This window comes from Phocoena sinus, chromosome 17 (assembly GCF_008692025.1).
Source record: "Phocoena sinus isolate mPhoSin1 chromosome 17, mPhoSin1.pri, whole genome shotgun sequence".
NCBI lineage: Eukaryota > Metazoa > Chordata > Mammalia > Artiodactyla > Phocoenidae > Phocoena > Phocoena sinus.
Genome location: NC_045779.1, coordinates 73,946,544 through 74,018,632, shown reverse-complemented (window position 1 = coordinate 74,018,632; position 72,089 = coordinate 73,946,544). Strand labels below are relative to the sequence as shown.

General features: G+C 38.7%; 1 pseudogene; it reads left to right on the top strand.

Moving 5' to 3' along the window:
• Window positions 1-35,836: 35,836 nt before the first annotated feature.
• On the top strand, window positions 35,837-36,896 carry LOC116742255 (annotated as a pseudogene).
• The last annotated feature ends 35,193 nt before the right edge of the window (window positions 36,897-72,089 follow it).

The following is a 72,089-nucleotide window of genomic DNA, read 5'->3' as shown; positions in this document are numbered from 1 at the left end:
TCTTTTTCAATCCGTTTGGCTTGTCTAAAGTCACTCAGCTAACATAGCAAAAATGGAATTCCGACTCCGTAGCCTTTCCTCAGGATCACAATAAAGAGAAAATTCGAATCAAATGAGAGTGTGTAAATGATGGATTTGTACGAAGATAGATGAGGCCAAGGGGTGGGGTCTCTAGCTACTGTATAGATCAAGGACACCGTTCCATCCTGTGATTAATTCACAGATCTTTGGCCACTTAGCACATCTTTTTAACACAACTGGCATAACTGTAGTCATATTATCAATAGTATCTCATTTACATAAAGGTTATTCATCTTTTTTTTTTTTTTTTTTTTTTTGCTGTGCGCGGGCCTCTCACTGCTGTGGCCTCTCCTGTTGTGGAGCACAGGCTCCGGACGCACAAGCCCAGCGGCCATGGCTCACGGGCCCAGCCGCTCCGCGGCATGTGGGATCCTCCCGGACCGGGGCACGAACCTGTGTCCCCTGCATCGGCAGGCGGACTCTCAACCCCTGCGCCACCAGGGAAGCCCGGTTATTCATCTTAATATGCACAAAGCTGTACAATCTCTTAACATCAAATCATTTTCATTGCACTGGTATCACTCATCTGTGGACCCTAAAAGAAGAAAAAATCAAAATTATAGAAACAGAGTAGAAAAGAGGTTGCCAGATGATAGGGGGTGGGGAAGTAGGGAGAGGTCGGTAAAAGGGTACAAACTTTCAACTATAAGATGAATAAAGTCTGAATCTGAGAATCTAAAAATAAATAAATAAATAAATAAAAACAAAGTCAAATAATTTTCACACAATCTATACATGATGGGAGATTTTTCAAAATAATCCAAATAGCATACATTTCTTTGCTAGCCTATTAACCAAATTTTGTCAAGCTGAAAACAGTCATACTAACCTAAAAGCCCATAGAAATCATTGATTTAATTCATTCATTGACTCATTTAAGTTTTTAAATTTTTCTACTTTCTTTCCATTCATTCTCTGCAGACATTTATCTGGTGTGTATTATTCGACAGATACTATATTAAACAATGGTCACAGATAGACAAAGGAAAGGGAAAGATAAAAATATTAGCCAAACAAATTTTTTTCAAAAGTAATTCCTCTTGTAAGTAGGTACTTTCATGTTAACAAAAAATGGAACATATACCATTTTAGCAATAAGAAGTTCAGTCTGCATTTCAGAAGGGAAAGCATTAGGAGCTCTCATTTTTCCACTGCAGAGACTCTCTCTAGAGAATTCTTCAATTTTCAGAACAGTTTGGTAACTCTCTGTGCAATGAGATTTTGTTCTGGTCTGTAAGTTTATCTACTCCCAGAGGTCTTGAAATGAAGATAGACTTATGTTAGTCTTATCTTTTCCTCCTAGATAAAATCTCTCTATACCACGTCATTTTATAACATACAGAATTCCTTACTTGAGATTTTCCAAATGCAACTAAAAGTGCATGTCTTGGACTAAGGGGCTTCTCAGAATGTGAGACTTCCTGTCTTAAAACTAGGATAGTCCTGGGCAAATCTGATCAAGGCTGATATCACCAGTGATAAGTCATGTTGATATCATATGCCCATTCCTACCCTCAGGTATAAAGTGATGAGAAAAGCACCCCATCTCTCCAGTATTCTTCCCCCAAGCCCATAACCCCAGGAAAATCATGCAAAAACAACAGAAAGGGGCTTCCCTGGTGGCGCAGTGGTTGAGAATCTGCCTGCCAATGCAGGGGACACGGGTTTGAGCCCTGGTCTCGGAAGATCCCACATGCCGCGGAGCAACTGGGCCCGTGAGCCACAACCACTGAGCCTGCGCTCCGCAACAAGAAAGGCCGCGATAGTGAGAGGCCCACGCACCACGATGAAGAGTGGCCCCCGCTCGCCACAACTAGAGAAAGCCCTAGCACAGAAACGAAGACCTAACACAGCCAAAAATAAATAATAAATAAATTTATTTTAAAAAAATGAGGTGTTAACTCAGTGATCAAACTGCAAGAAGAGAAGAGCCAGTGGGTCCTCATTTAAAGAAAAAACAAAACAAAACAGAAAGCAAAATTAGGGACATCCTACATAATAGTTGACCAAATACTCTTCACAATTGTCAAAATCGTGAAGGATAAGGAAAGACTGAGGAACTGTCACAGACTGGAAGAGACTAAGAGGTCATGACAACTAAATGCACTGTGGGGTCCTGGATCAGGAAAAGGACATTATTGGTTCTGCGTAAGTTCTGTACTTTAGGTAATAGCATTGTGTTATGGTTATTTTCTTAATTTTGATAAATATTCTATGGTTGGATATATGGTAAGGAGTATGTGGGAATTAGCTATACTATTTTTACAACTCCTTTGTAAGCCTAAAATTATCTCAAAATAAAAAGTTAAAAAGAAATCCAAGAGAGGGAAACTCTTTTCCTAGGTAAACTGGTTTTCTTCAGCCATTTTATCCCTGGGGCCATTTGTCTATATTGAGCTCTGAGAATCTGGCTTGGCCCATGCTGGGTGAGTCCACTGGGGGAAAAGGGCTGTTGGCAGCTGTGCAGCATTACTGAAACAGATTGGGCACTACAGGAGTCTGTAATGCAAATCTATGTTTTCCCATAGGACATTCACAGTCCTTTAGTGATGCAGGAAGCTGAGGAACTGAGCCAGAAAGGCAGAGTGCTTAGAAGAGGGAGGGGGCTTGCAATAAACAAAACTAATCGCCCTCTCAAGATAGTTGCAAGATTTTGAAACTGTGGGCAGCAAGCTAAAGACCTAGGATTACAATCTCCACGAGGCAAGACTTTCAGGGCTCAGGATGCAGAAATCAGCCAGACCCTTAGTAAAAATTACAGGAGGGTATCGGTATCACCTAAAGAATATAACTGAACAAGAAACAAAAATCTGATTAAAAATGCAAAACCACTCCAGCCCATCTTATTGAATAATGGTAATGCAGGGATCAGCCAGTGGCCCTATCCACCTAAGAGAAAAGAGAGAAACCCTAGATGGGGAACATATCATCTGTCCTCTGTAGTTCTTGTATGTGCTTGTCTAGCACATTATAAAAATATAACAATAACTTATTAGACATATGAGGAGGCAAGGCTAGCTGGATGATAATGAAGAGAAATAAAAAACAATAGAAGTGAACCCAAAGGTAACGCAGATATTGGAATGAATAGACAAGGACTTTTAAAAATAGCTGTGGACGATGTGAAAGAAAGTAGAGGGAAAGAAGGCAAAATGGATGAAAAGACGAAAATTTCAATGGAACTAAAATAATTTAAAAAATCAAATAGATATTCCATATCTGAAAATTACACAATATCTGAAATTAAGAATTTATTGAATGGGTTTGTCAGCAAACCAGCCACAACAGAAGTCAGGTTTACTGAACCTGAAGACAGATCAGGAGAAAATATTAAATTGAAAACACAAAGAGCGGGAAAAAAAAAAAAAAAACTGAAGTAACTGAGCTCAGTGATGGAATCATGTGGGTCACACATGTGACCTAATATATTGACCCTTCAGTAGGAGAGGAGCACCCTTCAGAAGGAGAGGATGGGGGCAATATTTGAAGAGATATTGGCTGCAATTTTCCAAAACTGGTGAAGGCTATCAGCTTACAGATTAAAGAGGTTTAGTGCAAAATTCATAGACCCTAAGCTAGGTGTCTTGTTTTCTTGTCCCTGGTCTTCTATGACATTACAGTATAGAATGTCTATGGGGACACTTACATTTACTAATGTACAACCTGAAAGTAGTTAATCTCATGAGACCACCCTTGAACACTGGGGTATCCAGTATTAAATAAATAGTAGGATATGTATCTAATCTCAATTAGCTTAAATGGAACAGAAAGATAAATTGTGAATACAAGTGTATAATTAAGGGTTGAAAAGAATAAATCCCAGTAGGTAGGTATAGGAGATGGGCTGCTTTTACCAAGAGTACCTCCAGTTACATGAAAGGGGAATACATGGATATACATAGCTTTTCACAGACTTTTGAAAAATGGCTACAATTTGTTAAAGGAGGAGTTGAGGATCTGATGTTGGAATGAATTTGTTTACTTCAAGCCAAATAACTAAGTGAACTCTATTAGCCTTGTCTTCGTAATTGTAATCAACTCCCCTCTGCCTTCGTTGTAATTGTGAGAGGTGTAAAGATAATGATGAATATGTCACGGTTTCAGTTATCAATTAATTTGCAGATTAGTGGAGAATATGAGAATTATCTGTTAGTTCCCAGAAATAAATACAAACATAGCAAAGCCTTTAGTTCACATAGCGACTCTATTTTCTAAATGAGTCCGAGTCTACTAAGGCTTGGTGATAACCCCTCTGGCCCAATATCATGCAGACAACACTTGGAAAAGCTGAAATCGTTCAAGTTCAAGTCAGCCTTCTTCACTGGTTATGTATTCTTTATTAAACACACATAACCATAAGGTAAGGTAGAAAGGAAAGGTGTCAAGGGAAAGGTACAGATGGGATTTCGGAAGAAGGAAAGACTTACACTAGGATGACGTATCCAGGTAACTGGGAATCCTTTATAAAGGGGCACATTGTCCAGTGCCGTCTGCCTTATTCATATATAAGATATGCTGGCATTCATTTTCAAAGAGTCATTTTCAGAGACAGGGATACTTTCCACCTCCTCCAGTCTTTTGGACACAGACTTGCACTTCACAAATTAAACAGGAAACATTGTACTGATCCCCTTGAGTATTTGCAGATTTTTGCCCATGTGTTAAAAGGCCATGAATCTTCCCTAAGGAAGGAGACTACAAACTGTTTTGAAATGGAGAGAAAGATCCAAACAACTAGGGGGAAAACTAACCGCATCAACAGCTAGGGCTTGACAGCTGTGAATAAGACTGAGTTATTATTAAGTTACAATTATGATATAAAATATTATGCAAAACTGTAAGCAACAAATGTGAGATGTGCTTATTGAATTAGACAGTGTAAATGGCAACTACTACTAATAAAAGCACAGTCATTTCATATTCTAGTGTAATGTGTTCATCACCCTGTTATTTATTAGCCAAAATATTGTATGCAACTCCCCCAATTTAAAGGATAAGATATTAAAAAAAAAGTTTATGAATAATTACATGTTTCTGTCACAGAGCGGTATCAGCATCTCATAGGAAGGCAAAGAGGCTTCTGGAATCACCCAAACCTGAATTCAAATCTCACTACATTAAATAGCCCATTTTCTCAGCTATAAAATGAAGGACACAATTCCTGCCTAACTTGGTTTTTATGTGGGTTAGTGATCATGCATGGGGAGTAACTGAAATGTTTTATCAAGATCTTTATGCCATGGGGGGGATGGATAAGGCATAGCTCTGCCTTTGATCTGTGTCCTTGAGAAACTCAGTCTCAAGATTTCTTTCTCACCATCCTCGGATCCACAACCAGGAGTTAAAAAACTTCAGCCTAATTACTCACAGGTTTGTTGTGAGAGTAAAGGGAATTATTTTAGGAGAATGTTCATCACAATGTCAGTAACTCAGAAATGTTAGCCGTGGTTGAAGCAATTATTTAGTTTTGTTGTTACTGTCATCTCCACATTACCCAGCCCACCTGGTCATTGTGGGAGAACAGACAGGGATTAGGAACTTCTGTCTGACCCAAGAACAAGGTTAATGCAATCACTTAGACACAGCAATCTACTGGATCCTTATAGAAGCTGGATGCGAAATAAGTACAAATAAGTTTCCAGTAGTAACCAAAAAGCAATGAACACTGGTTTTAGTTACCAAAGCTCTTTGGACCCCTCAATTAGTATATATGTGAACCTGAATTGCAGTCAACTGTGCTGACATCAGCCAATTACCAGGGCTTTTCTTTTCAGCTCTGTTACTATTTCTGTGACCTCTGATTTAGTTTTTTCATTCACTCAATTACTCTCTCATTCGTTTGCTCTTTCATGAAAACTAGATTATTATGGATCAGGTACCAACTTAGGCAGTAAGGAAGTGAAGGTAAGTAAGAAAACAGCTCTTCTAACAGAGATAGAAGAGACAGATTTGGGGTACATTTTTTATTGTAATGTAGCCTACAAATTCTCACAACTAAGAATAGAGTGATGGGACAAAGGACATAATTCTCAGTTCTAATTGCTGAGTTCAAAGTGAGATTTCGTGGACAAGTGAGACACACATATGGAAGGAAAGAAGAAAAAGACCATTTTTTTCAAATCTTAATGTAAAGAGTTTTATTGAAAGCATAGGGATGAAAAAAAGACCTTTTTTAAAAAGGAAATAAAGTGGTAAGTATACTGTTGACCTGAAACAAATAGACTGCCACATATTTCTCCAACAAAGATGGGCTTATGTGGGATCAGCAAAGAATCGCGATTCAGGATCTGCAACCATAGTGAGCCACGTGCAAGTTCCCACACAGCAAGGCAAGAAGAACACTTTCATAAAGAGGAAAAAGAAGTTGGGAGGGCATAGTACACAGATAGTACACAGAGTCCATGGGGTTTCGGTGGCGGAGACCTCGCCAGGAAAGAAGACAAATCTCTTCCTGCTTCAGGGCATGAGAGCTCCCCCTTCTGGTCTCCCAACTCTGTTTTGAGATTTCCGTTTATTAATTATTGAGCATCTTCTCTTGCCAGATACATTTCTAGACACTAGAGATATAGCAGTAAACATGTATTTATATTATTCCCTGCTGTTGGTGAGTTTACATTCTGTGCAAAAGCACAGTGAAGTAAAGCATTAACATGAAGAGACTGACCATCAATTTTGACTGGATTTGGGGTCCAAAGATAATCTATATGGAAAGGAACTAAGGAGCAGGTGTAAAACCCAGATAGTGATATGTGACTAGCTAGACTAAAACTGAAATAAGTCATCAGCCAGGTGTCAATTCCCTGACTGCAGTTCTACTGGAATTTGGTAGCTCCTTCCTGGGGCTCCTTCAGCCTTTCCTCATGTGAAGCACCTTTCCATCTGAACTGTGAGCTTGCTCAAGGAAAGGGGATACAATTTGCACATTTCACTTTCCCCAGCCCTAGAAAACAGCATAGAACATATATATATTTGAGAGAGAGAGAGAGTCATAGTTATAGATTCAAAGACTCAATACTGTAAAGATATCAATTTTCCCAAGTTGATCTGTATAATCCAAATTGTGATTTCTACAATAAATCACAATCAATGTCTCAATCTGTGTGTGTCTATGTATGCATGTAAAAACTGACAAGCTCATTTTAGAGTTTATATGAAAATGCAAAGAACAAAGAATAATCAAGATGATATTGAAGACAAAAAATGCTGGAGGACTCATACTACCCGATGCCATCCCGTGTCATGAAGCAACAGCAATTAAGAAGGTGCAGCATCGGTGTAAGAACAGAAATACGTCTATGAAATACAGGAGAGGTCGTATGTACGTGGCCGACGGCTTCTGGACAAAGGTGAAACTACTATAGAGTGCAGCACGGCGGTATTTTTATTAAATGGAGCTGAGTCAATGTGAGATGAACTGGACTTTTATATAAAAGGGAAATGAAGAACACTTAGGAGAATATCTTCATGGCCATGGAGTAGGCAAACTTTTTTTTTACTGGTCGCAATAAGTACTAACTAAAAAAAATAATAATAAATGAAACTTTATTAAAATTAGAAGCTAAAAACAGCCTGAAATTGGGGAGGAAGGGGAGACGGAGATGCACGTAAAACATGCTCCCCAGCAGCAAAGCAAGCATAAGCCAGAGCTCAGAATGGATGGAAGCTAATAAATATCTGTTGGACTGATCAGTGTTTGCATATTTAACATACATATTCATGAAATATAAATTCACAGGTAGAATACAGAAGAGCGTATCTTAGGCATAAAAGTGATGGGGGATTGGTAAGAGTGTCATTATCTTGGATTCTGGAGCCATAGTGACTGAGTTTAAATATTTTCTCAAAAACTTCTTAGCTGTAGACCTTGGAAAAGTCACTTAATTTTCCTAGTTTTTAGCATTCTCCAAGAAGAGAGATGTAATGGTAGCATATACCTCACAAGGAAGTAATACATGTAATGTGTTGTCAGCCCAGTGCTGGACTCTGGGAAACCATTGGCTAACTGTGAGCTCTTACTTACATGATATGCTTCACCATACTACACAGCATATCAACATACGCATTTATTTAATGTATTCATGTATATATTATCATATATGCATGTATATATACACACATATGTATTATATCATATGTATATTTATCTTGGTCTCTACATAAATAACTAGGGCCTTATGTGATAAACTTTATTAAAGACTAGATAAGCAAACTATTCAACTCATGATTCTCTGAGATTCCTAGAAGGAAAAGGAAGAAATCTGAGGTTTATTAAGCACCTGCTCTGTCTCATGCATTTTACATGTATTTTCTCATTTAATCTTTCCAACAACCTATTGAACGATACATTATTCTCCCCATTCAACCAAGAAGAAAACTGAGATGAAAACTATTTAATAATTTGCTCAACAATGCAGAGCCAGTAAGTGAGAGAACAGCATTCCCACCTGGATTTATGTGCATTTTTCAGTGCACCATATTGTCTCCTGGGCCTGGGTTTTGTGCTGGTTTCATCCTATCAATAACCAATGGCTTAACATTGTGGTTCTTATTATGATTGCAAGATGCCATTCAGCAATAACCATAAGGAAACTGAGGTTTATTGCTTACAGGATCTAGAAATTACACAGCACACCTGGGGCCACATAGTGACATTGCAGGTAAAGAGAGAGAGAGGGCGTGGGGTGTTGCTTTTATTGGGGTTGAGGGTAGGGACTGAGGGTTTTGAGGACTCCTTCTTTATTGGTGAATTTTTAAAAAAAGAATGGGAGAGTAGCATTGACATATATACACTACCAAATGTAAAATAGATAGCTAATGGGAGGCAGCTGCATAGCACAGGGAGATCAGTTCGGTGCTGTGTGACCACCTAGAGGGGTGGGATAGGGAGGGTGGGAGGGAGGCACAAGAGGGAGGAGATATGGGGACATATGTATATGTAGAGCTGATTCACTTTGTTATACAGCAGAAACTAACACAACACTGTAAAGCAATTATACTCCAAAAAAGATGTTAAAGAATTAAAACATTAAAAATAAAATTAAAAAAACAAAAAACAAAAAAAGAATGGGAACTTAAAGAGTGAGAAGAGAAAAAACAAGTGGCGCAATGGTCAACCAAGATTGAAATCAACCAAGATCTTTAAAATGAAGGAGCCTCAGTGGGCAATGTGTTTACTGGAGATAGCCACCTCTGAAATAGATGCCTCCTTGATACAGATGTCTCTGAAATCAAAGCTTAAGTCATGCACTTGCATTACAAAAAAGAAAAGAAAACAAAATGAAATGATGATCAGGGCTTACACTATACTCTGCTTGAATTGTGTATGTTATAGATGCCATAAGACCTGCATACTAATGGATTTAGTAGCACGTAAAAGGGTCATAAATGCCATAAAGAGATATGCTTAAAAGGCTCTAGCAGATTAGATAAAGATGGAAATGTTATGAGTGTTAGTAAAAGGTTATTTTTGAATAAGACACAGTTGGTAAATTATTTGTGTCCTGTTCATCTAGCCTTTAATTCTAATCTCTTTGTGGAACCAAAGTGGCCTTATATTCTATATATTTGTCTGGGATTATGTAGAGAGCAATTACCCTACTGCTTAATTAATGCTTTTTAAATGAAACAAATATACTAAAATTGTTTTTAAAAGTTTTAAAAATAGGCCACAGTCCAAGCAGAATCTTCTATTTAGCCACTATTCCTCAATTTCTAAATTATGTACCTTTTAGCCCATCTATCTGCTTACTTTTGAAATCAGGCGGTTCTGAAAATACACCTGGGACTTGCTTTGAGCAAGTATAGTAAGACACACAGAGATGGAAATGATCGCCATCAAGGAAGAAGTTTTTGTTGAACTCAGATTCCACTGGTGGCAGGGCCACACAGGAGGCACCAGCTCAACTTGAGAAGCGCAGAGAGAGAGAAGGGAAATGAGGGCCGGAGCATTTATAGCAGTTCTTCAGGGAAAGGAGTGCATGAAGCCAGGTAAGCAAGCAGTACAAACTTTTGATTGGATAGTTTGAATAATTTCCCCAATTGTCCTACACTGGCCCAGTAGTGATTAGAGCAGAGGATAGTGTCCTGGAATAAGCCAGTCAAGTAAAATGAGACCAGTGGGAGATATGGACTCTGGATTGGGTGGTTTGCATGTTAAAGGTATTTTAGCCTTTTGGGACTGCTATAACAAAATACAATGGACTGGATGGCTTATAAACTTTTTTTTTTTTTTCTCACAGTTCTGGAGACTGGCAAGTACAAGATCAAGGCACTGGCAGGTATGGTATCTGGTGAGGACCTGCTTTCTCGTTCATAGATGGCTGTCTTCTCACTGTCCTCAGATAGCAAAAGGGGCTGGGGAGATTTCTGGAGTCTCTTTTGCAAGGGCACTAATCCTATTCAGGAAGGATCTGCTCTCAAGACCTAATCACCTCCCAAAGGCATCACCTCCAAATACCCTCTCACTGCAGGTTAGGTTTCAACATATGAATTTGGGGGAAACAAAGACATTCCGTCTATAACAAAAGACATAGAGGAAAGCAGGTTGTTTGTCTCCAGAAATTAGTTAACCCTTGGAGAGGCAGTTCTTTTCCAGGTCTGCAAAGCCCTGAATGGCAGAGCATCAAGAATACAGAAAATAAGAAAATACAGTTAATACAAAGTGTTATATACTTGTTTAGTATTTACTCAGGGAAAGCCTGATAAAACCCAGCAGGTGAGTTTCTGTAGGATAATATCTGTGTTAGGTGTCAGGAAGTATCATTAAAACATGCAGAGGAATAAAACTGTAGAATCATACATGCCCTGGGTAGCCTTCATTTCAGGTTACTCTTCCCTTTTGAGGAACTTGTCAGCCACTTACTGAAAACAGTATTATTTAGATCTGTAGTTAGTGTACTCCTTTTCAGTCATTTGTCTTTCCTGATAGTCCCATGACCATATGTTTTTTGGCATTCTTTTAAATTAGTGACAGATGGATAAAGAAAGTTTACCGCCTACGTTGGATTCCATGCTCTTGTAGTTCTTTCAAAATGGCAAAAATACACACCTAGTAACAATTTCTTAAGCAACTTTAACTTCCCCTAATACTATTCATTGCTGAGGCTGAGTGCCAGGTCTGAGGTTGGGCGTGGAGCTCTGAGGAGATCATCAACTCAAGCTTTGTGGATCTCTGCAGCCATCCCCTTTCTCCTTTTCAACACTCGACTTCTCCAAGAGTGTGGATACAAGCGTGGCTAGACAGTGCGTGTATGGTATTTTTAATGCATTAGAGGAGGAGATAGGGGTTCTAGCATGTGATATTTCAGCCAAGAGGACAAGAAGTACCTTAATCCTACCTTGGCCCGTCACAACTCACTGCCAAGGAAAACCTATGAAAAGGGCCCACAGGCATTAACAGTTAAAGCATCACTTCCTTGTTAGCGAGGCTTGTGGATGAGCTGCAGTGAACTGCTCCACAGTACATCATTCAAGGCTAGAGTCTGAAAGCCTCACCAGGACATTGTTTCCTACTATCCTCTTTCCAAACATGTAAGCAGTTATGTCCTTCACATGTGCCACCGACCAGACTTCTTACACTTTCTCTATCTCCACTTTCAGCTTGGGAAGGTGGAGGAAGTAGAATAATGGGAACTGCAAAGCAGGTTCTTCAGAGCGCCTGAGTGTGTCATCACCAAGCCCTTCTCAGTCCAAGATTTCTACACCCATCTATTTAGAGTCACAACTGGACACTGAGAGGCACCCGTGGGGATCATCTGAGTTCTGCACATATTCTCCTTTGCTCTGATTATGTAACAACAGCCCTGCTTCCTCCTGTTGGGAAGGTCAATTATTCTACCAGGAAGATGACATCTCTCATCTGTTAGGTTCTAGTCACAAGGCAGCACCGTAGCTAACAATTCAATAGGACCCATGCTTTGACTTCTATGAAAACGGGTCCCAGGACATATAGCCCTGCAGAAAATGGGGCATTAGGTACGGTGGCAGAATGCACACATCTTGCTTTCACCTCCTGGTTCTTGGATCCAGGTATTCTTTCCACTGGGGACACAGAACCATACGATGGTCCTCGATTTGGTGCATGTACTGTGACCTGCAGGATGGCACCTCCCACAGAGTGATGCCTCCAGGTTGGCACTTTAGCTGTACCTTCAACAGGTTATCTCAAAGTTCTAGCAGGCCAGCAGGCTCTGGGTGGTGTGATCTGAATATCACCTGTTAATATTATGGCCATGGGCTCACTCCCACACCTTCTCAGTTGTAAAGTGGGTTTCCAGCATGATACGACGCCATGTGAGGTTTCGTGCCACATTCTATAAAATATCTCTATGACTCTCTATGGCCTTGATACTTATTATGATACTGGCAACTTTTGGTTTTGACAGCTAATAGGCAACCAAACCCTTAATGATTTTTGTACTGTTATCCCCATTGCTATTTAGTGAGCTAAATTTTTTAACATAACAGTCCTAATGTCAACTCTGGCATACAGAGGAGAACCACCACTGAACACTTTACTTTTGATGTTGTACATTGCCATCAACAGGCTCCCTGTAGCCTTTGTACATTACGCTCCCTCAGGACCTTACCATGACCTTACCAGGACCTAATCATGCCCCGAGTCTCCTGATCAAACACAGCATATACTCCCCAGCATGCACCTTCTCTGAGCCTTTTAATCCCTCTCTTTACCATCTTCCCTAACAATTTGCATTTTGATCACCATGGAACATCACTTTTTCCATGCTTCTAGGAACCATTCTTATAGCAAGTTCATCCTTATATCTCCCGGGATCCTTTCTAGAGTATTAAATCATATATTTCAGGAGAGCCCTTCCAAGTCAACAAATTCCTTCCAATTCAATTTTATGCCCTGATCCCTTGATCAAGTACCTCCAGGTTCCAGTCCATATAAACTATACTCTCCCAGCGCCTGCACGTATGTGCTGGCAAAATCTTGCAAAAATTCTCCTTTGAAGAATCGGGCCCAGAACATCTACAACTGGGTTATGGGCAACTTAACTTAAGTCATGGACTCAATGTCAAGAAGATATGGGGACACATGTCCTGAGCAGGGCCTCTCCCCTCTGACTATCTTCCAATTCAGAGAGAGGAAAACAGAGGCTAGCTCGTAACAGGGAGGGGTGGGTCATATCTACAGGGTCAGAAGATTCAGAAGAATCTGAAGAGTTAAAATCTTGAGAGGTATTAATCCAAGTGTCCCCATTTGATGCATTAAGGTCCCATGTTTCCCTCACCAGGACCCTGCCCATAGTATAACACACCTGTTTGATTAGGGGTCTTCTTTGACATTTAGCCACTCTGATTACTAGTTCCTGCTTTACTTTTTCTTCCTTGCCTTCTTCTGCCCTCCCACCACTTCTGTTTATGCAACCAAAGAGGCTGCTAATTTTCATACCTAGCTTTTATTTGCCTGTTACTCAGCTTCAGCTTCTGTAAAGTGCCTGTGATTGTGGAACAAAACCGTGGCCACCCAACCCCATTATCTTTCTCAACACTATCTTTCTTCCATTCCATACAAGGTGGATGTGGAAACAGGTAGCCTGGCCCCTTGTGTGAGGCTGTCCTCCCCCTACTGCCAGTGACAGGATCTTCACTGCCAGTAGGAGAGTGATCAAAGTCCAAATTTAACTTTATCACTTCCTTTCTCATATTGCTTTCCATACTGAGTTTGCAAGTTGAGTTCTCAGGAAGCCGACACTGAGACAGAGTTTTGTTGTGCAAGACATTAATTAGGGATCATCGACTGAACGAAAGAGGCAGGAAGTAAGATTGGACAGAGGAAGTCAAACTGTGATACCAGCTGGCTTGTTAGCTTGGGCCAGCCTGCTGGCAGCTCTGGTGTGAAATTGCTCATCCGAGTATAATGCATTTGAAATTTCCCAGGAAGGACATGATCTCATGCCTTCCGAGGTAGCTTTAAGCAGCTGAGTTAGAGCCTGAAGGAGCTGATGACTGGAGGTTACCTGCTAACTCCACGATCTGTGGCTGGGAAGCAACTCCTTCCTTGAAGGGGGACCTGGGGAATCTACATCTTGAATCACACACTTATGTATGGTACAGATGTCAAAATCAGGACATTAACAGAGAGAGCATTCTGATAGCTTTAAGTGTAGTCTATATTACACTAAAATGTCACCAATTGTTCCACTGATTTCCTTCAAAGCATTTTTTTCTGGTCCAATTTCCAAGCTAGGAATGCACATTACACGTAATTGTCATGTCTTTTTCTTCCCTTTTAAATCTGCAATAGTTTCAGTTTTTCTTTGTCTTTCATGATACTGAAGGAAAAATTATGTATATAGGTGCTTTGTTTGTTTTGTAGAATGTTCCTTAGTTTGGGTTTGATAGCTGTCTTCTTATGATTAAAATATGCATTTTTACAAGAAATTCTGTATAAATTATTATGTCTCCCTCAACTCTTAACACACATTTTGTCCTTATATGTCTTAACATATTTTTTCTCCCTTGAAACAAGCAGAAAGGTATTATTTTCCTCATTGTATAGATAAGGAGACCAAGGTGCAGAGAGGTTAAATAATCTAATTGTCCGTGGAAGAAGCAGTGATGTAATCCAGTTTAGCTATTCTATAGCCATTCTTCTTTACGTTACTCTTCACTTCAGAAAAGGAAGGCTATGAGTTATCTTCAGACTTTCCTGTTTATCAGAAGCAGCCAGGGAATTAGCTAAAAATACAAATGTCCAAAGCGTACCCAAACTGCTCAAGTTATAGACTTCAGAGTCTATGTTTTTAGCAAGCACTACACCCTGATTCTGATGCACAAAAAGTTCGAGGCGTAGGAATACAGGTAACTATGTCAGTGGCTGAAAAGGTAAATTTTCTTTGGTCTCCACTCACACCATCATGGGCCATCTGGTGATCTCACTTCTACAAGCCTGGTTGCTTTTTCCATCTCCTGACTTATCTTTACTGCCAGACTGGAAATTTCAAGGGAGCAGCAGAAGAAAGGCTGCTCAAATTGTGGCTTTGGCCAGTTCCTTAACCTTGCTGAGCCTGTTTCTTAACTCGTTAACTGAGGTTAGGGATAGGATAACTCTCCTATACAGTTTTGCATAATAGGCTAGAAATTGGCAATCAATGGGCAAATAATAAGTCTAAGCAATTCTACTGTTCTTGTTGTAACATGTTTTCTCTGGTTAAGTTTTTTTATTTCAGTTAGAGTGTGAAAAATCTGAATGGATCCCTGCTTCCTGCAGTTTTCATGCATTTCTGCTTGTTTTTCTCAGTAGTTTTTACTTAATTTTTCCACTTAATACCTTAAATATGCTCAAGGGGTTTAAATTCAAATTCCATTATAATGTGATCTTTTATATAGAAAGGAAGGAAAGAAGGAAAGGAGGAAGGAAGCAAGATCATTGAGCTTAAGACTGGTCCTAATGAACTCTCTTTCAGTAGGAAGGTGAGTTTAGGAATGTACAGCTACCAGCCTGGAGCATCTTAAGGCTGGAGTTGATCCGAAAGTGCAGTTCTGGAGAGGGGCTGATTAGAATCAGCAGGAAGTGGGGATTCTATTTCCAGGAGTCAGAATAGACTCAAGAGGAGCTCAGAAGGTCTCACTAGGGCCTGAATCCAAAGGATATAAGAAAAAGCTCCCTGATTTACCTAGACCCTAGAAATGAATGTCCAAGGAAGCATTAACATTCATGAGACTGAGTTCTTTCACATAGAACCTCTTTAAGAAGAAGTTTTTTCATATATATAATGGGGTTAACACGTCTAACTGGTTTGCTGGGAAAATTAAAAGTTGCTATACATTGAAATACTCAGTACAATCCTAGAACATCCTAAGCCTTCAGGAATTGTCAATTTAATGAGTTATTTGTTGTGAGGTGGATGGACCTAGAGTCTGTCATACAGAGTGAAGAAGTCAGAAAGAGAAAAACAAATACCATATGCTAACACATAGATATGGAATCTAAAAAAAAATGGTTCTGATGAACCTAGGGGCAGGACAGGAATAAAGACGCAGACATAGAGAATAGACTTGAGGACACGGGGAAGGGGAAGGGGAAGCTGGGACGAAATGAGAGAGTAGCACTGACTATATATACTACCACATGTAAAACAGATAGCTAGTGGGAAGCAGCTTCATAGCACAGGGAGATGAGCTCTGTGCTTTGTGACCACCTAGAGGGGTGGGATAGAGAGCGTGGGGAGGGAGATGCAAGAGGGAGCAGATATGGGGATATATGTATATGTTTAGCTGATTCACTTTATTATACAGCAGAAACTAACACACCATTGTAAAGCAATTATACTCCAATAACAATGTTTAAAAATAAATAAATAAAAATAAAAAATAAAGCCACTGTAAAAAAAAAAGAATTGTCAAGTTAATCTAGTAATACTATTATTTATTTTCTTCAACTAATACTTTTTTTCATATTCTTATCAATTTGTAATTATATGTCTGTGTGTGTGTGTGTGTGTGTTGCTTCCTTGACTTGCCTATAAACCCCATTAGGGAAGGAACTAAGTCTATCTTATTTATTACTGTTTCTTAAAACATATTTGTTGAACTGATATTAAATAAAAATATTTTGGGTTGTCTTACTCACCTCAGTGATTTTAGTATAATTGTCTTAAACACCAGAGCATTTCTTGCCCTGAGAAAGACCAGAGCTCCTTCACAATTTCTCCTGATTCTTAGGTCTCGAACATTCATATTTGGTCTCTTCTCTGCAGGTTGCCTCTGTTTACCAAACTGCACAGCTGAACCTCTCCAAAAATCCACTCACGCCAATAAGCTCACACAATTATAACTTTTAGAAAAAGATCTCATAGCAGCATCTCTCAACTTTTATCATCTTGCCCCCAGCCACCTCTCTTTCCTTTCCCTCAGGAACAGAGAAATTCTTTTTCTTCTCTGTGCATAAAGCTTTGTCCATTTTTCTGGCATCTGCTTTGATGCCCCAGGGCCATAGTATGCAGTTTAAATTTTAAAGAGATCATTCCTTCTGCAGGATAAGAGGAAGTGAGAAAGGGAGGAGGAGTGGTCTTGAAGGCCCCTTGTCCCGGGGGCGGGGGCGTAGCAAGGGCACTGTGGAGAAAGCATGGGAAGATCTCTAAGATAACAAGTGCAGATAACAAGTGGTCAGGAAATGCACTTGTGTAGAACTAGTCATTCACAATATTTCTGGGCAAAGTTTGATGCCAGTTGCTTTCTAGATTCACTGGCATAATCACTCAACACTTCAACTGCATGGGAGAAATAAAAGCCCATAGGACAGACTTGATGGATATTTGTGAAATCAAAGCTATAGTCCCTCTACGTCTGAGACAGAAGAAAGGACTTAAACACGACTAGCTCCTAGGGAATAATTCATGGGGCAACAGCTGAGTAATTATTTACGTCTTTCCTTTGCTTTAGTACTAGTAAACCTGGGAAATACAAATATTTTGTTGCCTTTGTGGATTTACTGTTCTTCTTTAAGCTTTGTGTCTAATAAAATACGTTCTTGCAGTGCTGCCATAGTACAGGTCTGGGAATTTGCCATCGCTTTCCAGTTAATGAATGCCTTGGTCATTTAGGTTGGTGTGGCTCAAGACCGATGCTCCATAAATGTGAGGTGAATGAACGAATATGAATGAATGACTGTGGTGAAGGCTGTTCCATCATAACTCTATTTGCTATAATAATATTTGAGCTATGAGGTGGCAATCAATACAAACTCCGATGGGCGGCATATATATATATATCTTCTCTTCTTGAATTAATAGGTTATAAAACAGGGGCTAGGAAGTTTTATTTATGTAGGCCACTAATTCACAGGGGAAAAGTCCACTCAAGTGTGAAATGACAAAGCAACTTGTTCTAGTTAGTTTTCAAAGAGAAATATGAAGTTTCCTACTCACCTGGTTTTTAAAAAATCATCTAATTCAAAAAATTTAGTAGCCATCCATTGACCATCTGCTGCAAGCATGGAACTATGCTATTTATGCTATAAGAACCGCTGAGAATAGCTAAAGTGGACACACTGATATCGGAAGTTCAACCTTGGTCTAATGCTCAGGTATGTGTACAAATACGTCTATAAATGCATATAATAGATGAAGGGATTGATGACCAGGTAAGAAAATTCTCAAGATTTGATAATTCACATTTACACAAAGGAAAAAGAGTTTAAATTATTAACAAAATCTAATCTAAATTTGTAATTTTCTGCAGTTCTCTTATACTTATCCTGTATGCCAGGAATTGTGAACTGCTCACGTAATCTGACAAGACCATTACTTTACACCTCTGTACGGTCAACTATATATTGTCATTTAACTCCCCACAGATATACAGATCACGTTGCTGGACACATGAACATCAAGATCCAGAATTCTGTCCACCTTCACGCATAGTTTCAAACTTTCGGTGTATCTTTGTTTTTTCCCCTAAGCTCTAAGCTCTTCTCTAAGACTCTAAGGTCTTCTACACAAGGAATCGTATTTGCTTCAGTTTATATCCTCAGCCACTCATCAGACTGACTGACCAAAAGCCAAGCTGGCTAATATTTGATGAATGATTGAGCATATATATGCAACTTCACACGTAGACACCTATCTCTAGGTAATTCTATATATACTTCTGATTTTATGTCTAGTCAAACCTCAATATTTTTAATAAAAAGTAACATTAAGGGGAATAGTATTATGTTTGGAACAGCAAGGTATTAAGATGTTAACTTTGGACATGAAGCAGTGTGAGTCAAAAAACCCTAGATTCTCCACTTAATTCCATCCCCCCACAATTCCGCCTGGGTAGACGTCATAAAAGGCAAACTCAGTGTACGTCTAACTGTATAGTTTCCAGAAGGCAAACCCAATGTATGTCTAACTGCCAAAAGTTTCCAGTAGTTAGACACATAAGGGTCTATAACATACACACAGAAAAGATAAAAACAAAAGTTGTGCAACTGAATGAGTCATTATAAACTGAACACTACGTAACCACCACGCAAATGGAGAAGTACATTGCTACTGCCCAGAATCATCTGTGTGTCTCTTCTTTCTCCTCCTCCTGTAATAGCTACATGTATATCTCTATCAATATTGATGTAAATACTTAAAATTAAATATTATTTATAAAATATATATACACACACAGAGAAGTACTCATTAAATCTGGGCACTAATTATATACATATATATGAATAAAAACTAAATTTACATATAAAACATATAAGATAAATATAAATGTTATATATAATTTAGCTTTCATCCTTTTTTAACTTTACATAAATGGAATAAAATATGTGTTCTTTTAAATCTTGCTTCTCTTACTCAACCTTATGTTTCTAATATTTGTGCATATTCTTTCATTTAACAGCACTTTGTTCTTTTATATGACTGTGTGATATTCTACTGCATGAATCAACACTGGTTTATCTTTTCTACTGGTGATGGATATTTGGGTTGTCTCCAGGTTGAGGTTATCACCTATAATGCTTCTACATGTGCTGGTGCATGTGGGCACCAGTCCTACTGAGTATCTAAGAGTGGAAACAATTAGTCATAGGCTATGAAAAGTTTTGGACTTACTAGATAATGCCAAATTTTTTTCTAAAGTGATTGTACGAAATTACATTCATATTAGCGTTATATGGGAGTTTCTGTCACTACACATTCTCACCAATACATGGTAGTATAAGACTGCTAAATTTTGCCAATTTGCTTAGAATATAGTTGTTTATTATGATTCCATTTAGAGTTTTCTGATTAATAATGAAGCTTGTTTATTGATTATGTATCTGGACTTTTTTTTGCGGTACGCGGGTCTCTCACTGTTGTGGCCTCTCCCGTTGCGGAGCACAGGCTCAGCAGCCATGGCTCACGGGCACAGCCGCTCTGCGGCATGTGGGATCTTCCCGGATCGGGGCACGAACCCACGTCCCCCGCATCGGCAGGCAGACTCTCAACCACTGCGCCACCAGGGAAGCCCTGAACTTTCTTTTGATCAAGTGTCTCCTAAAGATCTTTGCCCACTCTTCTTTTGGTTTTTCTGTCTTTCTTCCTATTGATTTGAAGGCATAATTTATATATTCATGAAACTAGTCCTTTCTCATTTAAAATATATACTATCTAATCCAGTAGCTTTTCTTTTCAGGACCATTATAGTATTTTTGATACACAGATAGTACAGGATGAGTGCTGTTACTGTTCCATTCATTGCAAAGACTGTCCTTTCCCTCATTTCTCTATTATGATGACAGCAGGAGTACAAACATGCATGAGCTGAATCTATTTATAGGTTCTCCTTTATCTTCCAGTAGCCTGTTTATTTCTACTTACACAAAACTTTACTGTCCTAATTAATTTCGTAAGTCTTGAGGACATCTTTCTAATTTTTATTCAATAGTGTCTTTGCTATTCTTTTCCAATTATATTTCTACATTGGTTTTGAACATCACTTATAACAAAAAATATTTACAAATCACCTACTATGTGACAGCAGCTATTATACGCACATGACCTACATCATGCAAAAAAAAACCAGACAAAACTTCCCATGCTGGTGGAGCTTACATTCTAACATGTGTGGGGAAGAACAGGCCGCAGCAGTAATAATAAGAAATAAGGTATATTATAAGGAATACTAGAGGGTAAAGAGAGCTACAAAATGATAGATCAGTATGTGGGCTCCAGATGGTCTGGTGGAGGGGTCTGAACTATATAAATAGGGTAGTCATAGGAGACTTCTAATCAACTTGTCTGATTCTTGAAAACTTTGATAATATTTTAATAAAGAGAAAACTGGTATTTTTATATCAGGAGAAAATACACTTTAACAATTGTACCAACCAATTAAAAAAACTGGTTTATTTATCCTTTATTTGGATTTTCTTTTATGACAATCAACTGATTATTAGAATTTTCCCTGTGTGGGTCTTAACTGTCTTTCATTCCTGAGTACTTGATTTTTTTAATGAAATTTTAGTTTTTAAAATTTGTTTTCTAATTATTGCTGGTACGTGGAAACATATTCAAATTTTAATTATCAGTCTTGTCAAACTCATTAATAAGAAATATGTAGGTTGGAAAAATCTGTATAAAAAAATTCACATGATCTGTCCTAAATTTCTTTCTAATAAATTCTGATACCATCCATTCATTTATTCATGCTTTACCATGCAGCCAGGATCTTCTACATTGTGTTAAATGTCAGTGGTCAGAGCACACAACCTGGTGTTATTCCTTAAGCCTAATGGAAAGACTTTAACATTTCACATTTAAATATGATGACTTACTGACTTCTTTAAAGATAAGATTTGAAAAATTGCTTTTTGTATTAGTCAGGGTTCTCCAGAGAAACAGAAGAAATAATAAACATGTACACACTAAAATCTATGTATATTATACTATATATCAATATCTATACACTAAAACAGTGTAGACATAGATAGCGAGAGAAAGAGACACAGAGAGAGAGGTTTTTGTTGTTGTTAGCTTGTTGGTTTTGGGTTTTTTTGGCTCACATGACTAAGGGCCTCTGCAGGGCAAGTCAGCAGATTGGAGACCTAGGGAAAACTTCACGTTGCGGTTCAAATCCAAAGGCAGTCTGGCAGTCTACAGGTAGAATTATTTTCTCTGTGGAAAAATCTCAGTCTTATTCTCTTAAGAACGTCAAGTGATTGGATGAGGCCTACCCACAACATGGAGGATAATCTGCTTTACTCAAAGGCTACTGATACAGATGTTAATCATGTCTTAAAAATTCCCTCACAGCAACATCTAGACTGGTGTTTAACCAAACATCTAGGCACAGTTGCCTAGCCAAGTTGACACATAAAATCAATTTATTAATTATTCCTTTATTCTCAATTTAGTAATTATTTTTAATATGAATGGATGTTGAACATTATTAAATGCTTTTTCTGTACATATTGCGATAAAATTGTTTTTTACTATTAATATGAATATGTGGTAAATTGTATATTCATAGATTTTCTTTCTTTTTTCTGTTTCTTGGCCACGCCTCGCGGCTCGCGGGATCTTAGTTCCCCGACCAGGGATTGAACCCATGCCCCCTACAGTGGAAGCGTGGAGTCCTCACCACTGGACCTCCAGGGAGTTCCCATCATAGATTCTTCTAATGCTAAATCGAACTTGGATTCCAGGATAAACCCAAATTTTAATTAAATCTATAGCTTACTAGACAGATGGATACATAGATTGGCTGGCCAACATTTTTTTTGGACTTTTACTTCTAAGTTAATGAATAACTTTGGCCTATAAATTTTCATTTTTGTCTGGTTCTTTAGGGTTTTGGTATAAAGATAAAGAATAGCACTTGTAAAATTGGATGAAGAATGTTCTTATTTTTTCTGTTTTCTGGAAATATTTATATGCACTTAGAATTATTTCTTAAAAGTTTGGTTTTTCTGATGAAATCACGCATGACTGTAGTTTTCTACAGGGAAGGCTTTTAACTGCTCATTCAGTTACTTCAATGGTTATCATCTATTGAGGCTTTATATGACTTCTTGAATCAGAATGCTATAACTTTATAATAGTTTTGTTTTCAAAACTCTCCACTTCATATAAGCCTTTTAATTTATTGATTAAAGGTTTTTTAATAATCTCATTAAAATATATAAATTGGGTCTGATATTTGATAAATTAGATGATAACTAAATTAAACGCTACTGCTTCACTCAGTGGGTACTCAATGGGTTGAAAAGAGGATAGAGAGCAAATGCTTAGCCTAAGGGATAGTGTGGCCATGAAATGAATTTTATCAGTGCTGTGTTCTGACAATTTCAGAGTCCTCTGGGAACAAAAGCTGAACTTTGCCCAACAAACTACTGGTCTTCTCCTCCAGAGGAACTTTCTGGTTGACCAGGAGTTTATTTGATAAGCTCAGTGGGTTTAAATAACAAATATTTGGGGAACTGTAATGGATGAAGCAGTTTCTTCCTCTGAAACTTATTTCAAAGGCAGCTAAAATACCTTCTTCTAACACTTTTCCTTCTTTAGGGATTATATTATAAGACACTCTTGAATTTCTTTGCTGGTGAGAGTGAAAGACAGGCATTCATTGAGCCATGTTTTTCTATTAAGTCAGGATGAATGTTCCAGCCTCTTTTGAATTTCCCTCAAAGCAGCAGAACTTCACAAAGGGCACGCTTTCTTTCCGTATACTGTGAACCTGCTTCCATATATTAAGCATGATGGGATCAGAGTTTGCACTTCCTTCTAGAAATAGTACTGTAGGCTCATCAGATGGTTAGGCCAATATCCTCAAGAATAAAAGTTTATGACAGCATGGGATTTTGTCTCCCTTGTTCTTTGTTGTATAAGATGCATCTAAATAGCTGCAGGCACATAGCAGACAATAAAGGAATATTTTCTGAAGAATTATTGAATGGATAAATGTGTTGCAGACACATATTTACCATGAACTGGCCTGAAGATGTAGATCTGGGGAGGGCTGAAGGAAGCATATTTTGGTCTTAGATATAAATCTTATAGTCTAATCCAGACTTGTTAGTAATAAAACAGATACAAGTTTTTAATTAATATCAGTCTCAAATATATATTTCTCAAGTGATCCAACATTTATAGAGAAAAATTAAAATTGATTAATTGATTTGTATTCTCACATATTAACAAAAAACTCTAGGCTAGGCATGAAAGTCATAAAAAAGAGATTGATCCATTAGGCCAGAATGTATGGTATGTGTGGAATATCGTGCAATAAATGAATGCAAATGTGACAAAAAAAACTTTTTCAAATATGTCAGCATTTCTCCTGACATAGAAACAGATACCCAGAGACATTAGTGTCACAACTGATTAAGGTCACAGAGCTATTTGGTATAAGATTTGGGACAAGAACTTACTAAAACTGACTCCTACTTTATTTCTTTTGTATAAGCTTTTGTAGGATTTTTTTAAGTGTATATGTTTTATCTGCAATTTATAAAAAATAGTGATTCATAAGGGTCTTACATTGTTCTCAAGAAATTAAACATAACACTTTATTTACATAATCCATGAAGCAACATGCACTGCCATGGTGGCAGAAACATTCTCCAAACTGCAGTGCAATTACATGGAGAGATATTTAGTAATATGTGGTGTCAGACACTCTGGGTGTGAACTCTCAAATGACCCATATCTGTAACCTATAACTTGGGAAAATTTAGTTACTCTCTCCAAGGCTCAACTTCCTCATTTGTAAAGTGGCTGTAAGATTGCTTACCCTCCGGAGGAAATGTGAAACTTAAAAGAAATAACATGTATGAATGCTGGGCACTCAAAGATAGGACTTGACAGATGCAACTGCATCTGGATTGGATCCGTGCAAATGTACACAGGAGTTTGCATCTCATCATCTCTGCTTACAATATGGACAAAAAATTGGAGCATTCAGAGGGAGGGAAGAAGTAGGATGAGTTAGAGAAGAATATAAGTCATTTATATTTTACCCTCTGAGTCAATATTTTTCCAAGTGTTGCCCATTTACCACCCCCATCAACCAGAACTACCTTTGAGATGATTAAAGATGGATATTGCTTAATTTTCTTTGTACCCCTCAAGTCACCCACAGTGAAAAGCCTACTACATTCAGCAAAGCCTTCGGTGGGATGGGAGCACCAAATGTGATGGGGACGTAGAAGAGATAAAGCAAAAGACATAGACTGTGTGCACCATGTCATAATACAGAGGAAACTATCATACAAGAAATGGGGAGTTAATAAAGGGATTTTTAAAGTAAGGGCGTGCAAAAACATATTTTTAAAATCATTCAAAATTAAGAAAATGCATATTTAATATTCCTGTGCGATCGCAGTAGAGCAATGATTCAGTTAAGCTACGAAGACAAGAAGCACAAAAGCACAGAGACACTGATGATAAATGAAGTGCCCTGAGTCCATGCTTATGTCCTGCATTTGTATTCTTTTTAGTTATAGCAAGCAGGGCTCATTTACTCAGCTAAACACACAGACCTGTATTGAATTCCACCAGGCAGCAGTTTCTCTTCTTGGCAGTGCAGATTGGAAAATTGGATTTTCCCCTGCCTTCTAACCCGACTCAAAATTTATTTGTGTTTAGATCCTCTCTCTATATATAATTATTACTATCATCATTATTTAGCAGTTTTTGCTTAATCTATTAATGAGAAATAGATATTTTCAATGTGGGTGCATTGTGAGGTCTATTAGGGGTGACTATTGCTTGGGGCCTGGTGCAGCAGTAAAGAGTAAAGCTGGGAACGCACAAGCTCTCAGCAGCCAGGCCAGGGAGTGGGGCTGGAAAAGAGAAACCGTGGTGGAGGAGAAGGACAACCAGATCAGGCATGGCAGTGTTCAACCCTAGCATTTTACCTAAGTAGGATTTTACAATGGAAGGAAACAATTCTGAAACGAGTTATCACGTTTGCAATATTAACACTTGGAAGAAAAAAAAAAGCCTGTTTCTTGACTGTTTCTTCCAGTCTGGATCCTCATAACCTCAATGGAACAGAAGAGGATTTTGACGGTAGTGGAATTTCCCCAGCACACGACTCTCTTTCTAATTGTGACTCCTGGAGCTCTCAGGACCCAGCTTGCACTTAAGTACGCCAACCCCTAGCACTTCAGGATCCCTAAATGTGGAGAATCAAGACACCGTAGAAGTCTTTCAGTCCAGTGGTATAAGAACTGTACAGGGAGACCAAATTTCTATCCTTTCTAGTGATAATGTTTTGTCACATGCTTCTAAATACTTTACAAGTATTAATTCATGTCTCTTAATAAATGCATGTAGTAAATTGAGGGACACTGGAGAACACAGACAAGAATTTGAAAACATTACACACAACATGTAAGAGTGGATGTCTTTTCTTTTGGCTCAGTATAGAAAGATAATTTAAACAAAGTATTACGTTTTAGAGATATCTTCTGGTTAAAATCAAGGCTCTTTTTTTATCTTAGTTCCTAACTTCTTGGTACATGCATGTCTTTCAGAGAATTTCTTGTTTAATTTTGTTTTTACTTCTGTATCCTATTATCCTTTTAAATCGATTGCACACAACAAAATCATAGCACCTCTGAATTAGAAGGTGCCGTAGAGATCATTAAATGATTTCCCTTTATTTTACTGATGAGGGGATTAATTAAAAATGCCACTAAAGAGAAGTGGGCTGAGTGGTGCAAGGTTACTCTTATTGAGCTTGTGAGAGAAACAGGGAGGAATTTCTCATTAATAAAGAGAGTGAGCACATGAAAATTTGCATAGTTTATTAAGAATAATAAATCCCAGGAGAAATAAGCCTTGCCACCCTCCTTAGTTACTCAGACTTGAACAAGTGTAGAGGAAGTGATGGAAGATATGCTCCCGGGAAAAGTAAATGACTTTCCCGGGTAGAACAGCATTAGAGGCAAAGGAGAAATTGCAGAATGTGAGGGGAAAAGATTTTGAAATTTTGTTTTCTTAATTCTTTTTTTCTTTTAAGAAGTTACTTAAACACCATTTGAAAGTTTACTTTATAAACACATTCTTTACTGTTTCTTGTTTATTGAACACATTTATGATGATGTTAACATTTAATGAAAATGTGCATACCTTGTATTCCATAGTAAATGTTCAGCCATTCTTTATTGTGCATTCTATTATTATTATAAAATCTGGAAGTGAAAAACTCTATTTCAACACAGATATTTAGTCTGTGTCTATATATATATATATATATATATATTTTTTTTTTTTTTTTTTTAGTCTGTGTCTATATTATCTGCCTATCTCAGATGAGCTTTGATGCGGAGGAAGGAACTAGGTAAACAGACTTCTCATCATATACTATTTTAACAAGGCTTATTTCTTCCTGGGATGTATTTTATACATCCAAAACAGAGTGAAGCAGAGATGAAAGTATGGGTGCTTAGTTGAACATGGATTTTTTTCAGAGGCTTCTGTCAGCCATTAGACTATAAAATAATAGTCACTCACTTGCTTTTACACCTTGTCTTAATTCCAAAACAGTAAATCTAACAGAACCCCAAGGCCCCCAACATCCCATGCAGAAATGGTGTTAGTGGTTTCGTTTGGTAACTAAGAATTAGGCTGAAGAAATATGAGGAATGCTGTTTGCTAAATTCCACCAATAAAATCTCAATGGCTTTATTTTCTTCTGCAGAGAACTTGACATTCTATTTGTATTTATAAGGTTCATAGGGAAAAGGGGGAAGCTGAGGACAGTCTGATATAAAAATGCTAAAATGATTTCTCCTGGCTTATCTTAGAATTTTTAATGTTTCTTAAATCAGCCAGTCAGGGGAGAGTCAGAACAAATAATTAGAATAACAAGCAGCACGTTAGATGCTCAGAAGCTTTTTCCATCACAGGTATGTTAGACAGCTAATGATGTCACCAAACAGCAGGTGCACATGGTGCAGCCATTTTCCAAAAGAGAAAACAGACAGAAAGCATAGCCAGTATTGTTCTTTAAACCAGGATTACAAATTTGAATTTAAAAAATACATACTTTTAAAAACAAAAATACATATTTCAGAATGTCCAGATCTTACACCAGACAATCTGATTAAATTAGTCTGCTGGTTAGAACTGTGTTCTAACCACAGAAGCTCACAAATAATTCTAATGCATAGTTAAAGGGACAACCATTGGTACAGAAAAACACAGATAAAAGAAGATATGACTTTATCTCACATTTTAAAGAAAAAAGTAATTAGGAGCTTAAACTAATTGTAAACCCCAAATGATTTGCCTGATTGATATGGTGGGGAAAATGTTGTGAATTATTTTACATAATTCAAAGTGTCCAAATTGAAAGGTAAAAAATGACAAAGAAGGAAACAAAAAAAATGGCAGGTATTTCACATACATTTTTATTATTTAGTTAACTCTGGCGTGTTCAATGGACATCTGGAATTCTGTAATCATTTCCTCTTAAGACACTTTAACAGGATAATTGAAGATGGGCTACAGGATCATGATGTCTATGTAATGATTTTACTGACTAGTTACAACTTCAAATGAAATGTCAAACCATCTTATACTTAAATGCTTCACATGTTCTAATATGTAATAAAAGTGGCAAAATTTGTAGCTGGGTATACAGAAAGATTCGTAAGGAATCTCTTATGCTGCGGGGAGTGGTTTGGAATTTATCCAGTTGACCTTGGAGAGTGAATGGAAATGTCTGAGCAAAGATGAGGTTGGGTGATACAGGGCACTGTGGGGAAACCACCGGGAGAAGATAGTGTGGGTAGATAAGAAATGTGTGGTGTCTCTTCTCTCTGAGTGAGCGGTGATCAGGGCCTGGACTAGTCAGGTCGGGTAAGAATAAAGAACGAAGACTATGTCTATGATAGATTTTTTAAGTAGAATTGCTAACAAATGGTAGTGTCAGATTTGAAGAACAAAGGAAGAGTTAAAGATCATTCTAAGGTTTTTAGTGTAGGGGCTTGTAGAATGCTGAGGACGTCCTCCAAAATCAAAACTAGAGATTGTGCTATAAGGTTGTCTGAAAAGCAGGGGTACACAGAAGATGGGGAACAAGGAGTCTTAGCCTGTAAGGATGAGGAAACAGGCAAGTCCATCCCTGGTCAAGTAAGGGTGAGGAAGCCAACCTCACGCTAAGATTTAGAGAGACGCCAGAAGGTCAAAGCATAGACAATATAGTGTCAGAGAACAGAGGGAGCCACTGTGGCCCTAGAGCAGAATAGCTTCACATTTGGAACTGTTGTCTAAATTGTTTCTGCTGTTTGGTGATAGCCTGAGATGAGAGAACATGAATCAAAGCCATAAGCAAATAGAGATCTGTGGGTGCAGGTGTTGTGAGCACACGTGCACTTGCAGGGTGAACCATGAGGGATGCACGCAGGAAGGGTCTGGGTGGCTCCACGTAGAGCCAAAGCCAAGCTGGACTAAATGGAGAACGTGTGAAGCCTGTGGAGCCATATGGCAAGAACATATTATGAAACGAAGGATGAAAATGATTAATGGAAAAAGAAAAAAATGAGAAAGTTTTTGATAAAATTTAAATGTGCTCCCTATTAAAGAATCTGTCAGAAATCTGTAGCAAACGTCGTTATTCATAATGAAAGAATGTAAATATTTATATTAAATTCAGGAACAAACAAGAATGCCCATTACCAATAAAACTATGCAGAGCTGTATCAGAGAAACAGGAAACATGAAAATGATAACTTTCAGTTAACATTATACCTGCTAACATATAAAAATCTTTGAGAATTAATTTAAGAAGGACAATAAAAAAAAAGTGTTCAAAATTTGGAGTTTTCCAAAGGAGAACCTAAAATAGGGACAAGTGAACAGACAGTTTTATTGGAAGACTTCAAGAAGCAGGAAAGACAGCCCTGGGAGAGCGGCAGGGGTAAGGAAGGAAAATCAGTTTGGGGGTGTTAGGAAGGTTGCCGCCAAGGTGCATGGGGGCTCTTTCCCACAGGGACCTCCTGAGGATTGTACAGCATCTCTCACCCCGAGGACAGGAGTGAGGAGCATTTATCCATCCTCATTGATTTAGGGTTGCTCTGATGATGTTATCTGCCACATATTTCCATGCCAGGCATAGATCCAGGTTGTCCAAAATCGCACTGCATCCATGGCATCAGAAGATTCTGTGGCAAGGGAAAACGCTTAGGATAAGTGAAGCCTTACTATGGACTGAATGTTTGTGAGCCCCCAGATTTACCTGTTAAATCCTAATGCCCAATGTGACAGTGTTTGAAGGTGAGGTCTTTGGGAAGTGATCAGTACCCTTATAAGAGAGACCCCAAAGGGTTCTCTCGACCCTTCTGCCAGGTGAGGATGCAGTGAGAAGACAGCAATCTATGAACCCAAAAGTGGGCCTTTATACCAGATACCTAATCTGCTGGCGCCTTGAACTTGGGCTTCCCAGGCGCCATGACTGTGAGAAATGAAGGTCTGCTATTTATAAACCACACAGTCTACGCCATTTTGTTACTGCAACAGACTAAGAAGCCGGAAGCAGGCAGCATCAAGTGAGGCCACGCCTACGAGGAACTGTGTCTTTTTAAAGAGAAAAACCGCAGGCCCAAAATGACATCACTTGTGCTAAACTCCATGATACCATATCTAGATTTAATACCTGACTTACTTACAGTTTTGATCTTTGTCATAAATGTAATCTTAATCAACCAGTTTGGGATTTTCTGGTCAGCATCAAGGAGGTAATCTGTCACAGTGGGCTCTCTCCACGCCCCCAGAGGAAGAAGAGGCAATCAGCATGAAAGAACCCTTGCCCTTCCCTCCCCCACAAAACGATGACCTGGCAGAGAATTACCCCTTCTTTAATTTTGCTAAGAGCTCCTTTGTCCCACCCTTCTTCCTATAAAACCTTCTATTTCGCACAACCCCTCTGAGTGTCCTTCTAGTGCGAGACGTGATAGTGCCTGAACCATTCATGGATTGTTGAATAAAGCCAAGCAGATCTTCAGATTTACTTGACTGAATTTTTTTTTTTTTTAAACAGTCCTCAGCTGCAGCTGGAATCAGAAATAGTGCCAAGGGGACAGGAGGAAGAGCACGAACAGATGCTGATGCAATGAACAGCTGCACATCAGGAATCTTCCTTGATAGCAGTACCACCAATTGAAAGGTGTAGAGAAGGAAATAGCACCTTGACTGATGTTAGCAGATGATCTGACCAAGAATAAAGATTATACTTGTTACTATGGTGTCCTATAAATATCTTTTCTTTTCTCCTCATCACTATGCTTTGTTAATGCCTTAGGTTCATTTACACAGGATGTTTTTTTCCACGTACCTCTTCCCAACACTACAACTTTTTACCTGGATAAATCCTAAAATTCTATAAATAATTTAGGACTCAAGACTCAGACCTGGAACCATCTGTATCAGGAAATCTGCACGATTCCTTAGTTACAATGTGTGCTCTTGTAGTTTTCTCTGTAAAATTATCACTGAACTCACCGCAGTGTACTAAAATGATCTGTTCACTTAATTATTCTCCATTTGGATTGTTGACAATTTTGGGAAGAATTACTATCTACTTAACCTGTTTAAACAGAGATGACTACATTATTGTGAAATCCAGGAAAAAATGAAACTGCAGGGTCCCTTGTTCAAAAAGCAGGGAAACAATTTTGTTAAAGATACTCAGTTATAAAGCTTTTAAATTTCTTCCATGGTCACTTTCTTGACTTGTCATGGTGATTTTGCACTTGCTAGTCAATGTCACTCTAAGTAAAAAAATAAATGAATAAAAGTTTAAATGATTAGCATGAATTGTATGTTTACCTTTATATTGTACAATTAGTTTTAAATGCAAATATAAGAGTATTTAACTCATGTGTGGAAGCATTAAATTACAAAACATATTTTATAGCTCGTACATGCCCAGGTATTTCATTCTCAGCAGGACAAAGTAATTACTGCACAAAATAAACTCAACAGGTTTTATTGGATTTGATATGTACACATTCTACTGAAACTCTGTACCTGTGGTTTACTGATTAGTGAGAAAAAAAACGAAAAGGTAAAGAACTATGGGTTACCCTTTCCTTCTAAGTCATCATTTCAGCTTAGGTGGTTGGCTGACACAGGGAAGTCACATGAAGAAGAAAGAATACAATTGAGTTTCTTAGTCACTCAGTTTTCTTAGAACATCACTGTTTCTTTCTGCAAGTTTGGGTTTGAATGAAAAGTGTGGCTTCTTGGAGCTGTCACCACCCCAATTAATCATAGATGTAAAATGCTTACTTCGTACTTGCCATGAGTCTTGCTTAACTCCACCACACCATGGGACCAGGATTCTGTGCTCGAAGGACGCTGGGAGCACTATCTAGAGAGGGGTAGCAAGAAGTCTGCCCCTTGTCCCTGAAGGAGAGCAGATTTTGCCCCCCCCCCAAATATGGCTCTATGGTGTAAGGATTATCTTGAGCTGATTGTTTTTAAGAAAGAGCAAACGCAGGAGAAGCTCTGAAAACCAAGTAGAAGTTACCCTTTTGTAAGGGAAACTTACATTTATAAGGGAAATCTCCATTTGTCAGGGGGTGTCCCTCTCTATAACAGGAAGAGGAGGGTGACTAGATCTCTAGAAATTCTTACAGTGGAGAAGACAACTGACTTAACTCCTCATAACAACCCTACCCTTGTTTACTGTGCTTTGCCTGGTAATCTTCCATAGCAGGCTTCCTCTGTCAGCATCTTCTTGTCTTTAGCTGGAGATGGTATTTAAGGTGACGGCTTGGGTCATTCTGCACAGTTTCTCAGTTTTGCTAGGTCTCTCCCACGTATACAGGAATTATACATGTAACTAAACTTCTGGGGTTTTTATGTTTGTTTTTCTCCTATTAATCTATCTTTCATTAAAAGGGGTTCACAGCCAGGAACTTAGAGGGGAAGACAGAAAATTATCTTTCCCCCCTACATCCCACTAGACCTCACTAATAAAACACACAAGTTCAGAGCTAAAATCTTTAACAATTTCAGTACAGCCACAGGCAAACATTAAACACCCATCATGGATCCCCCTGAGCACAGGGCCGTACATGTGCCTCACCTCCATGAAACTAGCGCTGCTTCTAAATTGTGAGAACATAGCAGGATGCATGGTCCTGTATCAGGGGTCCACTTCTCTAAAATGTCTGTCTCCTGTCCTTGAGCACAGGAGGTTGAAGAAATCCACCACATGGCCCCATGTTTTGGAGGGAAGCTTCATCTCTAGGAAGAAGCGAAGAAACAACTGGAGTGGCAGGAGCTGATTTCCTGCCCAGCGGCTCGCGTTCCCCTGGCTGTGTGCCAATTTGCACTGGAGCCCTGTGCGACCTGGGGCGACTATTCCAGTCTCTGCCTTGAGTAGTGAAGGCTTCTCTGTGTTCTGGTAAGTTAAACAGGGTGTTTGCCTTGTTCCCCTTGTCTGTTTTCCATTTCTAAGTAATTGGTATTTAAGCAGCTACTTAAACTCCTCTCTGTCGAGTATTGATAGGAATTGGCAAAGCCTACTAAGGAAGTCATCATTTGGCTAGGTTTTCACAAAGGCTTTGCTCAGCTGAACATAGACCTTGCTTAACCTTTTTGTTTATTTATTTGTTCTAAGATTTTTCAGTGCAAAGTGAGTTTGAGATGTTTTATATAATAATATACAATTAAATTCATTTCCATTCAGTTAAAAAATAAAAAAGAGTGAGGACCTACACATACTAAATTATCTTAGATTTTAAGCCTTGATTTTCTTCTGTGTATAATGAGGATATAACATACATTTCACGGAATTATGATGATGATTACAACTCAAACTATGAAAGCACCCAACAAAATTCTGGACTCAGGGTAAATAGTCACCTCAAAGGTGTGTGCAAGGACCATGGGGGATGCAGAATTGATGTCACCACCTCTTCCCATAAACTGCTCCCAATGTGGCCAGTGAGAGAGGCAGAAGGACAGTGTGGTGGGACTGAGCACCAAGGCTGAGTAAATCTAACTTTAGAGGAAGGCACTGCCACCGAAAGTAGCTAAGGCTCCTGACTTTGTATTTATAAAAAGACCCCTGTAGGGTGCAAAATGTGCCAACCCAAAATGTCTGTCTATGGAGCGAAGTATTTCTGGTTAAAAACAAGGCCCAAAAGACTCAGGCAGAAACTCTGACCTTCCCCCTAACTGCCTAAATGAATTTTGATGAAGGGCCTATTTCCAGAATAGATCTATCACCAGAGATATCTGCAAAGAATATGGAGTAGGTCTGGTGGGGGAAACTCTTAGAGATCAGAGTCCACTTTGTGTCCCATTGTCTCTGCCTGGCCCGGCAAACATTTATTTACCAGACATTTGTTTGTCCATCTCCACGTGAGTTGCCTTCCTCCCCTCTGAAGTCCCAAAATGACTACTCTCAACATCGTCGTCTTTAGCTAAAGATGGTGTGTAAGCTGAGAGCTTCAGCCACATTGGGACTTACTCAGTTTTCCTGGGTCTCTCCCATGTACATGTTACTAAACTTTTAATTGATTTTTCTCTTGTTGATCTTCCTCTTGTCAATTTAATTCTTATTAGACCAGTCAGAACCTAGACGGGTAGAGGAAAATTACTTCCTCCATGACACCCCTTACATGCCAGACACTGTGCCAGGTAATGAGGATGCACTAAGGATCTAGAGAAACAAATAGGCCTCTTATTACAGGCACAGGAGGCCTATTATTATAAGTGTATTTGTCATCTATAAAACTGATAGAATAATATGGACCCCTCCAGTTTTCTGTGCTGTTCAAATGAGTTCTTGTGCAAGAACTCTTTGTAAAGTGATTTCTCCTCAGATGCTCATTGATAACTTACTAGGTGCCAGTCATTATATTAGAGGCTGAAGATGCAAAGATAAATATGCATCCTTTTAAGAGCTTAACCTCTAGGAAGGGAAGGAGTAGAAATGAAAATAATAATTTCTACAGAATGAGATAAAGTCAAAATGCTTTGGGGGATTAGGTAAAAGGAAGTCTAGTGTTATTTAAAGGGGGTTGTATCATAAAATACTTGACAGAAGTTCTTTATATTTGAGCACAACTTGAAGGCAAGTTTGCCTGGGTGATCAAGGCAGGAGAAATATTATAGATAGAGGAAACTGTGTGTGTGTGTGTGTGTGTGTGTGTGTGTGTGTGTGTGTATATAAAAGGTCCTGGATAGAGTGGTTGAGTTAAAGAGAAAGTGTTTCTCTCCTTTATTGACTGTTTTTAAATTACATCTATCAGGTGTCTCATCAATTTTAGGAAAAGTGTTTAAAAAATAAATATGTATAACTGAATCACTTTGCTGTAAACCTGAAACTAACACAACATTGTAAATCAACTATACTTCTCATATACTGATAAAATAAAATTTTAATTAAAAAAATCGATCTCTTGTAACATTTAAAACATGTTAGTCATGTGGACTCTTTACGATGGGCACAATGTTGCATTATGCAACTATGTCCTTACAAAATAGATTTGATCTCTATTCTCTTATTTGACAATTATTTATAGAGTGCCTAAGATGTCAGATGTCTTGTCAAGTGTTGGGGTACAGAGATAAAGCAAGACATTGTCTTCATTCACTTTACTGTCCAGTGGCAAGGAAAATAAATGATTAATGTGGAGTATTATACTTGTCGATAATTTTTAAATTAGAAGAGACAAAAACTTAACTAAAAAGGAGAGACAGAGAAAGAGAGAGAGAGAGAAAGTGGGAGAGAAATAGGAATTCATCGGTTTACATTAAAGGGCAGGGATGAGGATGTCTTCAGAGAAAACTGGATCCAGGGTCTTGGAAAAGAGCAGGAATCTCTTTTACTGTCCAGGCTATGCTTCTCTTCAAGGGTTACGTTAATTCTTTCCAGCTGCTTTAGAGAAAGATTATAGGAGGTGAAACTGATGCTATTATCAACCTCCAATTTGAGAACCCAAGGGAATATCTCTGATTAGCTGAGTTTGGGTGTGTGCGTGCATCATACATCAATCAACAAGTGTGTCCAAGGGAGGTTTCTCCTGGGTCAAGGGCCTATCCACACAGACGCTGGGGGAGCTAGAGAATCTCTCCATTCCAAGGGCATTCAGGCACAAGTCCTGCAGGTCCACAGTGAGCAAGAGACTGGTTAGGGGTGAGAGGAGGGTCTGAGACCTTGCTTTTGAACTGAGCTTTCAGATGATATAAGTTTAGCAGTTGAAGGGAGGTGGGGCAGAAGGGAGGGGAATTAGGAAGAAGCAGTAGATTGGACACAATCATAGCAAAAGCTCCAACAACTGAACATGGAGCAGAAACAAGAAGATGAAAAAAGTACGGCCCCAGAGAAGACGAGTCACACCACGATAAAGTGTACTGGCACAATGCAAATGTGTCTCCTGCAAACAAACGCAGAATGAAGGTAAGACAGTATTATTAATGGTGTTCTTTCTCTCTGAACTTACAACAATTATGTAAGTTGAACTTACATAATTCAGCTTACATTTGAATTATGTAAGTTCAAAGAATATTGTTTAATAAATGTTTCTCAAGCCTTAATTATGTTTAATGGCAAAGCTTTGATCTTAAATAGCAAAACTGATAACAAAAGAAAGCTTATTAATATTAATAATGGTTTGTTTTAGGTCTTCTCTGCATAGGATAACAAAATTCCATTAGAAATTTTCATCCAAATTCCCTGACTTCTCTGGTTCCCAGCAGGGTAAGAACATGGTATTGGCAGGAGCTTGTGGAAGCACCTGGAACTACATTGATGCTGGATGACACCCAAACAGCCATTCAGGTTGGGATCCCTTTCTCCTCTTCTGCTCTGGTGACTCTTGCCCATTTTTCAGGTTCAGCTCAAATGTTACCTCCTCTGTGACTTTTTAAAATATCTTCCCATTATGCCTGTGCAAAAGCAGACCTGTACTGGCCAGCAGACCAGGTCAGGCGCTCCACGGAGTTAACCACTGCTTTCCGTGCAGCCATCGTTCTGGCCAAGCTCTCCATCATCCCCGTGCCCTCCCTTGCAAGGTACTGGCCGCTGTGGCTCTGTGCTGGTGCACCTCATCCTGGCCCCAGGGGCACTGGCATCGTCTCAGCCCCTGTGCCCAAGAAGCTGCTGCTGACGGCTGGTATTGATGACGGCTGCACCTCTGCCAGGGGCTGCACCGCCATCCTGGGAAACTTCGCCAAGGCCACTTTTGATGCCATTTCCAAGACCTACAGCTATCTCACTGCTGATCTCTGGGAAGACATGGTGTTTACCAGATCCCCTATCAGGAACTTACTGACCATCTAGTAAAGACCTACACCAGAGTTTCTGTGCAGAGGACGCAGGCTCCAGCTGTGGCCACCACATAGTTTTATATGAGAAAAATAAAGTGAATGAAGCTGAAAAAAAATATCTTCTCACCCTTATTCCAACTCTCAGAACAGATGGGCTTGCTTATCTCATATTTCCAAAGCAGTACTTCATACAGTGGTTTCCAGCTCCTTATTTGATATATTTTATCATTAGATTAGATCTTTCTGGACACTCAAACTATGCTTATTCATCTAAATGGGACCTGGAATCCATTTACTCATTATATACATTATTGTAATAAACTGATGAATGAATGAACCAACAAATCTTTTGTTCTGATTCAAATGCTTTATAAAATATACATCTATATTCTCAGTCAGACAGGTCCATCTCCCCACCTCCCACTGCTAACACTTCCACCATAGATGGTGTAAAGAAGGGTTTGGGCAGAGGAAAATGAGAAATAATATTGTATTCCTTAATCTGGAACAATTAGTTAAAAATATGTATATTAGAAGGTTGTTTTGGGGATCATATGAGTTAACTTATTTTTAAAGAATGTTTTAGTGATGAATCTTGATATAAATGCAAGGGCTTATTAGTGAAGCTATAGGCCAAAGCTAAAAACAATCGAGGAGGTAGAGCAGAGTTCGGTACTCAAGTTGACGTTCCATTTAGTAATCAAAAATGTGAGCCCTGGTAATGTGGAAGGTATACTTTCTTTCCCCCAACACCAGCTGCTAACCCCAAATGGTCCACTGTTCCCTCCCTGGATGCTCCTTTTCTATCACTTTGACTAGAGGGTATAGGTAGTGTGGGAGGCCGTCTTGAAAAGGAAAAGCCTGAGGTTCTGGAAAATCAGGTTCAAACCTGTATCACAGAGGGTCAGTGACCCTTAATGGCATCAATGCTATTGCCCCTCTTGATAAGGTCACTTAACATCTGTGGCTCTCAGATTCTTCATGTGTTAAATAGAATCCACCAAATCAAAGTAACATCCACAGAAGGCTTTGTAGTTCAAATCCAATACTGCATTTAATTTTTTAAAGTGAACTTTTTTTTTTTGCGGTATGCGGGCCTCTCACTGTTGTGGCCTCTCCCGTTGTGGAGCACAGGCTCCAGACGCGCGGGCTCAGCGGCCATGGCTCACGGGCCCAGCCACTCCGCGGCATGTGGGATCTTCCCGGACCGGGGCACGAACCCGTGTCCCCTGCATCGGCAGGTGGACTCCCAACCACTGCGCCACCAGGGAAGCCCTGTAGTATGCACCAATAGATAACTAATGCATACACTTTGTTTCCTCACGCTAATTTCTTAAGTTGCAACATTTAAGAAAATTATTTGTTTATTATTTTAAGGGTGTATTTTATCACTAAATGTTAAAGCAAAAACTACTGAAAATGTCTGACATATCCAAGGTTACTTTTTTTAAAAATGTAATTATCATTACTAAGAATGAGATTGGGAGTCAAGATGGCAAAGTAGGAGGGTGTGGAATTCACGTCTCCTCACAACTAGGGCACCTACTAGGCACCAGAGGGGGACCACAGACACCTAAGGGGATGGGAGCAACCCCCAGCGACCCATTGTTTCAATTATACTTTTAGTTTTCTTAGTATAATTTTTATCTTTCTAATTCTATTTTGTTTTTTTATTCTTTGATATTATACTGCTCCTTTTTTTCTTTCTTTCTTCCTTTTTTTTTTTTCTTTTTAAACATGCCATGAAGCTTCGGGAGCTTGGTTCCCCGGCCAGAGATAGGGCCTGAGCTCCTGTGGTGGGAACTCTGAGCCCAAAGAGCTGGACTAACAGAGAACCTCAGAACCCAGTGAATATCAATCAGAGGGAGGCCTTCTGGAGGTCCTCATCTCAGCAAAAAGACCCAGCTCGATCCAACTGCCTCCAAACTCCAGTACTGGAGGTCTCAGGCCAAACACTCAGTAAGACAGGAATACAACATCACCCATAAAAAAATATATATATATATGAAACGACGAAAAAATATGTTACAGACAAAGGAACAAGGTAAAAACCTACAAGACCAAATAAATGAAGTTGAAATAGGCAACTTACCTGAAAAAGAATTCAGAGTAATGATAGTAGAGATGATCCAAAATCTTGGAAAGGGAACGGAGAAAATACAAGAAACATTTAACGAGGATCTAGAAGAACTAAAGAGCAAACAAACAATGATGAACAGCACAATAACTGAAATTAAAAATACTCTAGAAGGAATCAATAGCAGAATAACTGAGGCAGAAGAACGGATAAGTGAGCTGGAAGATAAAATGGTGGAAATAACTTCCAGGGAGCAGAATAAAGAAAAAAGAATGAAAAGAATTGAGGACAGCCTCAGAGACATCGGGGACATTAAACGCACTGACATTCGAATTACAGGGGTCCCAGAAGAAGAAGAGAAAAAGAAAGGGACTGAGAAAATATTTGAAGAGATTATAGTCGAAAACTTCCTTAACATTGGAAAGGAAATAGTCAATCAAGTCAGGGAAGCACAGAGAGTACCATACAGGATAAAGTCAAAGAGAAACACGCCGAGACACGTATTAATCAAAATATCAAAAATTAAATACAAAGAAAAAAGCAGCAAAGGAAGAGCAACAAATAATATACAAGGGAATCCCCATAAGGTTAACAGCTGATTTTTCAGCAGAAGCTCTGCAAGCCAGAAGGGAGTGGCAGGACATATTTAAAGTGATGAAAGGGAAAAACCTACAACCAAGATTACTCTAGCCAGTGAGGATCTCATTCAGATTCAACAGAGAAATTAAAACCTTTACAGACAAGCAACAGTTAAGAGAATTCAGCACCACCAAAACAGCTTTACAACAAAGGCAGTAAACACAAGAGAAAGAAAAGACCTATAGAAACAAACCCAAAACAATTAAGGAAATTGTAATAGAAACACACATATTGATAATTACCTTAAATGTAAATGGATTAAATGCTCCACCAAAAGACATAGACTGGCTGAATGGATACAAAAACAAGACCCATATATATGCTGTCTACAAGAGACCCACTTCAGACCTATGGACACATACAGACTGAAAGTGAGGGGATGGAAAAAGACATTCCATGCAAATGGAAATCAAAAGAAAGCTGGGGTACCCATTTGCATATCAGACAACATAGACTTTAAAATAAAGACTATTACAAGAGACAAAGGACACTACATAATGATCAAGGGATCAATCCAAGAAGAAGATATAACAATTGTACATATTTATGCACCCAACATAGGAGCACCTAAATACATAAAGCAAATGCTAACAGCCATAAAAGGGGAAATCAATAGCAACACAATAATAGCAGGACACTTTAACACCCCATTTTCAGCAGTGGACAGAGCATCCAAAATGAAAATTAATAAGGAAACACAAGCTTTAAATGACACATTAAACAAGATGGACTTGATTGATATTTATAGGGCATTCCATCCAAAAACAACAGAATAGACTTTCTTCTCAAGTGCTCATGGAACATTCTCCAGCATAGACCACACCTTGGGTCACAAATCAAGCCTCGGTAAACCTAAGAAAATTGAAATCGTATCAAGTATCTTTTCTGACCACAATGCTATGAGACTAGCTATCAATTATAGGAAAAAAAACTGTAAAAAATACAAACACATGGAGGCTAAACAATATGTTATTAAACAACCAAGAGATCACTGAAGCAATCAAAGAGGAAATCAAAAAATACCTAGAAATAAATGACTATGAAAACACGACGACACAAAACCTATGGGATGCAGCAAAAGCATTTCTAAGAGGGAAGTTTTTAGCAATACAATCCTACCTCAAGAAACAAGAAACATCTCAAATAAACAACCTAACCTTACACCCAAAGCAATTATAGAAAGAAGAACAAAAAAACCCCAAAATTAGCAGAAGGAAAGAAATCATAAAGATCAGATCAGAAATAAATGAAAAAGAAATGAAGGAAACAATAGCAAAGATCAATAAAACTAAAAGCTGGTTCTTTGAGAAGATAAACAAAATTGATAAACCATTAGCCAGATTCATCAAGAAAAAAAGGGCGAAGACTCAAATCAACAGAACTAGAAATGAAAAGGATAAGTAACAGCTGACACTGCAGAAATACAAAGGATCATGAGAGATTATTACATGCAACTATATGCCAATAAAATGGACAACCTGGAAGAAAAGGACAAATTCTTAGAAAAGCACAACCTCCCGAGACTGAACTGGGAAGAGACAGAAAATATAAACAGACAAATCACAAGCACTGAAATTGAGACTGTGATTAAAAATTTCCCAACAGGGCTTCCCTGGTGGCGCAGTGGTTGAGAGTCCACCTGCCGATGCAGGGGACACGGGTTCGTACCCCGGTCCGGGAAGATCTCACATGCCGCGGAGCGGCTGGGCCCGTGAGCCATGGCCACTGAGCCTGTGCGCCCGGAGCCTGTGCTCCGCAACGGGAGAGGCCACAACAGTGAGAGGCCCACGTACCGCAAAAAAAAAAAAAAAAAAAAAAAAATTTCCCAACAAACAAAAGCCCAGGACCAGATGGCTTCACAGGTGAATTCTATCAAACATTTAGAGAAGAGCTAAAACCTATCCCTCTCAAACTCTTCCAAAAGATAGCAGAGGAAGAACATTCCCAAACTCATTCTACAAGGCCATCATCACCCTGATACCAAAACCAGACAAAGATGTCACACAGAAAGAAAACTACAGGCCAATATCACTGATGAACATAGATGCAAAAATCCTCAACAAAATACTAGCAAACAGAATCCAACAGCACATTAAAAGGATCATACACCATGATCAAGTGGGGTTTATCCCAGGAACGCAAGGATTCTTCAATATACTCAAATCAATCAATGTGATACACCATATTAACAAACTGAAGGATAAAAACCATATGATCATCTCAGTAGATGCAGAAAAATCTTTTGACAAAATTCAATATCCATTTATAATAAAAACCCTCCAGGAAGTAGGCATAAAGGGAACCTACCTCAACATAATAAAGGTCATGTATGACAAACCCACAGCCATCATCGTTCTCAATGGTGAAAAACTGAAACCATTTCCTCCAAGATCAGGAACAAGACAAGGCTGCCCACTCTCACCACTATTATTCAACAAAGTTTTGGAAGTTTTAGCCACAGCAATAAGAGACGAAAAAGAAATAAAAGGAATCCAAACTGGAAAAGAAGAAGTAAAACTGTCACTGTTTGCAGATGACATGATAGTATACACAGAGAAACCTAAAGATGTTACCAGTAAACTACTCAATGAATTTGGTAGAGTAGCAGGATACGCAATTAATGCACAGAAATCTCTGGCATTCCTATACACTAAAGATGAAAAATCTGAAAGAGAAATTAAGGAAACACTCGCATTTACCATTGCAACAAAAAGAAAAAAATACTTAGGAATAAACCTGCCTAAGGAGACAAAATACCTGAATGCAGAAAACTATAAGACACTGATGAAAGAAATTAAAGACAATACAAACAGATGGAGAGATACACTATGTTCTTGGATTGGAAGAATCAACATTGTGAAAATAACTATACTACTCAAAGCAATCTACAGATTCAATGCAGTCCCTATCAAACTACCAATGACATTTTTCACAGAACTAGAACAAAAAAATTTCACAATATGTATGGAAACACAAAAGACCCCGAATTGCCAAAGCAATCTTGAAAAAGAAAAACGGAGCACGAGGAATCAGGCTATAGTACAAATCTACAGTATGGTAATGGCACAGAAACAGAAATATACATCAATGGAACAGGATAGAAATCCCAGAGATATACCCATGCACATATGGTCACCTTATCTTTCATAAAGGAGGCAAGAGTATACAATGCAGAAAAGATAGCCTCTTCAATAAGTGGTGCTGGGAAAACTGGACAGCTACATGTAAAAGAATGAAATGAGAAAACTCCCTAACACCATACACAAAAATAAACTCAAAATGGATTAAAGACCTAAATGTAACGCCAGACACTATAAAACTCTTAGAGGAAAACATAGGCAGAACACTCTATAACATAAAATCACAGCAAGATCCTTTTTGACCCACCTCCTAGAGAAATGGAAATATAAACAAAAATAAATAAAAGGGACCTAATGAAACTTAAAAGCTTTTGCACAGGGCTTCCCTGGTGGTGCAGTGGTTGAGAGTCCGCCTGCCGATGCAGGGGACACAGGTTTGTGCCCCGGTCCGGGAAGATCCCACATGCTGCGGAGTGGCTGAGCCCGTGGGCCATGGCTGCTGAGCCTGCGCGTCTGGAGCCTGTGCTCCGCAACAGGAGAGGCCACAACAGTAAGAGGCCCGCGTACCACAAAAAAAAGCTTTTGCACAGCAAGGGAAACCATAAACAAGACAAAAAGACAAGCCTCAGAGTGGGAGAAAATATTTGCAAATGAAGTAACTGACAAAGGATTAATCTCCAAAATATACAAGCAGCTCATGCAGCTCAGTATCAAAAAAACAAACAACCCAACCCCAAAATGGGCAGAAGACCTAAATAGACATTTCTCCAAAGAAGATATACAGATTGTCAACAAACACATGAAAGGATGTTCACATCAGTAATCATTAGAGAAACACAAATCAGAACTACAGTGAGGTATCACCTCACACCAGTCAGAATGGCCATCATCAAAGAATCTACAAACAATAAATGTTGGAGAGGGTGTGGAGAAAAGGGAACCCTCTTGCACTGTTGGTGGGAATGTAAATAGATATAGCCACTATGGAGAACAGTATGGAGTTTCCTTAAAAAACTAAAAATAGAACTACCATAGGACCCAGCAATCCCACTACTGGGCATATACCCTGAGAAAACCATAATTCAAAAAATCATGTACCCCAGTGTTCATCGCAGCACTATTTACAATAGCCAGGACATGGAAGCAACCTAAGTGTCCATCCACAGATGAATGGATAAAGAAGATGTGGCACACGTATACAATGGAATAATACTCAGCCATAAACGAAACAAAATTGAGTTATTTTTAATGAGGTAGATGGACCTAGAGTCTGTCACACAGAGTGAAGTTAAGTCAGAAAGAGTAAAATACCATATGCTAACACATATATATGGAATCTAAAAAAAAATCGTTCTGAAGAATCTAAGGGCAGGACAGGAATAAAGACACAGACATAGAGAATGGACTTGAGGACACGGGGAGGGGGAAGGGTAAGCTGGGACAAAGTGAGAGAGTGGCATGGACTTATATATATTACCAAATGTAAAATAGCTAGTGGGAAGCAGCCGCATAGCACAGGGAGATCAGCTCGGTGCTTTGCAACCACCTAGAGGGGTGGAATAAGGAGAGTGGGAGGGAGATGCTAGAAGGAGGGTATATGGGGTATATGTATGCATATAGCTAATTCACTTTGTTATACAGCAGAAACTAACAGAACACTGTAAAGCAATTATACTCCAATAAAGATGTTAAAAAAATGAGATTATTTTAGTTTACTTGTATATTTTACATTAAAATGCCACATGCTATTTATGCATTTTAAGTGAATAAAAAAGATTAAAAGTGTTGTATATGATGTTGAAATCTGAGATAACTCTTCATAAAAATATATATACGTATCAGGCTCTTGCAATTGATAAACTGGTTAGAATCTGAGGATATGGTATGCTCTTTTGGGCAACAGTGATGGAGACTGACTCTAGCTAAGTGAAAAAAAAAAAAAAGAAAAATACACTTTTGCTAGGGAGGAAATTACATAACTCCTCCAGCAAAAACTAGTGCTGAGTTACCCTCCGGAGGGCAGGAATAAAGAAAGAACAGGACTTTACAGACCTTCTCTCTTGGAGTTACCATCAAGATGTCAGCTCTATAAACTCATAAGTGTCTGTCTTCAAATCACTAGTCAAGATCTCTAGGGATAAAATCTAATTGGAGGGAAGGAAGAGGAGGATATTTATTAACATAGGCAGAACTTCTACTGGCCATTCCTTCAGGAGGACCCAAACACCAAGAATGCCTGACATACGACAGTTACCAAGTCACTAAATTCATAGTTGCTGCATGAATGAGTGAATCACAGTGATCTGGCTAGCCAAAAAAAAAAAAAAAAAAATTATCTAGTTCCATTTACAAGTTTTGACACTGTAATAGGCAGAATGATGGTCCCCTAAAAATGCCCATTTCCTAATCCCTGGAACCTGGCAAATGGACTCTGCATATGTGATTAAGTTAAGGATTTTAAGAAACGGAGCTTATCCTGGATTACCAGGTTGGCACATTGTAATTACAAAGGTTGTTATAAGAGGGAGGCAGGGATGTCAGATTCAGAGAAGGAGATGTAAGGATGGAAGCAGAGGGTCAGGGTGATGCACGGCCATGGTGATACCCTTCATAAGGGTCCTTCCAATTCAGGGTGGAAGAAAGAGGGACTTTAAGAAAACTATTAAACCTCTTTCTCCCAGCTTCTGTTCCTTCAACTTTTAAAATATATATATAATAGTATATATTATACTATTATATACTGCAGAGGTAATTGTAAGAATTAAATGAGGCTTTGTAAGGACATGCTTTCAAAAGTACCTCACGGATGGTAAACGCTTAACATATACTAGTTATTTTTAACATGACCATCAGAGGATACAAACCAATTTAATAATCTTAAAAGGATATCCATGATAATCTGCATATCCTTAAAGACATTTTAGAGCAGTGATAACATCCCAGCCTATGAAGAAAAAAGTAAAGCTGTTTCCCTACAAGGTACAAATTCAAAAATTAATTTCTGTAAGCAGGTCGCCCTCTTTTAAACCACTCTCAGCTGCTGCTGCTTCTAGCACATTCCCTCTAGTATGAAGCTCTGAGAATCCTTGTAGTCCCTCAAGTGGGCTCCATAAATTCACAGGTGATTTATTTTCACTTTTCTGCAATGTTACATATTTTTCCTGTGGATGCAAGTCTTCCTTTATCTGTACTTACCCTCTCCAGAGTCCTCAAGTCCTTCCTTCTACCTCTTCTACCAGTCACATGTTTTTTTCCCCAAACATTCTCTCCCATAACTAGACTAACTGCCACCTTAAGTAAAGAGATGTAAGGGATCTTTTGCATCCCCTTCCAAAAGTAAGTGTCTGGGTTCCTGGAGGGCCATGGAATCTATTACAAGCTAATCTTGCAAAGCTAGGATAATATGTTGACACATCGTATGTGAAACTCATAGCTCATCGCCTAGCATCTAGCAAGCGCTCAATGAATAACAGATATTGCTATTTACTTTTATTATTATTACTGCTGCCACCATTACAACCCTTAGAGCAGTCTGTCTGCACAGCTAGACCGTGAGAGAAGGAATTGCATCTCATTTATCTTTAGATCTGCCCCAGTGCTCAGTGCAGAGCCTGATACGTGCTCAATAGATGTTTGCAAAACGTGTAGCCCCGAGGCAACGCCCCCTGGGCACGTCTCAAAGTTCAACTTTGCACAACTTGCCCACATCCACCTACAGGCCAACAATCAGCAGGGCAACAGCCCAGGTGCAGCAGGCTGTTAATAACCTGTCTTCAAGGAGATACTGCCCAGTACTACAATAATTCACCACCAAAAGGTGCATTTTATGGTCTCATTTCTCTTCTGTGATATTTTGTGCCATGTTAAATTTTATCCATAGCAATTGAGATTCTAACTCCAAGCTTAAAGGCAGAAGGCCAGGGAGGGGGCTATCATTACAGTGATACTGGGAGCAATGATTGCATTCAGCAGTGAAATGGGGGTTCCGCTTCAGTGTTAACACGTGGTAATTATCTGGGAGACAGCTTCTTCCTTGCCGCAGGGGAAACAGTTAAATTCTGAGTGGAGATGCTGGTCTGGAGAGAGGACAGAATAAATGTGCTTCCAGCTCCCTTACCTGTCACACTAGCAAGTCACATCTGTGGAAAAGCCAGAGCTCATTCTTAGAGAAGGTGGAAGAGGGAGGTACTTCCTTGTTGATTCATTCATTCAATCATTTAATCTACATATAAGTGTGCACCCACAAATTAAATCCATCTCCTAACACTGCCCAATTCCCCACAACTTTCTCATGAGTCCTCTGGAATGCACCAGTCATAACCAGCAAATGCCATGCCCTTTTCCTTTCTACTTTTACCGAAGACCTGGTTCACCCCTCAGGACTTCACTTCTCCTGTAGCTTTGATCTTGCAAGAGGGCCAGGTGATTTATTCCCTTCTATTGCCAATTTCAGAACATTCTCTCTCCCCTGAAAAAGACTCTGAAGTTACAAATCATTTCACTCACTACCCGTCTTTGTCCCAGCCATTTATGCGTGTGTTGCAAATATTACAGCCGTGTCAATATCTGAGGTACATTTTCAATTCCTTGGACATTTAGCACCTGGCAATGTCCCTTCTCCAAGTCTGCTCTTGTTAATAATTCACAGTGATTTTAGTATCCCCACTGCAACTATTTTAATACCTTGGCTTCCAAGTTCATGATCTTGTTCTGCACCTAACTCAAGCTACCCGTGCCCGTGGTCACTCCAAACCTTGTTAGTAAAACTGCCTCACTTCTATTATTCCATTAAGGCTCCCACTGTCCTTGCTCTCTCACTCTTCTAGTTTGACTGAAACAATAATTTGACCTTGAAGAAACCTTTATTCCAGTGATCCCACTGCATTTCCACTGTCCTTCATTTACTGGGTCCTTAGTTTACTCTGTATTCAGAACTTGAATTTGATGGTCCTTCACTACAATCACACTTTTTTTTTTGCGGTACGCGGGCCTCTCACTGTTGTGGCCTCTCCCGTTGCGGAGTACAGGCTCCGGACGCCCAGGCTCAGCGGCCATGGCTCACGGGCCCAGCCGCTCCGCGGCATGTGGGATCTTCCCGGACCAGGGCAGGAACCCGTGTACCCTGCATCGGCAGGCGAACTCTCAACCACTGCGCCACCAGGGAAGCCCCAATCACACTTTTTAATACACTTTCAACTCCCTGCCCCTTTCCCTTTTTCAGACTCATGTAGGTTAATTTTTGACCGTGGTCAAGTCCAACTTTGCCTCTTCTTGACCTTCACGTGTACAGCTGAGTGTAGCTAATATCAAAGAAAACCAGGGCTGGAGAGTAGCTAAAGGGATAAAAACAGTAGTTGAGTAACTATTGCAATAGAGGAAAAGAGACCTCAGTATAAAACTGGGCTCAACTGCAAATACAAGAACAAGTGAGGATTCATAGCCAAGGACCAGGCTGAGGAGGTCAGTGGATGGAAAATTTTAAGAGGAGACATCAAGGGTAGGGGGATCCTTGCTAAAGCAACCTAACAGGCTTCTTTCTGAAGGCAGACCAGGTGATAAGAGGGATGGTGGGATGAAGAATTTGATCAGTTATTGATCAGCTATTGAGGGTAACAATTCTTGCTGATGACTTACTAGGATTCTTGCTAAAACTGGTCTATGCCGGTCAACGACAAGGCCCAAGGTTGAGGCCTAGTAAGAAGAAGGCTTAGAGAAACCTGACTAAAGTTTGGTCAAGGAGACAATCTTTGTCACCAGGGAAATTCAAAATCATGCTGAGTGGACTAAAATTTTTTAAATGACACTAATTCAATTAATAAAGATGGTCGATAAAGATAATGGAGAGGTAAAGCCAATGCAGTATGGAAAGGAATTGTTAGCAATCACTCACATTGTCATATTATGTGTCAGGAACTTATTGTGAGTTTTATACATATTTGTTTTTATTAAATTAACATATCTGCTTTGTAAATGAGGAAACTGAAGCAAAGACCTACCCTCTGACAACTGAGGAATGAATCAAGATAAGAGTGGACAAGGGCAGATACAATTTGAAAAGTAAGTCTTAGTTCTCCCTTTTGAAAATATAGGAAGAGATATCCCTCCCCCCACCCCTTTTCTTAGAGCATTTACTTTAGAAAACATAATTGCATGTTCCTTCTCTGTCTCTTTGAAATGTATGTAAACCTTTGCAAAAGCTAAATAAAACTCTAGTCTGAGTTACCACCCAAGAATGTCCTTCTCAAGGCCCGGGGACTATTTCTTTGAAATGCAATTCAAAGATTATAAGTTTCCCAGTTCCTGGGAGAGAGTAGAGGCCTAACTTCTAATTTCCTGGAGCCTAGCTCCAAGCTGCAAAATTCTCTCTCATAAAGGTATGAGAGGTGTACTTTTCTTTAGATAAAGCCGATTAGCTAACACACATAGTTACTCCACTGCCAAGTGAAGTTAGAATGAACTATGTGTGACCACTGGTGCTATCACGTCTTCTTACTTGAGGACTATTTATTATTGTTCTTGAGAACATGTATGGGTCCTCCTAATGGATGTATCTGGCTGGCTATACAAAAGGATGAAATTTCTTTCTATCTTTACAATCTCTTAGTGGATTACATGCTAGTTTAATGCTTTTTTAACATTAAAATTATTTTCTTTCTCTTCTACTTTTGTGGAGAGGTTTTGGGGTTGGGAATTTTTAAAATTATATTTCCCCAGCAAGTGTAAGAATGGGACATTAAGATAAATGAGATTAATGGTGAACACTGGAATCTAATTCTATATTTATAACCATGGCTTTCCCTGAGAAATATAAGAAACTGGGGCAATATAACTTTGACTTTTGCTTTTATAGATTTGCCAAATTGATTGACTCTTGGCAATGAGGATATGTATTGCACGTTTTAGAACACAGCATGAGAAGTCAGAGGCTGGTGCTGCCAAAGGAGCCTATTCAGAGCCCTCATAAAGGCCCCCATACACTGGGGACTGCGTTTCCCTTTTCTTTTTCATATTTGAAAATATGCACATCCTTTACTGATATATGTAAGAACTCTGCTGTTATAACAAATAACCACAAATTTTGGCGACTTAAAATAACAGAAATTCATTATTTACAGCTCTGGAGGACAGAAGTATAAAGTGGGTTGGCAGGGCTGTGCCCCTGGAAGCCCCAGGGGAGAATCCATTCCCTTGCTTTTCCTGTAGCTTTCAGATGTGGCTCCCATTCCTTGGTTCATGGTCCCTTTCTCCACCTTCAAAGTCAACAGAGTAGAATCTTCAAATATCTCTGCCTCCCTCTCTCTCTCTCTCTCTCTCTCTCATCATTTGCAGGAAGTATGGAAGAAAGATAGTGTATTAATCTGTTTGAGCTGCTATAACAAAAATACCATAAACTGAGTGGCTTAAACAACAAATGTTTATTTCTCACACTTCTGAAGGCTGCCCAGTCTTCTCCCTGTAACCTCACTTGGCAGCAGGGATAAGAGAGCTCTCTGAGGTCTCCTTTATAAAGACATCAATCCCATTGTGATCTTATCACTTCCCAAAGGAAGGCCTTGCCTCCAGATGCTATCACATAGGGATTAGAGTTCATATGAATTTTGGTGAACACAAACATTCAGTCTATAGAAGATGGTCTACATGGAGGAGGTTGTTGAGAATGAAGTCATTCTCTTTAGCTCATAATTTTATCTTCAAAAATGTATCCCATTCAGCATCTGTTGGTTTTTTTCAGCCCAAAGATGATAGGGACAGCCTTTAACTGGGCCTTGGCCTCATCTCGGTCACATCCAAGGGGAGTAACTAAAGTTCCAAGCCCTATGTGTACGGGTGTCTAGAGAAGATTGGAATACAGCACTCAGACACGAACATGTTAAACTCCTCTCCTGCTGAGTCAACCAGGAGCTGCACTTGCTCTGCAGCTAACACCTCATAATAGTTATGTGCTCAATAAATGTCCACCCAGGATATGGATTTCATGAAAATGCAACACTATAGCCACCCCCAGGGTTTATGATCCATAATTCATTTTGGAAAATGGCTTGATTCATTTGGAGTAGTAAAATCTGAGAACTTCATGGCTCATAATAATGTCAGAGGGAGCAATCTCCTATGCTAATGGTGCACAGAGAATTAAAGCTGTACCGTCTCAACACAGCACCTACCTCATCCCCACCCAAATCAGGTGGGGCCCACCCGTGAACATTCTGATGAGTGATGATCCAGACCAATTCATATTTTATCTTCTGCAAACCAAGCAAGGTGTTGATATAGGTGTTTCATAGGAAATAAGCTGACCAAGAGAGGATTCTCGTCTTAATACTTCAATTTTTTTAAATTTGTGACCCTATTTGACCTCAACCTATTTTCAGGCCTTAATTTTTGATACTTCTATCCTACTCCCTACATCCTGTGCTTCCTTAACAAAAGAGTTTCTCATATTTCTCAGAATAAGTGTTTTTCCTATCTCCAAAAGTCATTTACACAAAGGTTATCCTTGCCTGAAATGTGCCTATTTATTCTTCAAAGCCTAATTTAATGTAACTTCCTCCAGGAACTCTTATGCTGTTGTAATTATTTGTCCCTTGAAAGCAAGGGCTGTTTATTAAGTTAGTTGGCACTTAGTAGTTGCTCATTTATGTGTGTATGTTGTTTACTTAACATGATCTAAACGTTAAACATATAGGGAATATAATTTCACAGCAGTTAGAATTTTAGTCCAACTATGCCATCTGATAGATTCAAAAGAGACAAGAACAATTAAGAAATGTGTGGGAAGGGCATAACCGGACTATCTCCCTCTTTTTGGTGGAATACAGGTTTCTCCCTCTATCCAAAAGTAGAGCTTTCCTAGGGGCTCTTCCCTGAGCCAAAATGGCATAAAGTGAAGAAGCAATTACCTTAGGACGTATTTTGCTAACGGATTCCAAAATAAAAGGAGATAAAGAACAGATGTTCAGACACAGTTCAAAGCTATGGTGGCTTGATGCTGAGATGCTGAGTGGCGTTCCCGGGGAAGGAGCTTGGTGGGGCCATTCCCACTGCTGGGGGTTTAGCTGCCTCTACCAGGGATTGCTACAAAACAAACACTGAATGAAATTTTTGCTTTTTGCCTTTTTTCATAAAAGCAAAAATCCTCTTCAGATTTCTTTTGGTTAGCAAAAACAGGTACCAATGTAGGTGTTTCATAAAAGTAACATGGTGTAAGCAAACTTTCAAAAAGCGGGGGATGCCTGCACCTGACTACCAGTCAAGTACGTATCTGAATCACGCTATGCTGCATTGCATCTTTTCCAAAAGATACAGTGTGCGAATCCTGCTCGGTGCTTGGTGTCGTGCGTGGCACATTTTAAAGGCATCCAATAGATGACCTTTATTGTTTGCAGGTTGTATTGCTGTTATCACCACCACTGACGTCTGCTTTTCACTACAAATTAACCATTATTATCCTTAATTTACATATGAGGCAAGTGAGGCTTATAGATTTTAAAATCCTCACAAAGATCATCCTGTTACTTAGGCAGTGTTCAAACCTCATTAACTTTTATTATGTTTAACTCGAATGTCCTTTCTTCATCCATCCTAGCTCACGCACTGCCTTGTGGGTCAGAGGAGGGCTCAGGCTGCGTGTTTGATCTGTGAGGAGACCTAAGGTCCTGCGTTCTAAGATGCTTCTGTCTTCCCAGTGAAAGGAACAGGGCCCACGAATCAGGGAACATTGTCTGGTCTTCAGGCAGTGGCCATCTCCAGGACACCGCACATTTCTTAAGAAGTCCTGTGGCAGAGCCTGTTGTTTATCTGGCTCTGGTTTTGATCAGTCTAATTATTAGTGAAATGATTCATCATGGAAATAATGACAATTTATTAGGATGGAAACAGTCTTAAAGCGAAACAAAGCGTCAGGCTTCAGCAAGTGCAGTTCCTGAGGCTGCATCTTTGGGGCTCCTGCCGAGCCTTCAGATGGGATAAAAGCTTAGGCTCACCATTTGGTCAGATATTCTCCTCCCAATGGGAGGGGAATCAGATGAGCTCTTCAACAAATATTTAGTGAGCACCTGCTAAGTAAAGCATATGGAACACATGATGGATGATACAAAGGAATATAATACAAATCCCCTTGCTCTCCAAGACTTGGAACCACTGGAACTCTCAAACATTGCTGGAGGGAGTGAAGTTTGTTACACTCACTTTGGTAAATTGGTAGTAACTCTAAATCTAAGCAACCAGCTACCCTCTGGCTGAGCAATTACACTCTTATTCATATACCACCTGCTGCCCCCAATCCCGGCCCTCCTTCCTCCCTGCATTTTCCCCAAATCAGTGTCCGATGTGCCCTGATGTTTCATGCCTGGGCAAGATCCCCCTTAGACCCTACCCGACAGGAAGGTGGTGACTTTTGTGGCCGCGGGATGTTTTCGTGTGTTTGTTTTTTCTCACCAATTTCAAAGGTGGGCCTACTTCCTGGGACAGCTTGGCCTACAATGGTGGAGCTCGAGGGAGCTTTTGGGCTTGTAGGCATGGTGTCTGCATTTTAGACCTGGAATAAACACTTAGTGCATGGCTGTGGGCTATAACCAAAAACTCTGAGCTCCACTTTCTACAGCTGTAGAATGAGAACAGTGTTTACAAAATATTTCCCCAGACATAAAGATAATATCTCAAACAGCATAGCGTGATTTACATGACTTTTACAAGGTGCTCCCAACTACTTTCCAGCTTCATTTTCTGTATATGCTCATGAATTATTTGTTGAGGGCCCAGTGGACAGCAGATGCTTTTCCAGATGCTAGAGATTGTGAAGAGGGCAAGATGGAGCTATGTCCTGGAGGAAGATAAACAATAAATAAGTAAGCACCCAAGAAAATAATATAAATCCAGAGAGGATCAAGTGATACGAAAAAATACAGGAGGTGTGATAGAGGGAGTGTAGGGGTGCCTGACTCTAGGGTGGACAAATGAGGAAGGTGTGTCAAAGAAAGTGACATTTGAACTGAGTCTTGCGTGGACATCTCCCATTCTCTCAGTCTACTCCTTAACGCTAGCTTTAGCTTTAGCCATCAGCTCCAAAAGAACTGTAAACTGATGGTTCCTTGCCTCAGCTACACCTTGTATCTCTTGCACTCTACTCAGGGCTTCTCTGATGTTGTCCTGTAGAATGCCTGTAGGAAACCATTAGGCCTTACAGATATGTGAGCCTGGAAGGACAAGAGAAAATTAATACATCATGGGTAATCCTTGACCAATGGCGGATGGTATTCAGAAGACAAATTCTCCTTCCTTCCACCTTTTGCATGGGAAATTGTAAAGATTCATTCTACATGGCTTTTCAAAATTACAGAGCCCAAACTGTCCGTAGCAGAAATTAGCTTAATAATGTTCTTCCTTCTTCTCTGTTTCACACCATCTGCTAACCCTATTCCCTGATAATATATCCCAGGCTAAACTACCTGCAAGGTAAGCCAGTGTCTCTTGTAAAAAGCCAAGGATAAGACAGATTCAAGTGTTAAGGAAGAGCCAGTCATGCGATGATGAGGACGAGAGTATTCTAGGCAGAAGAAACGGCAAGTAAAAATTCCTCGAATGTTACATTTACCATTACGACCCCAAACTTCCTCAAAATTCAAGAGATTCTACAACCATGACTAGAAAAGAAAAATACATTTTATGTCATGAAGAAACTATAGGAACCATTTGGTTCTACAAGGTTCTGATTGCCACATTAGGGGGGCCGGACATTATTCTGGGGGCTGGACATTATTCTAAGTGTAATGGGAAAGTTTTGTGAAGTCTAGGAGAGGGGTAACGAGATTTACCCTCTGAAATGCAAGTTTCTGGTTGGAGAATAGGGTGTAGTGGGAAGGACATGGAAGCAGGAAGCTTGGTTTGCAGGTTTTGACAGAAGACAGTTCGCCAGGTCAAGATGTGATTATGACACCATCTCTGGAACAGGGAGAGAGGGAGATAAAGGGAAAGTGTATGGACTCAAAGACACTTAAGAGCCAAGTCAACCAATTCCAATTTAAACAATTTAAGCAAACGATATTATATTGCAAATATATTTATATCTATCTATCTATTTCTCTACATCTATCCTATCTATATATATCTCTCTAGATATATATATACACAATAAATATATAGATACATCTATTTATAGATATGTATAAATAAACACATAAATATACATATATGATATATAGAGATATGTCTGTATATGCCAGTTATGAAAAATATGAACACTTACAGAATATATGACAATATTAAAAATGATCATTGTTTTTGAGGTGTCAAAATGGCACTGTAATTATGTTTTATAGGAAAGAGTCCTTATCTCTTAGAGAGACATCCTGAAAGTTTTATAGAGGGAATAATACAATAGCTGGAATTGGATTCAAAGTAAAGCATGAAAGAGGGAGATGGGTGCATTGGCCATTAAATGGTAATTGTTGAAGTTGGGTGATGGGTATATCAAGTTTTTTAAGATTCCATCTACTTTGGTATCTATTTCAAATGATCCATAATAAAAATAAAGAGAGAAAAGTGTGTGTGTGTGTGTGTGTGTGTGTGTGTGTGTGAGTGTGTGTGTCAGAGAGAGAGTTAGAAAAGTGGTGGGGCTTGGACTATTGGGTGGCCCCTGAGGAGGATAAGAAGTGGTTAGATTCTAGGGTATTTTAGAGGCACAGTGAACAGGACTTGCTGATGGATGTCTAAGTCCCTGAGATTTTTGGACACTGATTTTATTCTGTAGTTGGTGCTGAGCCCCTGGAGGTTTTTTTGATCCAGAGGTTTCTATGATCAGTCGTGCTTTGGGACTACAGCTGACAGCACGGGATTGAAGTCAAGAGCTCTGGCACGTTTTCAATATGGGATGGGACCTCTGGGAGGTACTACACTTTTACTCTATGTGGGTTTTGATCTCAGTGGGCATGGAATATGTCCACCTCCGTATTCAGCAGTGCCCATCATGTACTGTCTGTGATCGGCAATCAAGCACAGGATAAGGAATCCAGCTTCTCGAATGGATTAATGTGCTAAAATTATCATCAGCTGGGAAAACAATGACCCATTCAGGCATTAAATAAATGCATACTCTGCATGCCTGCATTTCCACTTAAGACCCAGTGTAATCTGTTTCTCACATTCACTTAATCCTATAAAATATATAAAATGTCCCAGACTTCAAAATGCTTCCTTAAAGAGTGTCAAGTATCGGCCTTCTGTGTTTGCCTATTTGGAGAGCAACTTGGGCCGTGCTTTGAATAGAAATTCTCAACTCTCGGAAGCCCAGACATTTATTTCATTTTCTTGTTTAATTCCTTACTGCTTCCCTCCATGACAGACTCTACTTATATCTTGTGGAACAGACAATTTAGATGATGAGTTAAAAAGCACACCTTATAGAAATCTATCTGCATTCCTTTGCTCACAAGACATTTTTGTTCTGAGGTGCCCTCTCTTGAACCCTCCTAGTAAAAAATGTCTTCCTCCGTGAATGTCACCCTCAATCTCCAGGAACATCTTCTCTCTCATTGTTGAGTTATACCACAGCAATATGGATCTCTGAATTAGCTCTTTCGATAACCTCCAGTAAACTATAGCTTTAGGCATACCTGTCTTTCTCTATCACCAGGTTTGTAAAAACCTTTAGGACAAGCAATTAAACACACTACTTGGAAGTTTGTTCTCTTGATGAGACAGTTACAGATTTAAAATTCAGCTCTGCCACTTACAATTGGTGCAACCTTTCTAAAGACTTACCTTACTCATCTCTAACCTGGAAATAATAGGACTTTTTCATAGGTCATATGATATTAAGTGTGTGAAATTGTTAACATGGAATCTGGCATGTTGTGAGTAGCCAACAAATGTTAGCTATAATTATCAGTATTATTCTCATCAGCCGCATGTCACAATGTCACACATGAATGTCAACTATCTGTGCAAGTTGAAACACAGTCGTTAAAATAATCGACAGCTACTTTAAACTTTAATGTGAATAAAAATCACAGGGAATCTGGGACTTCCCAGGTGGTCCAGTGGCTGAGACTCCGTGCTCCCAATACAGGCAGCCCGGGTTCGATCCCTGGTCAGGGAACTAGATCCCACATGCTGCAACTAACAGTTCACATGCCGCAACTAAAGATGCCACACGCGTCAGTGAAGATCCCACATGCCGCAACTAAGACCCAGCACAGCCAAATAAATAAATAAATGTTCTTTTAAAATAACTTTAGAAATCACAGGGAATCTGAATTATATGCAGATTCGTCTGCAGTTTTCACAAGTACACAGCCGATGGCCATGTCACCAGGTCTCAAACCACACACTGAGTAGCAAGAGTCTAGATCTTCAGCATTGCAGAGAATCATTTTAGATACAAAGAAAAGTCAGTGGGAAGAGCAGAGTTTATGATTTTTATTACATGCAGGCATAACCTTAGTAATAATAAGACCATCAATTTTGAAGATAGCCTCTATTTATCCAATTTATACTAGGACACATAGCTAGTGTTGAAGTTAGGAATTATTTCTCTGGCATAATGAGGGGAGGCAAAAAAGCAGTGAAATCCAGGGGAGGTCACATGGATTTTAGGAAAAATGAGCTGAGAACGCACAATCACAGCACCAGTTGTGTCCTCTTGGGCCATATAGTATCTTCTGGAGCCTGTGTTTTCTGATCTGTGATTAGTAATGCCTTTGTGATGGTTCAATGATATGATGTCTCTGAAAGGTACCAGCACAGATCCTTAAAGTAGGGCTCAAGTAACAGATGTTAGCTTCCATTCCTGTTTGCTTATCTACCCTATCTACCTCTACCTGGAAAAGTTCAAGAATTTTGTCACAGCCCAAAAGACCTCAAATTATATAAGGCAGTTTATAAAGTGGGATATGGGTAAGGAGCGAGAGGGAAGGTCACTTACTGTATCCATTACATTTACTGTGTGCTGGCCAAGTGCCAGGTGCTGAAGATACAAACCCCTATCCTTGCCCTCCAGTTACCTACTGTAGCTTCTGCTTCTCATTCCTGCATCCCAAGTAGACCAAGTGGTGTAGTACTTGGGAGCAGACCCTCCATAAGTCCTGGGATGACCAAAGTTGCCTATATTTTCTCTTCTCTTGTTTCTGATTCCAGTGTGACCTTCATGAAAGAGGCAGAGAAAAATGGAGATTTCCTGTCTAACTTGCCATATTTTCTATCTCATCGTTCACAGAACCATTCAATTTCTTGGAGTTTGATTTTTTTTATTGATGATTATAAAATTAATGCATTTGTGGACTGGTTGTAGAGGAGCAGACTGTGGAAAATAAAAATTACCCATAAGCCAAATACTTAGGCATATAGAAGTGTGTGTGTGCATTATATGTGTGTGTGTTCTCCCACTGTTAGAATATAGTTCAGGTCTTGATTATGTATGTATTTAATACAGAAAAAAGTCTATTGTCATCGTTAAAGTTGTGGACTTTGGGCCTTCCTGGTGGCGCAGCGGTTAAGAATCCGCCTGCCAATGCAGGGGACATGGGTTTGAGCCCCGGGCCGGGAAGATCCTACATGCCATGGAGCAACTAAGCCCATGAGCCACAACTACTGAAGCCCACGTGCCACAACTACTGAAGCCTGGATGCCTAGAGCCTGTGCTCCACAACAAGAGAATCCACTGCACACCGCAATGAAGAGTAGTCCCCGCTCGCTGCAATTAGAGAAAGCCTGTGCACAGCAACGAAGACCCAATGCAGCCAAAAATAAATAAATAAATTTATTTAAAAAATAGAGTACAGCTAAATGATTTTAAAATAAATAAATAAAATAAAATAAAATTGTGGACTTTGAAGTCAGGCAGATCTGAGTTAGCATCCCTGGTACATTACTTCCTGCCTACGCAACTTTGAGCAAGTTACTTAATATAACTAAGCTATAGTTTTAGGTACAAGAACAAGTATATAAATCAATTGATACCAGTAATTATACACATAAAATTTAAATAAATGCTAAATATTGTTATTTTATTAACTATTCTTCTATGAACACATCCCCACATTACTAAAAATCCTTTGCAAATGTAATTTTTATTGGCTATGTAATATTCTATTCTGAGGATGTATCTGGCAAACAGCACACCACAAATAGTTGTGGAATGACTGAACGTACAATAATTTACTTAAACATCAATATGTAAAAAGCTTTGCAAGTTTTGTAGCTCAAAATTTTTCACTGTTTTAAATTCTATTCTGAAATTATTTTCATGTTTTTTTCTATTTGTTTTGGTTGTCTGCTTATGACCTGTATTCGTTTTTATCAGTGTTAATATTTTATCATAATGTGTGTATGTGGTATATATTAATGTTTGCAATGTCCTGCAAATATTTTCTACATTATTACTATCATCATCATCATCATTTCTTATACGCTTTTCTTTCTTGTTAGTACAAGAGTTTATAGGGCACAGGACAGAAAAAGTAATCTACAATACAAGTATTTAACCATTTTTTACCTAAAACTTATCCTGCTTGGTTGTCTTACATATCTAGAATCTCTCTTCTCTTAGGGTAGTTTTTCCTCTAAATATCAGTGGCCTTTCATGCAAAAGGCACCTAGTGGAATTTCCAAACATGTCTATATATGACAGTTATTTTCCCTCCCTTGTAGAAGACAGTGTGTTTTATGCTGTTCAGAAGGAGGTTGGGTAGAGGCATGCCTGGACCAGAAATAACATCCTAAACAACAATCACTTCATTATTAATGAATTCCCTGTTAATTATATTTATGCCACAAATACTCATACTTAGGTCAAGTGTCATCATATCTATATAAGCACATAGTATTATCATCCCTTAAAACAAACAAAATATATGATTTCCATGCAGAAAAAGAAACATGTTTATGTTTTTAATTCACAAATATGAAGAGTGAACTGCCAAAACAAATACTAAGTCAATCACGTAAATATAATGCAGTACATTGGTGGGTTTTCAACATAGCAAAGGCAAAAGCCATAGCCATGGTTGGTAGCCTATTCCCTTCCCATTCAAAGATTACACTTTTTTTTTTTCTTTCCAAAGCTTTGGATTGATGCAAAAACATCAAGAACTTGTTAAGAAAAGAGAAAAACAAAAGAGAATTACAAACGAAGAGCAGGAAATTGCTATTATGACAAAAGAAACAAATGAAGTAGATTTGGCCATATCTGAAGTCCATAATAAATACAAAAGAAAAATTATATGTCATGGTGGAAGTAAAACAAAGTAAGAACTCAAAAGAAATAAATGCCTCAGTGAACTTTTACTTTTCCCTTTCTGTGCAACAGAGTGCTTCGTGATTCATCCCTCTGCATATGTGCCCACGGAGTATAGAAAACTTGGCATTCATGTTGTTTACATTTCCTAGTGAGTCCTCTCTGGAAGGTTTGTTAACTCTTTCAGGCCACCAGACAAGCTTTAACTACCTAAATGTCCAACAAAGTTTTTCAGAAGCTTATATTTCATCTTGTGGATGCCCACCGAGTCTGTGCACACTGATTTTGTGGTGCTGAATCAGAAATGTAACAGACGAAGCTCTGCCTTTGGAATCTGAGGATCTGAAGTTTAGATCTGACTGCACCATTTACTATTTGTGTGACCCTCAAGAAATTTCTTCAATTCTTTAAATGGTCAATTTCCTGAGTTTTACAGACTAGGAGGAACAATTACCTCCTCTGGGTGACTAAAAGGATAAAATAATGATAAAATAATGTATGATAGCATTCTAATTTTTTTAAATATAAATTTCTATATGGGTTTTATGAGCAACATTAAAATTACATATGCATAATATATACGGATATATTACAATAGTCTGGATTCCATTGAATTTAATCCATTTTTAACTACTGATTACCCTTGAACCATCAAACAAACTAAGCATGTACAGTTTACATTACAACCTCAAAGCCATGCATCCTGAATCCCATAGTATCTATCAGAGTACTTGCCTTCTGTAAATGTTCAAGAAATGTTTGCTGAAAGAATATTTGAATCTATGAGTAAATGAAATCTTTTGCAGGGCCTGAGAGAGAAAGGTACCTGCTCATAAATGAATACAAATATTCAACTAGTTTATGAGCTATTCTTTTTGTTCCCCAAGACCTAGAAATGTATTCCCCTTATCACTTACAACTAAAATGCTATCTGATTGTAGTTAATAATTGTAAAACAGAACTGTTATTGACCCTTTATGTAGCTGCAATGGAAAAAAATAGCCAGGGAAGAACAAAAAATATTGTTTCAATGCTCTTTAACAAAATTCTTAATGATTAAACCAAATTAGTAAAATACTTTATATTTATCTAAAAATCTGGATCTTAAGTGGAAAAAAATCTTGCTAACGTGGGAGTATTAGGGAATAAAGAGAAATTAATAAAATTCTAACTTGTTTTAGGGTGAGTCTCAAATAATCTCTCAGGTTGATAAAAATAGGACATGTTTCTTTTGTTTTAAAATATCCTAGGAAACAGAACAACAGGCTTATCGTTTTGTTTCAAAAATGGAATAAAAGTGAGTTTGAGAGAAAAAAGAGACATGTGGACCCTGCATATATAAAAGAAATAAAAATTCCCCTAAGGAAAATTTAATTAAGCTACACAGGGTAAGATAAAAAGGAAGGAAAACAAGGAAGCACCATAAAGCATAGCCTCTACGTCATCATTAATAACAAGGAAACATCTCCTCAAATCTATATCCTTAGTAAACTAGTCAGATGAGGAATATCAAAGAACAGATGAGAAGAAGGTAATGTCAGCATTTATGGGATGTTTTATACTCAGTTCATAATACATTAATGTATACATACATTTCCAAAACAAGAATATACAAAATAAAGGCTTATATGTGTCTTAGGAGAAAACTCAGTTTTAATTACAATATGTCAGAAGCTATTTAACAAAAAAAGTGCATAACAAAGAATTATGGAAAGTTTAAAATTCCTAGACAGAAACAAATGAATATTTATCCTCTATTGCACTTGTGAAAGAACTCTGAAGAAATTAACAGAATCATAGTCTAATAAAACTCTCCTATGCAAATCAGAATTTATTTTCCTATGGACAAAAAGGCCCTTCTGATCCCGAATAAAAGTTTCAAAACTTACTTTTCTTATTCTAAACACAAATTTCAAAATTTATAATTTTCAATTGTCAGTGATTCAATATTTTGTTCAATATTTTGTTTTTTGTAATAAGTACAGATAGTCATACTTTTTCTTAAATGGGAAATTCATTCAACCAACATTTCCCTCTAGATTATGTGTTTGGGGATCCTTCGAGATGTACAGCCAAGTAGGCAGAAGGAAATATAGATAAAGAGCTCTTTTTTCCTTTCTCCATACTCAAATAGAGCATTGCGTGTTCATCCATTATAATTTTTTATATTGAACGGCCTCATTTGCTTAAACCAACTGTTGACACATAAAATGCTCATCAAATGATTTTTGTGTAAGTGGTTCAAATTAAAAAAAAAAACGATAGTTTGAAACACAGTATTGGGGAGTTATATCTCAGTATTTTTAAGTTTTGATGCCCAGATGTGTTACATCATAGTGAAATAGAAACTTTTTAATTGTCTTATGTACAATCTATTTCTATCAAAAAATACACATTAACCAAGCATAAGTTTCAATATCAAGGTGTTTTGATTTGTCATCCTGTAGGCCTATGGAGTTTTGTAAAAATAATTTTTGTCTAATGGTGCCATTCTTTGTGTCAGTTGCTGGTTTTGGTGGGGCTTTCATCACCAGTCATTACATCTGTAAATCCCCAGTCATGATAAAACATGTTTGACACATTGTAGATATTAAATAAAATCTATTATATTGAATTAAGATAATGTTTATGGTAATCTTTCAGAGTCTTCTTAAGAGAAATGTTATATGTATAAGGGAATTTCTCTAGGTCAACCTTGAAGTAGTTTTAAACATAAAAATTTTATGAACACCACTATGGATTCTTCATTAACAACATGTGTAATTGCATAGGAGACAGTTCTTGGCCTCAGTTTCTCTATCAGTAAATTAAGAGAATTAGATGTGATCATTGTAAAGTGCTCTCTTTCTCTAAAATGTGATGGCCTTCAGAACAAAAGGGTTGTGACAGATTGCTAGATCTAGACAGCAGCTAGACTGGTAATAAAGAAATAACATATTTCTGCAAAATCGCCTCCTTGGCAAGGCTATGGAGCAGACGGGTGACATACCGGAGGTCCTTTCAAAACAGATTCTGGGCAGTCCCCAGTGCTGCTAGGAGCTATGCTATACTGTGATTGAGCCAGCAGCCTCAATTCCTACAGCCTTCTCCTTGCACTCACAGCGCAATTCAAGAGAAGCACAGAGCCGTAGCAGGCTTCAGTCATCAGTCATGCTGTTGTCCTCAGCTAATGCTGAGATTCACCATATGTCTTTTCAGTCACATTCTCCCCTGCTAATTATTACAGACAGCCATGTAAATAGGTTTTGAGCAGGTAACGTGTAGGGAGATGCTTCAGAGCCAGTATGCCGGTTATTAAGCCACTGTGGTAAAAAACACTATTTGGAGGGCTGGATTAGGAGCTCACTATCTAAGTTTTTATGTTGGGTCATAAATATATTAGATGTGTGATTTCGAACAAGGGACTTCCTCTCTGTACTTCAATGTATTTATCCCTCAAATGAGAACAAAAAGATCTCAGGGTGTATTGTACAGAAAAAATATATATAATGATGCAAAAGCCCCTTGTATAATTCAGATTTGAATTCACATTATCTCACACACACACTTAACACACAGACACTCAATACACACACACACACGATTACTTATAAGAAATTGGTCAGATTTTTTCCATCTTTCCCCCCTGCTGTGGTACATATGCAATGTGCCTTATAATAATTGAACACTCAGTAGAGTAGGCTTCCTTTTCCACTCTCAGTAGCTCTTTACTCTTACAACTAGTTATGAAACTTCTCAAGGGACCGTGCCATGCGTAGAACTTGTCCCCACTTCCTTCAGCACCACCTGCAAAATGCCCTCTCAGTTGCCAGTGCCTGAAATTCCCTCTATTCTTCCCTGCTTGTAGAAATCCACTTACCCATCTCAGTGTTATTCTTTTTTTTCTTGATTTTTTTTTCAGGCTTTATGAGGTGTGATGGACATAAAATAGATACGTAAAGTGTACAACATGATGATTTGATACGTATATTCATCGTGAAAGGATTTCCCCACCACCATCAATTTAATTAAATGAACACATCCATCACCTCACATATTTAGGGTTTATTTGTTTTGTTTTGTTTTTGGTGAGAACATTTAAGTTCTACTGTCTTGGCAAATTTCAATTATGTAACACTATGTTGTCAACTATAGCATTTCTTTTTTTTTTTTGCAGTATGCGGGCCTCTCACTGCTGTGGACTGTCCCGTTGCGGAGCACAGGCTCCGGACGCGCAGGCTCAGCGGCCATGGCTCACGGACCCAGCCGCTCCGCCGCATGTGGGATCTTCCCGGACTGGGGCACGAACCCATGTCCCCTGCATCAGCAGGCAGACTCTCAAACACTGTGCCACCGGGGAAGCCCTATAGCATTTCTTTTAAGTCACCTTCCCTCTCAGTGTTCTACTTTGCCCTTTTTCTCTTTAGGATTTATTTCCTTTTGTACCATATGAGAATCATTTGCTCAATTATTTGTGAATTTGCAATATATTGAGTAGTGACAATTATTAGAAAAAATGTGTGAAACACTGAAAAAAAAAAAAAGAGAGAGAAACTAGTTATGTATCTTGCCCTCACCCCTGTCCTGTGGATTACTGACTGGTAAAGCAGATAAGATATGAAACAAGCAACTAAAATTCCAGGCTAAAATTTAAAAATAATGTCACTTTTACTGGCACATAATTATTGTTTAATACTCAAGAAAGAGATTGCTTCTCATGGAAAACATGTGGGAGACAGGACAGGGGTTCTAATTCTGCTAAGTTTCCACATGCAGCTACTCCAACTTCCTTTCAGCTTTCTCTTCCTTGTTTAGTTTCCCAGGACATGCCCTTGGTCCACAGAGAGCTGTCATGCCCATCTTTCACAAGTGCACGCCACACTCCTAGAACCACATCTTAAGCTACATGCTCAGCTACACCTATCTCATTGTTTACTACACTTCCCCACACACATTTGATTGTCCTTCAGACCTCTCTGTTTGAGATGTTCAAAACCCAATTCATTTTACAACCCTCCAACTGACACTGCTTTCTTGTTATCTATTTTGATTACTCGTCCCTTTAACACTACAAAAAATATATGTGCAGCATTAGACTCCTCCTTCTATCTAACCCCGATTATAACCAGTCAGTACGTCCTAATATTTTTTCTATTTAATAGAATTCCTACCTATGTCTGTCATATCTACTTGTATTGCCATGGTTCTACCTCAGAAGACTCATCACAGTTAACCCTTAAACAGTATGGGTTTGAACTGCACAAGTCCACTTACACGAGGATTTTTCCAATAAGTACTATAGAGCTACACTATCTGTGCTTGGTTGAATCCGCGGGTGCAGAACTGTGGATACAGAGGGCCCACTCTGGGGTTATGTGCAGATCTTCTACTGTGCGGGGTCACTGCCTCTAACCACCACATTGTCCAAGGGTCAACTGTATTTCCCTTGTTTATTGCAATAACCCATAGCTTTTCCCCCTACTCAGTTCTCACCATTCTTGAATTCACCTCCCATACTGATAGGAGAGCACCTTGCTAAACTGCAAAGGTGATCATATAATTCCTATGTTTAATATTTTCAGTGGCTCCCGTTGGTTTCAGAATCAAGCTCATCAGCAAAGCACATAGTTTCCACTGTTTCAGCTATTGTCTGTCCCGACAAAAGCATATGGAGATTTCTAAAGTTACAGCATCTTCAAATTATGGGAGTATTGAAATCTTCAGTGAATTTATGTTGTTCCTTTTCTGTTGGAACTCTCATAATTCCCCCATTCATTTAATGGACACAATAATCCCCTTCCATATGCAACACCAGAGTTCTTGAGAAAGCTTAGCCCCATCTTCAAGCAACGTTTAGCACTCTGACAATATCATTTACTTATGTATTAAGTGAGGACTTTAATACAAATTTTAATTTTATATTTGTTTCATCAACTAAGGTGTTTTATGACAATGAACCTCCTTATTCAGTTTTGATTCTCTAGCACTGAACACATGCCTAGAACTTAGTGGAGCTAAAAGATGTTTTGGCTGCTGACGTTGAACGACTAAATGAATACCGGAGATGAGAACTCCAGACCAAAGCAGAAGGTGAACAAAGGCAAAACAAGATTGGTTCAGGTAGAATAAGGGAAACGGTCTCATCAGATATTTGAGAGTGAGAGAAAAGGATCATATCATGTTTATCTTGATCATTGACAGCACATCCACAGATTTAAAAGAAAAAGTCATTTTAATTTCTTCTGATGTTTTAAGATACCAATGTATTATTCTAGTAAAACCGTGAAGTTGAAATTTGGAATAATTCCCAAGAAGATGTTACTCATTACTTTTTATCATCAAGTAAACAGTTAATTAACTCAACATCATGTTAATTTTGGTAACGTAGAACCATACACTTATTTTGAACCAAATAAAATTATTCCATAAATAAATTTACTAGAAGGGTTTAAACAACTGAAACCAAAACAACAACAGCAAAAAATAACTTAAGTATGTAGAATTTAATGAAAGTCTGGTTAATGTGTGTCAATTCACAGCAAAGAGGACTCTACACAGTAAAGCTAAAGAAAAGCTCGAGGACAACAGGTTAAGTTTTTGAAGTTAATTCACTCTGCTAATTAAATTTATTCTTCTAAACTGATAGCAATTTAATAAGACTGCAAACTCCATTGAATTATTTGCCTTTGTAAGTATGACATCTCACTAAATATCCCTGATGCAGAACCCTCAGGTGAAATATTACTTTTCTGACCTATTGAATATTGCCATAATTAAAAGGCAGACAATATATAATGCAGAGATTCTTAGTTTGTCTCTCCTGATACGTCTGATACTTGATGCAAACATATAATATGATACTTTTTTTATCATTACTTTTGCACTTGTAACAAATAAAACAATTTCCTCTCAAACACTACCTCATAGGAAAATATTATAACCAACATTTTGGTTGGTTTTATTGGGAGTTTGTTCTACAGCAATAACATTGGCACTGGTAAGTGCCATTTTGGAATCCTCTCTTATAGACTGTTAGTGTTGAGGAACTGGCCCCATCCACCAGGGGGCCAACACCAGCCCAAGACCCTCTGGGCCACACAGATAGCCACACAGGGACCCAGGCCCACCCACCAGTGGGCTCACACCCACCACACGAGGCAGCCAACCAAGGCGAGGCCAGCCCCACCTACCAGTGCACACACAGTACTCAGCCCCAACACAACAGAAGGGCACATGCAGCCCACATAAGGGGCACTCCTAGAGCATATAGTTCTGGTGACCACAGTGGAGCACGCTTCTAGGCCTCACAGGACCTCTCTTACGTAAGTCTGGGAAATGTTTTCTAAGACTGGGAAATGTTACTGCCATACCTAAAACGTAGAAATAAACACAGAGAATTGGGCAAAATGAGAAGACAAAGAAATAACTGTTCCATTTAAAGAAACAGGACACAGTCTCAAAAAAGAACTAAACAAAGTGGAGAAAAACAATCCACTGGAGAAACAATTCAAGATAATGATCATAAAGATGCTCAACAAACTTGGGAGAAGAATGGATGCACACAGTGAGAATCTCAAAAAAGTGTTAGAAAATATAAAAAAGAATGAAACAGTTAATACAATTACTAAATGGCAGATTAGATGATACAGAGGAATAAATCAACAATCTGGAAGACAGAATAGAGCTGATTACCCAAGGTGAAAAGAAAAGTAGGATTTTTAAAAAGGAGGGTAGTTTAGAAACCTCTGGGCCAACGTAAAGGGACTAGCATTGCAGTATAGGGATCCAGAAGGAAGAGAGAGAGAGAAAAGCAAACAACTTATTTGAAGAAATAATAGCTGAAAACTTCCCTAACTTGTGGAAGGAAATAGACATCCAGGTGCAGGAAGCACACAGAGTTCCAAACAAGATGAGCCCAAAGAAAAACACACCAAAACGCATATAATTTAAATGATCAAATTAAAGATAAAGAAAGAATCTTAAAGGAAGCAAGAGAAAAGCAACTAGTTATGTATAAGGGAATTCCCGTAAGATTATAAGCTGACTTTTCAGCAGGAACTTTTAAGGCCAGAGGGGAGTGGAACGATATACCTGAAGTGATTGATGAAAGGGAAAAACCTACTCTATCTCACAAGGTTATCATTCAGAAATTAAGAAGACATAAAGAGTTTTTTGGCTAATTATAAGGTAATTAAAAGGTAGAAGAGTTCAGCACCATTAAATCAGCTTTTAAAGAAAGATTAAAGGGACTTCTCTAAGAAGAAAAAGCCACAACAAGAAATATAAAAACTATGAAAGGAAAAATTTCACCGGTAAAGATAAAATACAGTAAAGGTAGTAGATCAACTACTTATAAAGCTAGTAGGAAGATTAAAAGACAATAGTAGTAAAATTACCTGTATCCACAATGAGTAGTTAGGGGATAAACAAAACAGAAAGTTGTAAATTATAAGGGGGAGTAGAATGTAGGGTGGTTAAAATGTGTTCAAACTTAAGAAATCATCAACATAACAAAATGGCAATAAGTACATACCTGTCAATAATTACTTTAAATATAAATGTACTAAATGTTAAATCAAAAGACAGAGTGGCTGAATAAATATAAAATAAATAAATAAATAATTTAAATCAGGGCTTCCCTGGTGGCGCAGTGGTTGAGAGTCCGCCTGCCGATGCAGGGGACTCGGGTTTGTGCCCCGGTCCGGAAAGATCCCACATGCCGCGGAGCGGCTAGGCCTGTGAGCCATGGCCGCTGAGCCTGCACGTCCGGAGCCTGTGCTCCGCAACGGGAGGGGCCACAACAGTGAGAGGCCCGCGTACCGCAAAAAAAAAAAAAAAAAAAAAAAATTTAAAGCAAAAAAACAAGAGCCATACATATGCTGCCTACAAAAGACTCACTTCAGATCTATTTATCCCAGAGATGGAAGGCTGGTTCGATATCAATCAATGTGATACACCACATTAACAAATCAAAGAATAGAAATCATATGATCATCACAATAGATGCAAAAAACCTTTCAAGAAAATTCAACATCCATCTAAGATAAAAACTCTCATACCTCTAAAAGTGGTATAGAGGAAACATAGTTCAACATAATAAAGGCCATATATGACAGATCCACAGCCAACATCATTCTCAATGATGAAAAGCTGAAAATATTTCCTCTAAGATCAGGAACAAGACAAGGATGACCACTCTCACCACTTTTATTCAACATAGTGTTGCAAGTCCTAGCTACAGCAACCAGACTAAAATAAAATAAAATAAAATGAAATAAAATAAAATGAAGCCAAACTGGAAAGGAAGACATAAAAGTGCCACTGTTTGCAGATGACCACATACTATAACAGTAAGTCAACTAAATACGAACGTTCAAGTTTTGAACTTTCAAAGGTGCGAAAGTGTAGTCCATCAACGTCAGGTGTGAGTGAAATTGCAGCTTGCCCTCTGTCTCCTATTGCTGACGATCCCTTCCCTTCTACCATCTCCTACCTCCTCTCCCTCCTCCAGTCAGTAACTCTTCTCACCTGTTCGCTCAATGCCAGCCCCTGGATGCCGGCTGCTGTACTGGACTACTGTGCTTTTCAAGGTGCTGTACTGTAAGGTTAACAATGTCGTCTTTATTTTGTGTTTATGTATTGTTTGTGTGAAAAGTATCATAAACCTCTTACAGTACAGGACTATATAGCCGATTGTGTCAGTTGGGTGCCTAGGCTAAGTTTGTCGGACTTATGAACAAATCGGACTTACAAATGCACCCTTGGAACTCATTCATATGTAGGGGACTTACTGTATATAGAAAATCTTAAAGATGCTACAAAGAAACTGTTAGATCTTATAAATAAATTTAGTAAAGTTTCAGGATACAAAATCTACATACAGATACTGGCTGCATTTCTATACACTAATAACAAACTATCAGAAAGAGAAATTAAGAAAGCAATCCCATTTATAATTACATCAAAAAGAATAAAATACCTAGAAATAAATATAACCGAAGAGATAAAATATTTGTACTCTGAAAACTATATGACACCGATGAAAGAAATTGAAGATGACACGAACAAATTGAAAGATATACCATGCTTATGGACAGGAAGCATTAACATTGTTTTAATGGCCATACCACCCAAGGGAGTCTACAGATTTAATGCAATCCCTATCAAAACACCAATGGCATTTTTCATAGAAGTAGAAAAAATCATTTTAAAATTTGTACAGAAACACAAAAGACCCCTAATACCCAAAACAATCTTGTGAAAGATGAAAAAATCTGGAAGTATCACACTCCTTGATTTCAAACTATACTGCACAGCTACATTAATCAAAATAGTATGGTACTGGAGCAAAAACAGTCACACAGATCAATGGAACAGAATAGAGAGCAAAGAAGACACACAGATGGCCAACAGATACAAGAAGAGATGCTCAACATCACTAATCATCAGGGAAATGAAAATCCAAATCCAAACCAGAATGAGATACCACCTCACACCTGTCAGAATGACTATCACAAAAGACAACAAATAACAATGTTGGTGAGTATGTGTAGAAAAGAGAACTCTTGTGTACTGTTGGTGTGATTGTAAATTGGTGCAGCCACTATTGAAAACAGTATTGTGTTTCCTCAAAAAGTTAAAAATAGAACTGTCATGTGATTCAGCAAATTCATTTCTGGGTATTTACCTACAGAAAACGAAAACACTAATTCAAAAAGATAGGTGCACACAATGTTCACTGTAGGATTATTTACAACAGCAAAGATATGGAAGCAACCTAAGTGTCCTTTGATAGCTAGAAGATATGGTTTCTATATACCAGAGAATATTACTCAGCCATTAAAAAAATGAAATCTTGCCATATGTGACAACATGGATGGACCTACAGGGTATTATGCTAACTTAAATAAGTTAGACAGTAAGACAGGTACTGTATGATCTCACCTTTATGTGAAATCTAAAACAAACAAAACAAAAACAGACTCATAGATACAGTTGTTGCCAGAGGGCACAGGGATGTGGGGATGAGTGGAGGGGATTAAGAGATACAAACCTTCAGTTATAAAATAAATAAGCCATGGGATGTAATATTCAGCACAGGGAACATGGTCAATATTATTGTAATAACTTTAAAGGGAACAGATGGTTACTAGACTTATTGTGGTGATTATTTCATAATGTATGCAAATATCACTATGTAGTACACCTGAAACTAACAAATATTGTACATCAACTATATTTCAATAAAAGATAAAACAAATAGAGAGACTCATATACTATAAATATCCTTGAATTTCCACATCCAATCTTTTTAAGAAATGTAAATAACATAAGAAAAGAACTTTACAGATCTGAATTATTGGTCTGTTTTCTCATGGGACAACCGTGATCTTGAGGTGAACAACTGCTGCCCACTTTAGAAAGACACGTGACCTTCAGTTTATCAGACTCTCCACATAGAGAAAAACCACCTTTTGTATTACCTGTCTGGCCCTTACACAAATTCAATTTGGTGACATCAATCTAAAGCCTGCTGAACCCTCTCATGGGCACAGTGCCTTCTGGGGTAATAAAAAACTAATTTAATGCGTACATTGAAAAGAACTTCAGTGATTCCTTCCTTAAACATATGTGAGGAATTGGCTCTATAATGTGTGATTTGAGTTTCTCTGCTACTGACTTTTTCTTTTTTAATAGTAGATAATCTACTTCATTCCTATGTTTGCATATAAACATGATGCCCAACTGCCTTTTCCACTCCCCATTTCTACTCAAAAACTTGGACATTTATTTGGGAGATGATCCCGGGAAGTAGGAGTCCACTGACTAAGACAAGGTGAAAAAGACAATGTAGGAATATGCTAAAGAGATGGTCAGAGCTAATATAGAAGAGGCTTGTTCTGAGCAATATCTTCTGAGTAACATATGGGATTTTGTCTCAAATTGTCTGCCCAGGAAATGACAGGGAAAGACATTTACTTATTGTCTCCTGTGAGCCACTGGTGAGTGTTGCTCTGGGGGCCATTAACTTCTCTGTACTTTTTGGCTACGTATGCCTGCATGCCAAGTGTATCAGCACCAGTGCCCGATGCTGTGATGGCGGAGAAGACCCAGGAAGTAAACAACAGATGTGAAGCGTGGACTCCGGGTTCAGCAGTGTGAGTGCAATGTGATTCGAAGCCTGTACAGAACCACTTGCTGCAGCCATTTCAGGAAGAACCGGGAGGCCAAAATGAGCCTGTCAGGTGGTGATTAAGACAGGTATC